The following is a 72,089-nucleotide window of genomic DNA, read 5'->3' as shown; positions in this document are numbered from 1 at the left end:
GACGTGTAAGCAGATGGAGTAGACAAAAGCACCTTTAACCATTTATTGTGCGATATCATATTATTTGTGAACTTAGCAAATGAAAAGAAAAAGTTATTTCAGGGTTTTATTTAGACATCTTACGGAAACTAATGGGAAATACATCACCAGTCCCATTAACAACACAAGAGATCTTATGTTATAGCTTCTTATGTGATGGACTTCACAGAGCGTGAGCACGTCTGACGCCTGTTCATCAGATTTGTCAATACCTTTTATGTAAGGGCAGTTAGTCTGGTTCAAGACACATTTTTTGTTATTTAGTAATTTTTGTCTGTCTTTTGTCAACTCCGCCCGTGCTTTGTCAACTCTGTCAGATGTACGTCTTGTTAATTTTTGAAAGAAAATGTTCATTTTTTGTGCAGTTTTTTTTTTCATGTAATAAAGGGTCATCTAATCTGCATCCTTTGACATGTGCTAATCCTGTGCTCTGCCTTGCTTTGCTGTCCTAGTTTAAACTGTGCTGTAGTAAATAATTGAGTTGATTTACTGACAATTTCCACTTTTAAATGACACAAATCAGCCTGAATATTAACTCAAGAAAGCACAATGGCTCAAGTGTCTATGTGTATTCTTATTTGTTCTGGTAGGAGGCATCGCAATGCCAAACGAAGCCAGTGAACTGGACTTGGAAGACACTTCAGCTCGTATCCAAGAGGCTTCAGCAACTCATGTAAGAACTTCTTCAATTTGCATGGAAATGTGCACTATTGCTCAGCTTTAATCTGAACAACCCCAATATTTTTGATGTCACTGAACTGAGTCTTAAATACATTATTGGCCAGTATGCCCATAAAACCTGGATTAATATAACATTTTTGCCCTATACATGGCAACCTACATATAATTTACTGAAATGGTTTTAGAATAACATTAGTATTTGTGAATATGGATTCCAATATTTTGGTATCCTACGCTAAGATTAGTTGCATCCGTTCTTACTGTCAATGAGTAACACCACCCACATAGTTTAGATATCTTAAAGTATGATGCAGTCACTTCTCTTTTGCCGTAATTAATGTATACTGACATAAAACCCCCACAAATCACTATTCCAAAAGGATTAAAAGACAATGGAAATCCTTTATGTTTCCATTATAGCGTGAGGGGATAGATGGTAGGTTGAAGTAAAAATGTGTCATCGTCACAGTCCAGCAGCCTCTGTGGTGATATATGATAATGCCTTTAGAAAGCCCCCCCCCCCCCCCCCCCCCCCCATCCTGTTATCTGTGGGAACAGGAAGGTGTTTCTGTGCACAACACACTTGGCTGGGGAAAAAAAAAGATTATTTCCCCTCATTCCCTTGTGTGTTGGTGAGTCCGGTGAACGGTAGAAAGAAGTTATTTTGTAAATAAATTGTAAAAAAGACAATTAATAGTCAGAGGAATGACGATGCAAGAAAGTGAGGCTCCAAGGAGACAAAACGTGTTCGCCAGTCTTCGTCCTACCTGTGTGCGATTGACACTTAACACTCGCCTCACCCACCAGTCGGGGCACACCGAAACAACAGGAAAAGTGGCAGAAAGAAAAGACTGAGAAAGAGAGTGAAGGTGAAAGGAGGTTGTAAACACTGGGTAAACACTCGCCTTCTGTGAAATGAAAAGCACAGACAAGCTCCAATGGCTGCATTAGTGACCCCACGAGACAGCGACTGCCGGCATTAGAGAGGGGGACACACACACACACACACACACACACGCGCGCGCGCGCGCGCACACACACACACACACACACACACACACACACACACACACACACACACACACACACACACACACACACACACACACACACACACACACACACACACACACACACACACACACACACACACACACACACACACACACACACACACACACACACACACACACACACACACACACACATTCTTGCTTTGTCATTTATTCCAGAGTTGAGCTAATTTGCTTTTGCAGAAATGTTACATTATGTACTGCTCACCAAGTCTCAATCAATACAATTCACCCTGTGGAAATGTCATTCACATTTTTTTTTGTTGTTGTTGTTGTTGCCATGTCAATATGTGGATGCGGTGGCATTTTCCAGAGACTGTTTCAGCTGCATGTGTATTTGTGTATGTGTCCTACATTTATATCAGACATGGCGGCAGCAGAACAATTAACATAATCTCAAATGCTGAGTTGACAGGAAGAAGACTGGCACAGCACGTCTCATTATCTGCTCATTTTGTCAGAAAAGCTGCTGGTGGGGCTCCTGTTGAGAACGGGGAGGCAAAAAGGCTCAGACTCTGTGAATAAGTAAGGAAGAGTTAGGAGAGACGGGCTCCCGGAGAATACAAAGAGGCACAACCATTAAAAGGAGGAGAGGGGATTGGATGAAGAAATATAACAAAATGTGTTGCACAAGGATGTTCAGAGAGAGAGAAGATAAACAACACAAAAACATCAAGTTTTAGCAGAGAGAGATGGAGGGAGGGAGCGGGAGAAAGGGTGAGGGAGAAGACAAATTGCTGCTGAGCTCTATTACCTATAGGGGGAAAATAGTAAAACCAAGCAAATACCGATATTTCGCTCCTTTTTTTGTTTCTTTCTATTGTATAATACACTGCAGAAGCACATATGTGTGAAATGTTTATTTATGAATAGGTCTCGCCTGGAAACAACATAAGAATTGCAGACATTTTCTTATTCATGCAACTAATTGGGTACTAACCATGTGACCATTTTCACAGTCACTACACTGAATTGTCAGTGTGGCTGTGGTGCAAGTAACCATCATTTTTGGAGGAGCTAGTTTGTCTTTATAAATAGCTGCATGTCGTTTTTAAGATTAGACTGGCCAAACGTCCTCTTTTGCCTGGACCTGTCCAATTTGGGCATCAGTTTTTTATTGTAAATTAACAAGAATGTTGGCTTTTCATTGGTCTTCAAAGAAAATGTGTTTGATTTAATTTGAATTTAGCCAGATGTGACATACGGCTAGAGGAAAGAGACGTTGGAACACCCGTGTTTTTATTCTGCCCGCAAAAAGGATGTTGAACGAGTATCTTCATGTCTCTGCTGTCTTATCGCTTACAATCTTTTACACTTAAAACACAGTAAGGCATTTTGTTAAAGCCTGGATTGTGTCAACCATAACTTATCTTGAACACTATGTGAAGTAGCCCCTGGGAAGAAAGGTATTATTTTGTAGATGCTTTGAGAATTTCTGTAGATGAGATGCATTATTTTCAAGTTATGTTTGTCTCATTTATTAGTTCAGACCTAAAGCATGTTGAGTAACATCTGTGAAACCCATTTGGGATTATGTTTGGTTGTCTCAGAAAGGCACATCTGCATAAACTTCAAGTGTCATCAAAGAGTCTCTACCCGGAGCTACATGTTTAGAATAGTAATCTGGTACATTACTTTCATTTTGTGGTAGAGTAAGTTACTGATTATATTTTTTCAACTTGCAACTGATTATGTTTTCAGAGACACCCTGCCAACCCTGCATGTGGCTTTCTCTGTGCAGTAAATTCATCATGCAGTATATATACACATAGAACGTCATACACCTGAAGCAAAGACTTTCAAATATCAGATTAAGTTAAAGAGATTCTTCGATTTAGATTCTTAATATAATGAAGGTTTTGATTGATAGATAGAATAACAGTATTTCTTTTTCAATCTCCCTCTGACTCATTGCTTTGAGATGACCCTCCTCCAACATCACAACGTTGGCCATGAGCAAACCCAACAGTCCTCTTGAACACACAGTTCATATTCAAGAGGTGTGTAATGAGAAGTGTGTGTATTCTAGCATGGACTCAGCCTCTCACTGTCAGACTGCACCGACTCTCCGCTCTCCCTTTTTCGAGTGTTTTCACTCTTCACATCAGTGACTGTCAGTCTGAGTCTGTTTTTCCATACAGATCGGGATGAAGTGAAAGAGATGCACAGCATGATAAAAAGGAAAACACGTGGTGAAAGGTGGCAGTGAACTACTTTCACTTTGGGCCACAGCTATCCTGGTGGTTGCACCTCTTAGAACCAACAAATGATTTATTTTAATGATCTTCCATCTATTATCCTCTATCTTTTATCTATTCTATCTATCTATTATCATTATCATTATCATTATCATTATCATTATCATTATGGTTATTATTATTATTATTATTATGGCCCCCCAAAAAAACCCACTTAATTTCTGAGAGTGTTAGATTGGATTGTACCACTCAACATACCCCCAGTTGACCTGGTATAAATGCTTTTCAAGGCATTAACCTTAATGACATAAAAAATGTTTTAAGTTAAGTTGTATTACAGAGAGAGAAGGACAGTTTACAACATAAGGAGTGGTGGGGATACTCAAATGTATTAAATATATCTGCTACACTGTGAAGATCCCAATACTTATCTTTAGGGTACTTTGTTAACAACAAAGTATCAACCCATTAATAAGACCTGAGGCCTGAACTACGAACCGTGATCAACATATCCAGGTTCTCTCTCTGTTTCCTGGGTTGACTTATCCAGACACGTGTGATCCTGATCACCGTTACTACGAAGCAGGTTATCAACTCGCCGGTTCAACCAAGACCTACGTGTGCGTGTTCACGTGAAAGGGGCGGAGTTTGCAGCGTTTGACCAATCACACACACACAGAAATCCTGCTGTGCAGTTTACAGTGTACTGAAGGAGCAGTTATTCTCTGAGAATATATGAAGAATATATGAAGAATTAAAACACATCCACCAGGCCGCGCCCAAAGCCAGACCATTGCTGACTTGTCAATGCGTGACTTATATCATATGATATTAATTCATCTGATAATTATAAACAGACTTCACCCTGATCACTCAGTTTCACTTTATTACAGCAGAAACGTGTCGGGCAGAACTTCCTCACTGCTCTTGTTTGAGTGTGTTTTGTGTTATTATTATATATTATTAATTCATCACCACAACAGCACGAGTCGTTCTGCGTTTCATAAAGTCATGTTTCTGCATGATCATTGTGTGATCATTAACCTCATTATTACAGATCAATCCTCGCGGAGGTAAACAGACTTGGAACAACCATAATAAACACAGAGAAACATGCTTCTAAGCCTCAGTGATGAGGATTTATCTTATTATGTCAAAAAGATCGCTCTAAATCACTTCGTCTCAGCTGCAGCTCAATGCTGAACGCACGCACCAATCACCATCCTTTAAGAATGGGCAGGTCATTTTCCAAGAGATCTGATTGGTCAAGAAAATCCAGAGTCGTAGTACAGGCCTCTGGGATAACTCAGGAGAGGAGGAGGGGAGAAGTACACAATAGCAAAAAAACAAAGAAATATAGATGCAAGTGTTGGGATGTTTTCAAAAAGCTAAGTAGTGTGTGTGTGAGCACAATGCTTTGCACCGGGAGTCCTGTTAAAAGTGACATGACATCATCACAGTTTATCACACACCATACACAACTTCAACATAAGCAACAAGGGATGCACATCACGTGTCGGCCTAATAGTTATCAATAGTAATAGATACCGTGAATGAATGTCAATAAACTGGCCTGCTGTGGTGCTTCAAACCAAGTTGTCGGCTTGATGAGATGAAGCAGCCATTAGCTGTTTGCTCCAAGGTTCCGAGCACAGATCCCGACAACGTTACTAAACCAGTAGATGATAGTGAAGTCGTAGACCCATTACTGCCTCACAACAGAGTCCTGGCGAGGGAAAGATGCTTGTGTCTGTGTGACACACACACACACACACACACACACACACACACACACACACACACACACACACACACACACACACACACACACACACACACACACACACACACACACACACACACACAAGCATTTTGTCGGCATTACATAGACAAAACGGCATCCACGTCTATGAGTAAGTTGCTGCTAGAAGAAGGATGAGGCACACAGCATCTCTCCTCATACACGTGGTTCCAGGTGTCAAGAAGCAGAAAGAAGACCGACTGCGGTTTTGGGTTTGCTTATCATCATTATGTGAATTGACAGGGCCCTGGCATCATTTTGTTTCCTTGTTATCTCGCTAACATGGACAGATTTTCGGCGTGTCGGCAGGCAGATTTTGCTACTGGCACAGTCTGCTAGTGTGCAGCAGAGTTCGAATAGGGATTCATGAGTGGATGTGCTCCCATGAAAGGACTCTGTCTTGCAGCTCTCAAAAATTGTGATCGGCCACGACATCTGTCTTTACACGATCATAGTACAAGTTCTGTTCAACAACAGCCTCATATATCTATGGTTGATACAGTAAATGCAGCATTTTCTGTATTTATCAAATTCACTGAGTAGTTGGCATTTATGCGCGAGCGAGTGTTGACACACTTCCATTAACTCACTTGACGTCTTGAACGGTTACAGAAGAGTTTTGAACTGCCTTAAATTGGGGAACCAAACACATGTGCCACACTGTGTGGCTGAAACAACATCATTACTCCATGAGATTGCAGAAAACACCCACGCAAATACAGAGTGTACCTAGAGACTGAACACCGCTTCAGCCTTCACGCATGAGAGGATTGCCTTGATAAGTTGGTGTGTTGGTGTAAATCGCATAAATACAACGGCGTAAGCAGAAACACGCTTTGCAGAAGAAATGTGTACTTATGAAAATACATTTTCCTTCAGAGGAACTGAGGATGACTTCTTTGTATCCTTCCTCTTATACTCGGGATAATTGTTCCTTTTCAAGCCTTTTACCTTATAACCTCTTAGCTTTTCAATTTGCTGTAATCTCGTTCCGACATATGACATCCAATGCTTCAGAGTTTAACACGTTGGAATCTTCACAAATCTTTTTAATTTGGTGGACAGGAGACGATATGGTGGCTGAGCACCATATTACCTTTAAACAGCTACATTCTTATGTCGAGACAGGAGGCAATGCCTATTGGTAACAATAGGGAACGTTTTTGGTAAATGTCAATGTCATTATTAGGCCTGACAATCCGATTTTGTTATGGCTCTATTTCAAATGTATTCTTGACCAATTTAGTGTTTACATTCCCAATACCCATGCTACTGAATAGAGTTGTGTTTCATTTTAAAACAAAACAGAAAAAAACAATATTCTCAGTCTACAGCATCTGAGAAATTGTTTTAATAAAAGTTGGTGCAAAATAATTGCAGCCGATCTACAGTCAAATACTCTTGAAAAACCAGTTGGTAAAGTACAGGTGGAAACCTTGTTAACAGCTCCCTGTGGCTGAACCCTATTGTTTCTTTTTTTTTTTCATCTGAAACCTATTAGCCAATAATAATTGTGGGCACCAGCAGTGGTTGGTTAGAGGAGAGGAAAACAGACAGGGCGGGGGTTGAGGGTAACATTTGTAAAAAAAACACATGTATTTCACCAAAACTTGCAAAGCAGTTTTTTTTGTTTTTTTTTCACTGCTGTGTTTTTTTAACCCTGGTGTTTGGGGACTCGCTGACCTGCATGTTTTAGCGGTCTCCCTGCACCAACACACCTGATTCAAATGAATGGCTTGTGTTCCAGCTCTGCAGAGGCCTGATAACAAGCCATTCATTTGAATCTGGTGCGTTGCAGCAGGTGGACTTCTGAAAATGTGCACGGCAGCAGGTTCCGACGGCCGCGGTTTACAAATATCATTCTGACTTTTACCAAAGAGAAGAGTACGGTTACAACATATAATCCTATGGACATTTTCAGTTCTGTTGCCGCCTTGGAGGTCATCTCAAGTGATACAATAAATAACTGAAAAGTCCAGGAGGGTGGTTGGAACAGGCTTAGGACATAAACTATTCCATAAGCAGCGAGTGCATTTATGTTCCAGATGGATTGGATTGTTTAAAGACCCCGCCCTGCACATAATTCATCACAATTACCATCACTTCACGTGCAGTATTACGAGCAATGACAATGTGTAGAATCTGCTGGTCTCAGTTGTTACTTGTCTCAGTAGTGAATGTTTGATGACGCACGTTTATACACAGTCCATCCAGAACGTATTCCCAGCACTACACACAGTACCACATAATGACCATGTGGAAAAAAAGGTTTTGAGAATATTACTAATATTAAATATTACAAAAACAACTAAAAAACTCACACGAAGAATATACTGGTATATAATGTATTGATGCTGCAGTTACAGCCTTTTTGAATATGATACCGCAAGCTCGGCACACCTATCATATCATTATGGGGTGCTGCGTGTAGCTTTTTTTTAATAAGGCTGTAACACAACACAATATGAACAAAGTGAAAACTTTTCAGATGCGCTGTATGTTCCAGCTAAAGCTGAATATTCCTGGAGTACAATGGCCCTTAAATGAGGGAAGATAACAATGTGAAAATCCTTTAAAAAAAAAAATGTTACTCCTGAGAAATAGGCATAAAATAGGCTGCCTGTGCTTTTAGTCAAACCTTTTAAAGCTTTAACAGAAATCCAAGGTGCTGATCTGATAAGGCGAAGAATGATCTCGTTGGTAAGCTCTCAAAATTTTAAACCCAGCTAACATCAGATACTCCGCAGCACCTGGGTATTCTTTTCTCTGCAGTGAAGCACGGTGGGGGCAGCATCATGGTGTGGGGGTTCTTGAGACAAACTGAGACTGCATTATATTGTTTTAGAGGGAAGCTACATTTTAAACTTAATTTAGTAAATAATTGATAATGAATAATCGATTGGCATGCAACATTTCAACTGAACGATGTGGTTTTTTTTGTCTACTTTAAGATAAGACGATAGAAGGTAATGTTCTTACAGGAGGACATGTAAAGAAGTTATGAAAGATGAATGGAAGCTAATTTTGGTTTTCTCTTATGTTTAGTTAATTTTCATGGCAAACCTATATGGTGTTATTTTCAGTATTAGCTGTGAATAAGTAAATAAGCTTTAGATGCAAATAAAAGTCATGGTGAGAAATATTTGTTTGTTTCTCTTATCTCCGACCCCACCCCCACCCCCCACCAGCGTTCCCCAGTCCTCCGAGCTCAAGTCAAAAGTTGTCAGCCATGAAAGTATCGAGTATCAAAGCCACATATGATGAAAGAACGTGTAAGGATGACGGGCCTTTCAATTTACAGCCGCACCATGTATCCGATGTCCATTAGCGAAGTGATTCTGAACCCAGGCTGCTTTCCTTATGGTTCTCCTTTGAGACAGCAACAGCCTTCCTCTCCTTCCCAGCCAACATATAAAACTATTTATACTATTATAACGGCAATTGGTTGGTATATAAAATAAAATAAAAATATGATGTGACAATATTTTGTAGTGGAAATGTATGTTTTGGATTTTATTACAAAAGGTGTTGATACTAGCCAATTGTAGCATGTTAAAATACATCTTGATGTACACGACTGAGCAATTACGTTTCTTTAGACAAGTTTATTGAAAAAAAAGTTTTGGGAGTTAATATTTACGTGCAAACAAACGGGCACACTAAAGCACAACCGATACTTCCAAGTCGTTGCTCACACAGAGCTATTCAAGTCATTTCCTGCCAGGTGAATCTATTTCACTGTAAATCACTGTAAATCTGCTTTCTTGTAAGATTCACTCATCCTGGATCAATCCATTGATGTGACTAACTTTTAGGAGTGTGGTAAAAGAATACATGAAGTTCAATCCGGTAGGTTTTAAAGAATGCATTCTCATTCTCACTCTCACATCATTTCAAAATGATTTGCACCATTACTTGTCAGAATCGTAGGCAGAACAAGGGTTTGTCCTCCAGTCTCTAATTCTGAAGCTGTCACTATGCCTGACTGAACACGCGTCAGCCAGTCAGGAGAAAGCAGACACAGTGAATGACACAGAAGTAGTTTGGTTTTAATGGATAACAAACGACACCAGCGCCAAAATCCCCAAAATTAGGGTGAAGCTTTTGACAGCTCAGTTTTTGTTTTTTTTCTCATTGTATTTTCATCTGGATCATTCAAAGCTCTGTTTTGGTTAAGCAGCATATTATTGGACCACCTACTGTTTTCCTCTAAGACAGTTATATCAGTCAGGAATTTGGATAGTTCCAGTTGTGTGAAAAGGAGGTTTCACTTGGCAATCTGACATATATGGATGTAGATGACCAGATAAAATAGAGACTGGAGTAAAAGCAAATTTTCTGTCTAATTTTGTCTCATTTGACTGGGGGAAAAGGAGGCACACCCTATTACAGTTTTAATTCATCTCTATATTGGTTTTGGAATTTGATTAGGTAATCAGACTTGTTTTAATTTTGCAGTCGGCACACGCTGATTAGTTAAACTCGTCTTTACCAATCACATGACAGTGAACAGACCACAGGCAGCATTTCAATGTCCTTGTTCTAGTCGCCTTATCATTGAACTGTGCACAACAAAGCTGTCTGTTCCCTTAGTCTACTTCATTACAATCTGTGAGGTGTAGAAACAAAGCTAAAAAGAACAACAAAAAAAGATCAAATCTTGCTTGAACGTTGTTTCTGTAAGGCTGTTGTGGTCATTTTCATGCATGAAAGGTGAAATGTTAGGAAAAAAAAAAAAAAAGGTGGTAAATGCACAGAAGTGCAAGGCGGCCAAACAAACAAAGCAATAAATGAGCGGATTAACTGAGATCAGAGCAGTCAGTGTGGAGTAAAGCATGGCAAACAGTGGGGTAAGTGGTCCTTCCAAAAACAAAGCCTTTATTGTCACTGAGTGGTGTCCAGACAGGCGACAAGCCTCATCCATTTTTATCCTGGCTTCTCTGAACACTCGCTTTCCTTCATTTTCGCTGTGTTGTTGTGACGCAAGGAAATCCTTGTTCTGAAAGGGCTTTCTATTCAGAAGATCATTTCCCCTTATTTGTTTGATAGAGAGTTTTTAGTGTTATTTTGAAGAGAGCAGTCTATCAGAGGATTCTAGGACCAGAGGAGTGGTCTGAGCATTTCCATTACTGGTTTCTCATCTCGACATCAAAACTTACTCTTAACCTTTATAGTCGTTTATTGTGGGCCGAGTGTCTCACATTTGTTGCAGAGAAGTAATTTCCTGAATGGGATCCATACATTTTGATTTCTGAAGATGTGCAAATGTTCAAATGTGAAAGTAAAAGTGTCCTCACCAGCAAACCTTAAGCTCACATTTATCGTGAGTTTACGATTGAGAAACGTGCAGCCAAACCGGCACAAAGGAGAATCCAGCCTGGTAAATAGGATGATCTTTCAAAATTTAGACATGATAAAGAAGATATTAACTGCATTTAAAAAAAAAAAAAAAAGTTAAGAAAAGGTTGAAAAGCTCGACCAAAGTGGTGAAACAAGTTTCTCACCAAGTAAGATTATGCTCAGTGCTTCTCCTCTTACATGCAAAAGGAAACATTTAACACCTACTTTAGTTTGAAACTCCTTTTACTGAAATCAGATTTATTTATCAATTGTTGTTTTTGCCCTGATTCTGTGACTAGTTTCGATTTGTCCACCACAGGCATTTTATGTCTAAAAAATGGTATTACTACTGTAGATCTGTAGAAATTATAACATCTTTTATCAATAACAATAATCTCTCATATGTAATTGAAACGTATCTCCCAAACATTCCTCTTGTTTACAGTTGCAAAAACGGTCCTTTTCAGCTTTGCTAAAGACAGAAAGAAGACCATGTATTTTTTTTAGGTGGTTTAATAACTGACAAAATCATGAAAACAGTCTGTGCTCCAAGTATTTCCATACATTATATAGTAATAAATATGTATTTTAGTCATACAAAAGAGAATTTAAAAAATCGAAGGGACTTTGATGCTTCTTGAGTAGTTTTGGTCTTTACTGTGGTTTCATTTTATTTTCAAACTGCATCCTCTTTAAAAATATCAAAGGCTTTTCAGGCGAATTTTGAAATTACACCAGTATGCAAAGGAGCTTTGTGGATTTATCCGCTTGGCCCTTAAACAAGGTAAACATGGTGGCAAAATAAATCCAAGATTGACTTTATATGCTGGACCCAGGGTGCAGCCTCTTTTTCTTCCCCTTTCAAAGACAAAGTGATCCCTCTAACTCCCCTTTACTCACCTCATCTCTCTGGAGCTTTTCGGTCCAGCTCTGATTCCTGGCATCGTTACCTCTTTGTGCCCGTCAATCAGTCTCAATCTCAATCTCTCTTTCGGTCACGAACACACACACACACACGCACGCACGCACGCACGCACGCACGCATGCACGCACACACGCACACGCACGCTCGCACTCACACACACACTCGCCCCTCGTTTTCCTCTTCTTTCTGCTTTGTATTCCTTTCACTGGTGGTGAAAGATCCCAGAGGCTGCCTGCAGGAGTTTGGGAGGTCTTGTGCAGTAATAGTCTATTCCAAGTCATTTCACACACACTGTCACTGGTTCCCAGCTCATTCTGACACTCAGTAGATGTGTGAATGAAGCCACATAATTAACAGAAAATGGCTAACTCTTCACAGGGACAACTCATCTTACACACACACACACACACACACACACGCACACAAAGGTGCACCAAATCCCCCCACACACCTCTGCTCCACACTAGTTTATTTTGGAGAGGTCGGATGATGTCCTCAACAAGTAAATGATTCCTGACCAGTCAAAGACATCAAAGAGCTATATTTTAAATTAGCGGTCAACTCAAAATACTGTGATTTAGGGAAGCGCAGATACCACTTTTTTAAAGGACGAGTACAAGTACTAACCTTTAGCTACTTGCAGACACTGAGTACCCGTACGAGTACTTATTGAATGCCGTTGAGTGTAACTCAAACTCCATAGGCAAATGATACACGAAGGCTCTCCATTGTTGCGAACCTCAGCGTGGACGATGCTCGCACGTCGAACAGCCTTGAAGGCTCCAGTATACCACTGCATCTACAGTGGGGCAAAAAAGTATTTAGTCAGCCACCGATTGTGCAAGTTCTCCCACTTAAAATGATGACAGAGGTCTGTAATTTTCATCATAGGTACACTTCAACTGTGAGAGACAGAATGTGAAAAAAAAATCCAGGAATTCACATTGTAGGATTTTTAAGGAATTTATTCGTAAATTATGGTGGAAAATAAGTATTTGGTCAATAACAAAAATTCCACTCAATACTTTGTAATATAACCTTTGTTGGCAATAACAGAGGTCAAACGATTCCTATAGGTCTTTACCAGGTTTGCACACACAGTAGCTGGTATTTTGGCCCATTCCTCCATGCAGATCTTCTCGAGAGCAGTGATGTTTTGGGGCTGTCGCCGAGCAACACGGACTTTCAACTCCCTCCACAGATTTTCTATGGGGTTGAGGTCTGGAGACTGGCTAGGCCACTCCAGGACTTTCAAATGCTTCTTACGGAGCCACTCCTTCGTTGCCCGGGAGGTGTGTTTGGGATCATTGTCATGCTGGAAGACCCAGCCACGTTTCATCTTCAAAGCTCTCACTGATGGAAGGAGGTTTTGGCTCAAAATCTCACGATACATGGCCCCATTCATTCTTTCCTTAACACGGATCAGTCGTCCTGTCCCCTTAGCAGAAAAACAGCCCCAAAGCATGATGTTTCCACCCCCATGCTTCACAGTAGGTATGGTGTTCTTGGGATGCAACTCAGTATTCTTCTTCCTCCAAACACGACGAGTTGTGTTTATACCAAAAAGTTCTATTTTGGTTTCATCTGACCATATGACATTCTCCCAATCCTCTGCTGTATCGTCCATGTGATCTCTGGCAAACTTCAGACGGGCCTGGACATGCACTGGCTTAAGCAGGGGGACACGTCTGGCACTGCAGGATTTGGTTCCCTGTCGGCGTAGTGTGTTACTGATGGTAACCTTTGTTACTTTGGTCCCAGCTCTCTGCAGGTCATTCACCAGGTCCCCCCGTGTGGTTCTGGGATTTTTGCTCACCGTTCTCATGATCATTTTGACCCCACGGGATGAGATCTTGCGTGGAGCCCCAGATCGAGGGAGATTATCAGTGGTCTTGTATGTCTTCCATTTTCTGATAATTGCTCCCACAGTTGATTTTTTCACACCAAGCTGCTTGCCTATTGTAGATTCACTCTTCCCAGTCTGGTGCAGGTCTACAATCCTTTTCCTGGTGTCCTTCGACAGCTCTTTGGTCTTGGCCATAGTGGAGTTTGGAGTCTGACTGTTTGAGGTTGTGGACAGGTGTCTTTTATACAGATAACGAGTTCAAACAGGAGCCATTAATACAGGTAACGAGTGGAGGACAGAAGAGCTTCTTAAAGAAGAAAATACAGGTCTGTGAGAGCCAGAGATCTTTCTTGTTTGAAGTGACCAAATACTTATTTTCCACCATAATTTACAAATAAATTCTTTAAAATTCCTACAATGTGAATTCCTGGATTTTTTTTTTCACATTCTGTCTCTCACAGTTGAAGTGTACCTATGATGAAAATTACAGACCTCTGTCATCATTTTAAGTGGGAGAACTTGCACAATCGGTGGCTGACTAAATACTTTTTTGCCCCACTGTACAGTACGAACGACAAATAGATTTGACCCCTTCTCTTGATATTTTCTGAAAAACGATTTAAAGTCTGCCGCGGTTTTGTCATTCTCATCAATATTAATGAATCTCAAAACTCCTGACATCACTCATCCTCTCTTATCTACCTACTGCTGATATTGTTGACGGCTGATTCACGCCATTGTTACACAAAGATTTAGTATTGAAGTATAAAACTGCCAAACAGTGATATAGTGGTTCGTCTTAGGTTCCAGGAAAGGATGTTCCGAGTTCCCAGTGTTTTTCTGTTTCCTGTTGACATGTTGTCTCTGTGAATGCATGTGTTCTTTCACTGGTATTCCTGTTACTTCACACAGTTTTAAACCATGAAATTGCTGATTCTAAACTGCCCTGTAATGGACTGACAACATGTTCAATATGTACGCCACTCTAGTCAAACAATATAGAGGATTGATGGATGGAGTGAAGAGAAACCGTGACACACTGTATCTGCATGTGATACGACAATATGGGAAGAAATGAAGTCAATCCAGTGCTTCAAAACAACAAAGTTGTAGTTTAACAGGTGCGACAGTTCAAGTTAAGACTTACCGTGTGTTTCAAAATGGAATCGTTCATCCAGCTCAAAAATCCGTATGTGTATGTGAAAAAGAAAAATCAAGAAGCCTGCCATTCAACCCAGAACTGGTGCAATGGAAGAGTGACCTGTGGTCTGGATTGCTGGTGATGTATTAATCATTATGAGGTGAAAAATCTATTTTTAACTACCCTGCGCAACCCTGACAATACCTTGTAAACTATGACATCGCAATGAATTATTGAACATTGCACAATACACAATAGTGTAACTGCTTGTGAGTTCATTAGCACAAACTGTGTCTATTGCGAGGCTCGTGCACACACAATATCTTTCTCATTTACTGCATTTGTATAACAAAGGGGCCATGATCTTAATTGATTATAAAATGAGAGATGAGAAATCAGTAGAAAATAAATATAACCTCTTAATGATAGAAATGTCAGATTTATACTCCACTTTACATACCCTCTGTTAAACAAGTGCAAAGCACCTAAGAAACACAAGTAGACTCGTCTGGAGAAAGCAAAATGACATTCTTTAAGGAAAAAAAAATCATGTTTTTGCTTAAACCAACTGGTGTGTTACTGTATTAATTACTTGAACATGAATGAATTTTCTCTCGTCATCATTAACATGGCCATTAGAGGTCACAGTATATATTTAAATGTTTTGTTTTTGTGGCCTGCACAATCAACTTATTTGGTATTTCTTTCACTTGATCATAGCCAATGCTGCCAATCTGTCTATGGTCTAAAGTAGACATGAATGACTGGTGATTTCCCAAATGTATTAGGTTCACAGGTTCTAGTAGAATAAATGTAATTCATGATCATTTAAACCAGATATTAATAGAAACTACGAACTACTGTATCTGTTTTTTTAAAGAACTTTTTTGATTATGTCTCTCCATTTTAATCCAAATGTAAGAACTTGTCCTTTTATAGCTAATTGTTAATATTTACATGTTGAGATATGTGCATCGTATGAAAAGAAGTAAAAATCAAAGCTCAGTTGTATCTGTGGCCTTTTAATGAACATCGTATACATCCGCTTGTTAGTACAGTTTTTGCCAGCGTAGTTGTATGCTTGTGAAACATCAAAGTTTCAGTTCAGCTCGTAAACTCTGTTCATTGTTTTTTTTCCATTTTATTCTATAGTTTATAGCTGCAAAAAAAAAGTAATTGCTACCAGTATATAAAAATGAGAGAACCTACTTCCATTTCCATGTAATTTAGTTTAAAGCAAATATTCACACACACTGCACTTTATATTTTAATGACTGGTGTATTAACGCACACAAATTAAACTTTAATTTCCCATATTATAAACTGAGGACATATGCATCTTCGCCCTCTTCCTCCTCCCGCTCTGACATTAATCCTTTGCCTTTATCTATTATTCATTTCTTCCCCAGAGTGAAATGGAAAGCATGGCGCATCTCTTCTCCTCTCCGTCTTAATTTGTCTCCTCATATTTTCTTCCCATCGCAGCTCTGATCTCAGGTTAATCTGTTGTTTATCTACTTTTTTGGTTTCCTCCGCCCTCCTTCCCACTACAGTTTCAATGAAGTTTATTTCTGACAGTCAACCAGAATACATCGTATTTTCACATAGTTGCAGTGAAAATGTGTTTTTCTGATGTAAATCAGATGTGAGACTTTAAACGCACAACAGTTTTGTACGGCTACATTTAGGATTCAGGTCCTCACGGTACCACAAGTTATTGGCCTCTTGAAAGTTGAATTGCATTCATTATTTGGAGTGCCGAAGGGAAAAACAACACTTGGGGAAACATTTTGTAATGAAAACAAAGTAAGAAAGCTCCACAATGATCTGCGGAACACAAATGTGGTTTGATTAAATGTTGAGATTATATTTCTTTCATTAATAAAAGGTCACTTAAAGGTTTCTATTATATGTTTGTTCACCCTCAGAAACATTGAGCCTTTGTTACTAGCTTTACTCCCTGGTGCCAGCTCAACCAGCTTAAAAAAGATATATAAACAGAAAAAAAAAGTATAATTTAAAAAAAAGGATGGATGAGACATGAGAGGAGGGGCCGCACGGTGGATCAAATACTGGCCAGACCGTTCTGTGTGGAGTTTGCATGTTGTTCCTGTGTGTGCATGAGTTTCCTACCACAGCCCAAAAAAACATACATTGAACTGCCTCCGGCACCCCACGACCATAAACAGGCTTAAACGATATAGAATATGAATGGATGGTTTTGAGCAAATAAAGTAAAGGGATTTGCTTCGCCACTTCTTCATTTATTAAAAAAAAAGTCTATTTTCTGTGGCTGAGTTGGTGGAGTGGCTCCTCGTCTCATCCCAAGGCTGGCGGTTCGATCCAAAATGTTGCCTCCTTCCTGCGTTGATGTGTCCTTGGAGATAACGCTGAAGAGCATCTCGCCTGGCAGCTGTCACCATTAAGTGTGTATTCAACCGTGTGTATTCGAATGTGATGACGAACACTTCATTTACCATAAATTATGTAGGATAATGGATTGGCGCTAATGTCTAAAAACGATAAGATCAGAAAAGGGTGTGACTGCAGGCCGGGGGCTCTCTGTGTGGCATTTGCACGTTTTTCTTTGCGATACATGATTGTTTTCCATCAACCATTGAGCATTTCAGTGGCTGTTTTAACCTATGAGCATGTTTTATAAATAGAGTCCCTTTTTTTCTTTGTTGGATAATTACTATTTAACAAATAACTGCTGTGGTTGACACCATTGCTTTTACATTAAAGAAATGAGTTTTGATTACAGGCCATAGGCTTTCATTATGGAGTCTGCATGGTCTTATTGTGCCAGCCATGTTTTTTTTTTTTCCCTATCCTCTTTCTATTTCTTTAAATTCCATGCCTGTCTGTGTTCTCCTGGGCTGAACTGGCGACGTATGAAGGCGTTCTCTGATTGTCGCTCTTTGTTGTTTGGGGTTGGGTTTAGCCACAACCGTAACTGTCATTGCTATCCGGTACACACAATATCAACTAAACTCCACTCAAACTTTTCAACCCTAAAAGGTACTAGAGCCTGATAATCAAAGGACTGATTTGAAAAGATAACTTTTTATGTTCAGACAGCTGCCAAAAGCAACACGACGGTGATAGTCGATGTTGCCCCGGAATACTCATGCAAATGTGACCTCTGCCTGATCGGATTTTAAAAGCAGGTTGTGATCAGAGACTCGGGGAATCACCCATGTGAGGGAGGCAGCGAGACGACAACGCGGCGAAATGACAGCCGGTGTGACAGCTGGAGAAATGCCAAACTCCATTCATCTCGGCAATGCTATTATTAGCCCACGTGTCTGCTGGATTCTCACCCCGGAGTCCCTGCCCGCCCCACTGTAATGTTTACACAAGTCAATCTTTTACTCTTACAAAGAACGCCACAACTGATACGATCCGCCGACGTGCATCTGCCGCCTATAAGATGAAGTTGTGACGCTTGTGTTGGAGGAGGGGGAGCTTGACTGAGAAAACATTTTTTTTGGAGCCAGGCAACAAAGAGGAACAAGCTGAGATTTAGCAGGTGAAGATAAATCCCGTCTCTTCTTTATATTTTTTTGATGCCTGTCATTAAATCCGCACCAGCCCGTCAAATTCACATCGCTGAAAGTTCTCTGAGCTCCTAAGTTTCCTCTCGCACTCTTAGCACTATTTTCTATGAGACAAAGAGGAAGTCAAGAATATCTTTGTCACAGTGGAACAGGTTTTAAGTGAATGCACATGATTATAGTGTTGCAGTCCACTCATGATCACAGTAAATGAAAAAGGGCCACATAAATATTAAAGGTCTCCGTTTGCTTCTTCCAATGAAAAGCTTTCATTTGCAGCGATGAAGTGGGGGCAAATTATACCTTTCGATGTGTAATTTGGAGAAACTTTTAGCACTATTTTCAAAGAGAACTGTCACAGACTTCAGTTATTAGCTTTCCTCAAAGGTTTTCACTTGTGTCCAGAACAATGTCATTCTTAACTTGGTGATTGACATTTATCATCTAAGCATAAATAATTGTCCTTGTAAATGGTGTATTCTGCTATATGGTGATTTGAACGATTTCTGGCTTGTCTTAAAAAAAATTGCAACGTGCCGTGTCACTTTAGTGAATTGAAAGAAACGTCAAATGGTACACACTGGACTAAAACCTGAATATCCTAGTTGAAAACCCTGTGCATGAACCAATCCTGCTATCCTCAAACATGGATTTCTTTACCTCTTTTAATTGAGTCGCTACATTGCTTGGTCATCACTGTCAATGCTTTTCTAAACACAGTTCCATGGGTCATGTTTGCACCACACAGACAATTTAGTTAGTCTTCCAGACTGATATGGCCAGGTTTTATCTAGTCTAGGGTTGGAAATAGCTGGATACATCTCCAGCCAACACACAGAAAAATGAAGATCACGTCCTGGGCAGGTTTCAGGTGCTTTCAATCCATCACAGGGCCAGAGACAGACAGTCATGCGCACATTCAAAAATACGACAGACAGTTGAGTGTCACCAGTGAACCTAATGAGCACATTTTGAAAAAGATGGCCGGATACCCAGCTGAACCAACATGCTGCTGTGCCACAAAGCAAATCTTCTGTTCAGCCACACAAGATTTGCTTTAAGACAAATAACTCGATGAAAAAGGGAGGACAATGATTAAGCGTAAGTGGGTCTCTATGAATGTTAATTCACAAGCTATGGCTTTCCACTACTGTATAATAATAATGTTTTCAAAAGAAAACCATTAGTAATATGCCCGAGGAAGACCAGAGAGGAGGAGGAGGAGGAGGGGGAGCGTTGAATAATCTGAAAACCAACAAATACTAGAGAGATGTTGAAACTGTCCTACTTAATTTTTTTTCTGCCTTGTGTCATGAGGAGGGCAAGAACGCTGTACCACAGAAATTAAGACGTGAGTGACAGAGCTCACTGACAAGTACTTTACAAAACCCGCAGGGACCCTTTGACACTGTTGCTTTGTATATAGATTTTATAAACCGTGCCACACGTCCAATTTAAAGAGTCAGAGCATAATTGAAATGTTCCGACTATCACCTTACAATAGACGGAAGAAGGAGCTCAGCAAGGGCAGAAACTTCAAAATAATGAGAAATAAGACCGAATTAAACATGTATGGGAGTTCAAAGTTTTGCATTGGTCCGTTAGAAAATGGGTTTTGGAACCAGGCAGATGCTTTTTGGCCTCAATTTAACAACCTCTATAGGGGTGTGAGTTTAATCTGATGGTACTGACATGTCACTGCTCCTGTGATGGACTGTTTGCCCAGGGTGTATCCTGCCGTATAAAAGCTCTCGTACCCACAGCTAATTCCCCTCTTCATAACACCAGGATTTCTGTGCTTTTGGTTCTGATTTCTGCTTCCTGCTTCAGTGACAACAGGTTTTATTATGTCGGATTAATTGTTTGGCCTTGCCGTGTGGAGTTTGCTGGTTTTTCTCCAGTTTGCTCCCACTGACCTAAAAATATGACGTTAATTGGTGAACCTAAAATTATCCAGGGGTGTGAATGTGACTGTGTGTGGCTGTCTCTGTGCATCCACCCATCGCTAGATGGATTGTGCTCCAGCATCCTGACCTTGATAAATCGGTATAGAAAATGGATGGGAGTAATGCATTTTGAAAATCAGCGATTAACTTTACCTTCTGTTTGAGGACTTCTTGTCAGGCTCCATCTCATCTGAAAAGATTTATGTGGTTTCTGTTAAAATACACTTATCATGTATTGTAAGAGGAAGGAATGACTAGTTGCTGCCATGACACTTGAAATGCATTGCAGCCGTGCAGGGTGTCTGTGGTGGCTCATCACACGGCGGGTCTGGTGGGAACTTGGGAAAAATGAGTATAAACCATGGATGATTGATAGATGGAAGTCAGTCCTTCCCTCAGAAATGAATGAAAACAAACTGCGTACATGGCAGGGACACTTTTTCTACACTCTATAGTGGTTTGCTTGTTTTATTTGACACATTTTTGAATATTTCTTCAGACAAAAGTGTTCAATGGGGACTTCTTGCAGTTTTGGTAGAATAAAGTGGCTCTTGAACAAATGAAAGACAAATAAAATTACTTTAATAAATATACAGCTGCTTGTCATCATATTTATTAGTAGGCAGAGCCAGGCTGGCAGTTCACCATTTGATTCTGTCACTGCCCATCAAACTTCCTGCTGTGTTGTCCGGAGTTGAGAATGATACACTTTTTAGGAAAATGTAGACTTTTCTGAACAGTTTTTTTCAACCACAGAGACAAAAAGGAGATGGATCAGTCCATGGACAAAGTACTATTCTGTTTTTTTCATGCTCAAAACTTTTGCTCAAAGAGGAGTCAAATGATAAAAAAAAATTATTTATGCAATCCGAACAGTCGCAAGTTTTTGTGCTATAAAGTCCTTAAACCCAACTCAAAAGCATTCGTGAATGCTTTTTATCATCCATCCATCCATCCATCTACTTTCCCACTTGGGGTCCGCATGGAGTCACAGTGGCAGTACAGAGAGCAAAGCAGCCCAGGCATCTCTGTCCCCTGCAGATTACGACATACAAATGTGGATCAAGTGTGATGTATTGTTTTTTTTTTTCATTTTACCAATTTAAATTGAAATGTTTCTCTTTTCCTTTCTTTCTTTTTTATATATTTGCATGTTCGAAATAAAGTTTCATTCATTCATTCATTCAATGATATTCAAATATTTGAATGTGAAATGTATCAGGATCTTTAACATAAATGGCATTTTACTTATTTAACCTGATTCCTATTATCCAACAACCCTGAAGGATTTCTGATCAAGATGCTTTTGCAAAAAAATAAAAATAAAAGATGCTTTTGCATATAAACTAACCAAACTTTTATTGAAAAAGAGTTTCTAGCATTGTTACGTTGTCATATTTAGGCTGGATGGTCATTTGGACTATGCTGAGACATAGCTCCAGACCACCTGTATTATTGTTTACACTGAGCTGCTGTGATATGACAGTATGAATCTGTGGACTTATACCGTGTGCATCAAAGGGTTGTTTCATATCTCTTTGGAAAGTCTGCCTTTCCTCTTTTTTTATTGGTTCTGAGCACACGTGGAAAACACCAATTGTTGCATATCAGTCATATTCGAACACCTGTGGTTCAGAATTTCAACAAAACACCCTGCAGCAGCAGTCCTGTGAAGAGCAAACAGTGGGATGGCTTATTCAGGCTAACAGATGTCAGACGTATGTAAATACGAGCTCAGTACGACACTGATATATGAAGGAGCCTCTGAGGACAAATATTCTTCAATCCTTTTGTGAAGTGACAGGACTGTAGGGAGAAAGGTAATCCATAAACTGAATGACCAAGGAATCTTGTTTCGTTGCAACCTGCTGTCGGCAGCGGCACAGTCTGATGCACGCGGCGTGGATTCACGCATCCATCCTGTCCTGCTTCAACAGTGCGGGGCTGAAGCTATAACAGAATGGGCTGGCTATTATCAGCCAAGCTTCCTCTCAATGCATCTCTCTGTACCTTTTTTTTTTTCTCCCCAAATAAATACTTGTAGAAGGATGATGCACCATGCCGAGAGGCACACAGAGATTCCAAGAACATGACAAGGGCATTAGTTCTTCATAGAGGGCCAAGACCTCAACTTTGATAGAGCATTTTTGGGATAAAGTGGAACAGGATTTTCACAGCATGAATGCATCACTGAGATTCCTGCAGGGGGCTGTGTGATGATATCTAACCAACATGATACAAAATCCCTTTTGAGGATTTCTGGCACCTGTTTTTAATGCTTCGCAGCATGCTGGGAAAGCAAAAAGATCTCCCACCCAGCATTAGAATTAGGTTATATATCATGCATAGTTTGCTAGATTTCATTTTTTATTTGTCTTATTCTCTCCTGCTTCCCACTGGGTCCCTTATAGAACAACCATAGTGCCCATTTCTGTATCTACAACCGTTCAGTAGTTTACATTATGTGAGCTCATGGAAGAAAAGGCTTAGAGTAAGCACCTTCAAAACAATGCAGGATTAAAAGAAGAAAGGTTTAATTGTTTTCAAGTAACATTTCGTGATTTAAGAACCCAATGGAAACCAAGCCCTTCTAAATTTGGCACCTAATCTGGAGTCTGAATGATTTGTCTTTTCCAGGTTAGATAGTTTCGAGCCTCTACCGCTGCAGGAGGCCTTTGAGACGATCATCAGTTGTCAGTATGGGGCAATTTGTGCCAGTCCTCAAACCTTATATCCCAGATGTGGCTGAATGTACAGTGTGAGCTGTCCTGCGCAGTCAGTGTGTCATTTGGTGGTACTTCGTGCAGATGTGATGCATCCAGTGAGTCAGGAGAACTTGTTATTTTGTGTTGTTTTCATTCTGAGGTGTTGCCGAGAATAATTCAAAACATTGCCCAACTCTGACACATTTTCAAACTTCCACACCTTCTTGAACTCTCAGAGAAAGAAAAAAAAAACCCCAAACAAACAAAAAACAAGATTGAAGAAGCTCCCATTTCCAGATCGATATCGAGTTATTGATGCTTCCAGAACGTGTACTGTATGTCTGTTTCTCGAGTGATTCTGGCATTGAAATACATCAATATTGTGGTTACTACTCCTAATTAAACATGTTTATCTCATTAAGGTAAAAAGTTTTTTTTTTTAAAATATATTTCATCCCATTTCCTGCTCGTTGGCTTAAACCTTATAAATGCCACACATTCTGGCACTCAGTATCATCAGTAACAGCCCGGTTTGGATGTGAGTAGATTATGATAGAATGGCATTTGCCTTTATACTCCTTTCTCTTGGGGTCTTTCCTACCATATCCGACTTTTGTACAAAATATCAGAATTGTACTGCTATCAGTGATGCCAGCTCTTATGCTTAGTATTGGATTGGAACGGAGATCAATGGCATTACACATCACTGTATATTTGCCTGTGTTTAACTTATCAATGTCAGTTTTGTGGAAAAGGGAAGAAAGGAGTTACTAAATGTGGTCACTTTTCCTATAAAGGGTTAACCTCACCTTGGACTGACCTCTAACGCTGGCTTCACCTAATACTTGATTGATAGACCTCATGAAATCCTCAATTTGTGGTTTGAAGAGAAATGTTGGTGTATTTTCAGAAATATCAACGGTGGCGCATCACAATGCACAGGTCTCAGGTTGTAAATAAGCGCCTGCAACCTTTATGTCTGTGTGTGTATAAAATAGATGGTACCCTTGTGGCTTCTTAATAAAGTTTTATGATGGACGTTGCTGTCATTTGGTCTGACGCCGGCGTTACAAGTTTTGTTTGTAATTTGTTGCCGCTCACTTTCCTCTCCTGCATCATCACACTTGAAGAGGCGGCTTTCCTCAGTAAACACTATTTCGGTTCAGATCCTAAAATTTTGCCGTTTTCAAAATTGAATTATGCCGCAATCAAAAGCAATTAAATGCTGGCTCTCCGGCTCCCATAATAAGAGAGGTGTATTTGAAATATGCATCAGTGACAGCGGTATTAAGTCATAAATCAGCTTCTGACAGGGGCAGCTGCCATGTTGCCCAAGGGTAGAAGGAGAAAACTAAAGAAATGGTTTTCGATCCAAGTTCTGTTGGTGATCACAGCACAATTTCAGTCTGTGGGGGGAGAAAGAGCCGAGGAGGTGATGGCGTAGCAACACTTAGTCATTCACTTTGATTTCTCCTTACAAAAAAGCTCATCAAGTGGAAACCGTTTGGTCACAAATCACTCTGGCTAAACTTTCAGTGATGGCGTCGAGTTCACACAGAGGATAAAAGTATCATTTCTAAGATGGCTACTGCTTATGTCATATTGTTATGTTATTGTCATCTCTGGTTTGATGTTTTCCCATGCAGAGCCTGCATGTTTTCTCCGTGCATATATGAATATAAATTGGTTATATGTTATTTGATAAACTGTCTATTTAATGGAAATACCTAATTTGGGGGGAAACAATGTCTTGATGCCTGCATCTTCCCTTTATGAGATATTCAAGAAGGTAGTGAGAATGACAGGCTCTATTGCAGTGTCATGGTAAAATGTGTATGTCTTTCACTTCTTTCATTTTTTTTGCCATGCTCTCTGTTTGGATTATATTTACTTACCCTCTATTCATGTTTTGTTGTTCTGTCCTCATGTCCGTGTTCCTGCTACGGCGATTTCAGCTCCCGCAACCATCAATAATTTCCATTGTTTATAATTACTGCCTGCTCCTATTGAAATGGCATAATTCTACTTGCCTGTACCCGTTTGTCTTGGGCCTTAATGTCCAGCAGCAGAATATTGTCCTGTGTTATTACAGCCTACGTGACAGATTCTTTTGAACCCTGCTTGTCCTTTTCACTATTGATGTTGTAATAAAGCCCCTGTTTTGGGATATTTTGGTATTATACATAAAACAATTATAACATTATATATAAACTATAACTATTATTGGAAACTAATGCAAAATTGAGAAGAAAAAGGAAAAACCCTCATATAAAAAAATTTTTTTAATAAAAAATCCTCTTTTAAAAGAATGAACACGGTTTCGTTCCCCCTTTAAGATTTTCCTGCACATTGAGTATTATTTGTATACATTAACATAGACAGTTTACAAAATTACAACTTTATTATGATTTACTAGACTTTATGTGCATGTTTTAAAATAGATGCTGTCACATGCTTTTTTCTAAAACATTTTTCAAGATAAATCAAATGGACTATTAGGAATTAAAATATGGTTTGCTAACGATAAAAGAGCCAAATGCAATGGTCTTCATGTTGTTATTAGAAATAACAAAACTACTAATAAATACCAGCTGTACCACTAATTGTCATTAAAAAAATGTTCTTTATATTCTAGTATCTCATCCTTTTTACCATTGTTTATTAAGGAGACATCATGAAGTTCTGCACAATTGACCAAATATGGTCACTTGTTCAATAAAGGGTTAAAGCCACCCTTCTCCCCCTCGTCTGGACTCGTCACCATCTATCCGATCTCAGACTTATCACGCATCAGATACAGTGTGCTTAATCATCTCTGCCAGTCTTGTTTCCTTTGTGTCGTCTTGAAAAATGAAAAACAGAAAGTGCAGAGCTCACTTTATTCCAGGTGATTAATTCTGCTATTGTTGCTTATGCGAGGCTCTGGGTTTGCTGACTGATTGACTCCCTGTAGGCAGCAGTGATTACAGTGTTTCCACTGTTTGCTCACTTCATCATGTGCCCATGGCTCTCAACAGTTTTTCATAGTAAATGCGTAAAGAAATGGCACCAAGATTTGGACAAAAAAAATAAAAAATAAAAAAGTTTAACTTAGTATTTGGAGAGTGTCCAGAATGGTGAGTGAGGTTCTCTGCATGTTTCATATATTAAATGATAATAATTGCTGACATTATGGGAATTCAGCAGAGTTTTATTTCACATTGAGTTTATTCAGAACATCAATTCAATTCAACTATACAGCACCACATACAACACAGTAATTTATAGCTGCTTTTAACAGAGAGAAACTCAACCCCCATGACCAAGCATAAGCGACGGTGGAAAGGAAATACTCCCTCCAACAGGAAGCAACCTTTGCAGAACCAGACTCAGATGTGGCGCCTTTCTGCTATTCCGGTTGGGATGAGAGGACAGTGGAGACAAAAGGATAGGACAGGCAGACAGATTGGGGTAGGGATACAGACCCTGGTTCGGGTAGGGGGTAAGAAGCTCATTTCAGCCATTGTCAGGCAGCTTTTCCAACTGCCAGAATAATTTAACCTCCTAAAAAAATCACGTCTTTAATGGAAACTTCCCTCCTATCGCTTGTGTTTCCAAAGTGCTGTCCAAGGATTTAGGGACCAACTAATAAAAGTAACCATGGAAGAGGTCTAAAAGTGTACCAGGCACGAGGACCCCGTTATAAACATGTCCAAGATATCTCTCTGTTCCCTGGGTTGACTTTCCCAGACATGTGTGATCCTGATTAGCGTTAACACAAAGCAGGTAATCAACTCTGGAGTTTAAGCCAGGGGTTTCCTTTCAGGAACAGTGCGTGTACACATGAAAGGGGCGGAGTCTGCAGCATCTGACCAATCACACACACAGAGAAACATTGCAGAGCACCTTACTTTACCATAGGGGAGCAACTATTCTCTCAAAAAATTACGAATTAAAACACATCAAACAGGCTGAAAGCAACACTGTTGCTGCAGCAAAAGTCCTAAAATACCCAACTTCTTAATGCTTGACTGTGAGATTATGCAATATTAATTAATTTGACAATATTAACAGACGGCACAGCACTGTGATAGCTCAGTTTTACTTTATTACAGCAGAAACATTTGAAGCAGAGTTTCCTCTGTGCTCTTCTTTCAGTTTATAGTTTCTATCGAGTTGTTTTGAGGCTCAGTTTCCTCTGTGCGAATGCGTTTTGTGTCGGGATTTTATTTCATAACTCTGAAGGCAGTAGATGTATGCTTCATAAATTCATGTTTCCGCAGTTCTGTCAGGCTTGACAATTAACCTCATTATTTATCCCGTGATGAATATTATCCCAGTAAGAAGTGAACAAGCGTCGCAGTATAGAAAGCCTAGGGTTTATCCCTGAAGTTACCACCTCCAAAAGAAAAAAAATCCTGAGTCGTGGTATAGGCCCCAGGAGACAGCACTTTGTATTCACAGACTCTGAAGTCTGGTGCTAAAGGAGGCGTCTTGTAGTCACACACTGTTGTCTTTTTTGAAGGTGAAGGGACGTTATCCTGGCATCCTGTGGCCCGTTTCAATCTGACTAATTCCTTTTGCTGTTTAGAATATTTAACCTTTACATCCATGTGGCTTGTCTGCCTGCGCCACATGTTGAAACAGTTTGAAGAGTCAGTGAGCTGACCCAGTGCACTGCCGTTATGGCAACTTCAAAAACCATTTGTAGAAGGAGCTGGCTCTCCTGTTCCTAGAGGGTGACCGTCATTCATGGTTTTGACATGTCCCTGCTTCAACACACCACATTGTAATGAGTGGCTCATTACCAGGCTTTTAACAGAGACACATTGATCAAATTCAGGTGTGCTGCAGCAGCAGGTCATTGATAAAAGGCAGCACTCTGGCACTATGGGACCGTGTGCCAAACCCATGATTGGGATAGAAAGCACTTCCCCAGCTCTTTGAAATGAAGCCAAGGAGTGAATGAGGTGAAGTGCACTTGCATGTACTTCCATGCATGACACACGGAAACACGTTTTAATGTTTCTTCTATAACATAGAGTCTTTAAAAAAAATGGAAGACATGCTATATTGAAGTTTCTTAGGTCAATATCTGAATGCATTTATTGATCATCATCTAGGCTGGTTTGAACTGAATTAATCAACACATACGGGGGATATCAGTGCCCTTTATAGGATGACAACATTAGCAATTTAACAATTGAGGAGCACCAGAAAACATATATTTGCTGTGAAGGGAACACCTAAAAATATAAACATTGTTGTAAGGGATAGATTCTTTCTGTCAAACAATTTAAGAAAAAAATGGTTCTTTGTTAAAGGAAACGTGGATGAATTAAAGCAAGGTAAGACATTTCAAAAAGCTCTCTAAAAGATTTGACAGCAATCAGAACAATAAAAATCTGTAAGAGATATATATTAAACATCTGCTGAACGATCATTCCAGCAACTTCATCTAAAGAGCAGATTAGCCATTTTTTAAAATACAGTCTTTATTCGGATTATGTTCATGGGGGGGCTGGAGCCTTTCCCAGCCAACACTCCAGACCAAAAGCAGGGTACATCCTTTCCAATTCACCAGCTCATAACAAGGCTAACACACATCTAAACCTACGGCTAATTCAGTGTTGCTAATCAAGCCAATGGGCATGTGTTTAGATTGTGGGAGGAAGCAGGATTACCACTAACAAAATCTAAACACAAAGAGAACATGTCACGCCAAAAGGGTTTGTTTGCTGGTGATGTGAAAAGCGCTAAATACTTGAGACATGAGACTGCACCATTTGATGCTAAAAACCACTAAATAACACTTTTCTTTTTAAATTGTTGAGTTATATGATAGACATGCGATGAAAAAAAAATGTACTACATGACAATGCTTATTTCTGAGCTGCACTAAACGAGGTTTGGCCTGACTGCTACTGTATTGAAATAATGCTCAATACCAACGATTCAGTTGCTCTTGGTCAAATTAATGCTACAACTTTCTCCATCCATTTCAATTAAAAAAAAAACCCTACTATGTTAATCCCGCACCAACTCATTGTCGATAGTAATGTCCTGTTAGACGCTGTTGTTCTTTCTTTTGCTCTCTCTTCATTCCATCTGTGATTTAATGATTGCTGTGGCAAAAGCATGAGAGAACAAAACAGGATCAATTGTTGGCTTTAATCAATAGCGTTCCTCAATCTCCTCAGCATCGAACCCCCCCTCTCTCTTGAAGCACAGAGCAGATGCTACTTCTATTGCCGCTGGGTGCAGACAGAGCCTGGGGACTGTGGCTCCACACAAACACCATTATATCCTCCTCCAGGTCTCCTCTCATCTTCTTATCCCAGTCTTTCTCCTCCCCCTCACAACCCAATCTTTCCAGCCCAGGTGGTGGACTGTGGAATCACATTCTCATTATTGGTCCGTGTCTATGATGCCTTGCAGCGTCCTGCGCCAATCCACGCAAGTGATCATTTCTCACGAGTCGCCGGTCGGCGTGAAGGCAGGAGAGAAAGCGGTGCGGCTGGAGGCCTAATGCTCACAATGTATCTCACATCTGTGCCTGTCAAAGTTCCACTGAAACAGAATGGGAAGAATAATATGCATGCTGTTCTCACAAGGCTGGGCAGAAAACAAATTGCAGCGCACAAGAAATTACAGGAGCCATTTGCCGCCATTATTTGTATGACAGAGCATGTTAGCTCGACAGACTGGAGGAATTCAAATGAAATTCAAAGAAGCACGTAGCAGTCGACCAAAATTACCTTAAAGACACCATTATTAACTCTGAGGGGCATTAATGGGAAGGCCAGACACCTAGTGCAATTAGATGAATCAGATAAGGATGTCCTGCCTGGCCCTATCTTATCATTCTAACCCCTGGGGCTGGAGGTTGATTTGGGATTCAGGGCTCAAGTTCTAAGTGTTTGTCAGTTCATTAAAGCAAAGATAGGTTGCCAGCTTTCTTCAGCCCAAACAGGTTCCAATTGTCTCCAGATCAATACTCTGAACAGGTACCTCATTGTAGCTCATATATAACCAATTTGCCACCGAGCATTACAGCTGAACTCCGCCTCAGTAAGCTTTTGTACTCCCATACAAAACACACCTTCAGACATGTCACAGGGAGTTGAACCAGAGTAGTAAATGAATTCTTCAGCTGAATATTCCCAACAGCATGACCTGTGTAGACACACCATATGCCGGCTGCTTTGTACAAACAGCGTAATAGAGTGTGGGCAAAAGACAATAAATCATTTTTCATGGGGTTAAAGTGATACTCCACACAAAATTTATCATGTTAGCCTCAAACATTCGCCTTTTGTTGGCTTGAGTGGTGAATGTGAAAGCGGTTGTTTTCTTTCTTTTTTTTTTTTTTAGGTGGAAACGGCTCACATGGTCAGGTTGAAATGAATCAGCTAAAAAGGTTTTGGGCGGTTTTTATGGTAATGTCTGCGGAAACATCTCAAACTTCACTCCTGCGTGGGTTCATGTATCAAAGATTACGGCTTCACCAGGCTAGAAACTCTTTTTAGTGTCTGTCTGACTCTCCCTTTCTGCCCTGTTACTGCCATAGCATGAGCCATCGCTCAAGCATTATTGCATTGCCATATCAATGCTTATTGGATACGGACTCCAGAATACAATAAGTATAAATTTGTGAAGAATAAAAACAGATGGCTGTGCAAACTGGTGGGAATATCTGCGAGCTAATATTCTTTAACTTTGAACCCTTTTAAAACGGTTAACTATCAACAAGCGTAATATTCACGGTTAAGTACTCAATTTATGGATTTAAATTTTTTTCCCTTATTGTTTTCATTTGTAGCATAGCAATAGGATTTCTAGTGGCACTTTGTGTTCATGCCCATGTGACAGAAGCTTATGAAATTCAGAGTTAATGTTTGGCTGCATGGTCATATAGTGCTGAGGACTCATTTCTCCTAGTGAGACGCTATTGTAAATGTTTGTGGTTGTCTATCTCTCTCTTTTTGCCCCATGATGGACTGGTGATCTGTTTGGGCTGCGTTCTGCCTTCACCTTTGGCCATTTGTGGCTCCAGCTTCTAAGTTGGATAAAATGTTACTGACACTGATGCCTTTCTGCATCAAGCTTGCACATTATTTGTGGGTAACGTACGTACGTTGTTATTCCATAGACGTTTGCAGAGATAACAGTGTGTCCTGATGTTGAAGTTGAAGTTCTTTTGTTTGTGCTGCAATCAAACTTAAATCTGTTGATCCAGATAGTGAACTGAGAATCCCCCCCTTTGGGGTGGCAGTTTACACGTTCTATCTGTGCATCTGTGGGTTTTATCAAACTATTCCTGCTTTTTCCGCAATCCCAAAATATTTGAGGTTTATTGATCACTCTGGATTGCCTGTTTGTGCAAGGTTATCTTGTCGGTGCATACTAGAGTTGGGTGTTTTAATGCTTCCACAATGAACCAAACTTACACAGCAATAGCACCAGCCTTTGTTTTAATCAAGTGAAGCTTGAAAGCGTTCGAGATAGTATCACATCAGATCCTACTAAGGTTTTAGTCATCTATTTTCAACTTTCATTGTTCTATTCAATATATATTTACAAGTGAATAACAAAACTGTTCATCAATGTCTTATTTTGAAGGAAAAAAGAAATTATAAAGGTATTTGAGAGCCACTGCGCGAAATAAAACATTCTCTAATCCATGATCAAAATTTTATCCAGAGCTGTGTAATAAATGCTAAATCATATTTACCAAACAGGATTCCTATGTTTCTACTCAACTTTGAATTATTCTAAGTAGGCTCAGACCTTCCTTTCACTTACACAGCTCTCGAGGAATCACTGATGTACAACTGCTGAACAAGCCATCCGGCCTTGATGTCAAGTTGCCACGAGTTATAAATGTATAAGGGAATTAAAACTGCAATACTGAATCGTCAGTGGTGTCCGGTACTTGAAATATGCCGCAGCTTCCCCACACACTTTCTGGCTGAGACGGTTCAGCTACCATTCAATTAGCCTCCAACTGTTTTGCAATAAAGAATGACATCTTTGCTTTGCGCTGACCGTAGCTCAGTTGCCGTGACCAAACTGTTTTGTTAGTACCAGGATATGCAATTGGAGCTTGTATGGTAAAACTAACAATGTGTTTTCCCTGTATCCTGGTCTGCTATCTGTCTCTATTCATCTGTGGTTCTATTTATCTGTTGTCTCTTCGTATTGTTTGTTTCTGTCCGTGCATTTGCTTCTTTCTCTGTGTATTTCTCATTTCCCCGACCTCTTTCTTTGTTTCTGTTTACAAATTATACTAATAACCTCAACATTCCCGCAAATAAAAATCAATAATAAAGCATAGCATGAATACAGATAATCTATCACAACATCATTGGTGTTGGCATTTCATGAAAGAAGCTTATTTTCCACTCATTAGATGCTGAACTTCAGTTAAAAGTGCTTAAGTCGTCTGCGTCATCGCATATATTTGCTGTGATGAAACATCTTGGACCTGCAGCTCAGGGAATGCCGAGTCGTGGCATCATTGGTAGCATCTCTACATCCTGAGGCAGCGGTCAGGATAAAATGGGTTTTACTCGGCACCAATTTAATCCTGCTAAAAGCTGCTGTCTCACAGCTTTTCAATTCTTCACGGGAAAAGGCCTCAGGTCGATATAGTCAGGGGATGATTCTGTCTATTATTGGAATGCTTATGTTTAAATAGTTGTGATGACGACAGCAAAATAAGTTTAGATTCCTCTTTTCTAGCTTCTTTAGCCGACGGCCTTAAATTAAACTGGAGAATGTGACTGTAAAAGCTGGCTGAGTATGTAATTGAAAAGCAAATAACTGAATATGTACATATCCTTAACAGATTTAAAGATTTTTTCTCCCAACAGGCCTTTCAGTGAAACAACCGAATTCTGTGTCCAATACATCAACCTGATGAGGCTGGTCGCACCTCCAGCTTACATTATTTGTCACTGTCTCGTGGATTTCTGTATCTATTTCTCCTATAAATACATATGTAAATGTTTCTCATTTCCAGGCACAACCAGTTCCTTTGATAGTAGTGTTAAGCTCTTGATAACGATGATATTCAATCAGTTCACCTATGATTTACTACGTCATTACATCTGGAGCACCTGAGATAAACACACTGAGGGGCCGACTCAAAATTATCTAATCTACACCAGCTCTGATAACCAAATCCAGATGGATTAGCAGGCGTCATTAGGAAGACCATTAATATTTATAAATTAATTTCACACATTGTTTAACCTGAGTTGGAGAAAGGGGTTGTCTCTTTGTTAGATAATCAGAGGAGCTCAGGAGGTTCATTAATCCTCCAACTAATCCTGGTAAATCCACTCGCCTCCCCAAGAAACCTCTCCAACCCCCACCCACCCAAACTCTCTAACTTCTAAATAAAAGTGACACCTCCAGCCCTGAGACATTTGTCCTTGTTACCTTCTGTCCTGGCCAGTTCATCACTCAGAGTGGGGCTCACCTGGATGGACTGTTACACAGGTGTACAGGCCAACAACGGCGGTCATTCCAAATTCTCCTCCTTTGAGGGGTTTGGACACACCAAGCACCATTTGGCAGTTTTATCACAGTCTGCTCAGGTGCAGAGAAATAGGTTTTACCGTAAAAACACTTTTCTTAATCTGGAACCTTGTAAAATATTGCTTCTTTTGATACAACCAAAACAAACCTCACAATCCTGGCTCCGAATTGGCAATGATGTCTGAAGAAGTGTGCATAATTACAAAGAGCAGCACGTGGATAACATTCTCACCCAAAGACTGAAAAGCATTTCATGAACATCCATTCGTCTTCTACACTAGTTTCATCCAACTTGAGGAGTCAAATCCAGCTGGCAACAGACAGAAGGTCAATGGAGCCAACACAGAGAAATAGACCAACTCTAAATCACATTCAAACCTGTTAAAGTCACCAAATATTTCAACATGCATGTCATTGGATTCAGGGAAAAGAAACCCCAGGATCTACAAAGACTTTTACACACAAAAGGAGAACATGCAAACTTCGTGGCAAAAGGTCTTACATTCAGTGTCAAACTTCACAGTCTTCTCATTGTGAGCGTTAACGACAGCAGGATTAGCATCGGGGCAACATTATCCTGTTTTAAGTCAAATCTGTCACTTCTGTCAAAAAAATACCTTCGCACAAAATTCTAATATTACACAGCTCGACACCTCTGATTTCAGCAAAAAGTAACTATGCTGAGAATTCGGAGCACATATTATCACGTCGTTGTATACTGTGCAGAGGTCATGTCGAAGCATCAGTAGTGAATTCAATTGTTTGTGGTTGTGGGTGCCAGTGCTCGAAATGTTGTCCTACAGACTTCCGAATCTATGCCAGGAAGCAGTTGTGATGGAGCAGTTCATGAATTTATAGAGGCCAGTCTCTCTCTCGCTCTCTCTCTCTCTCTCTAGTTAAATAAGATGTGTCAAAACTCTGTATATCTTTACAAAAAAAAACCTTTAACATAGCAATTCAATTATTCAATGCCCCAATATTTCGATGTCTTTCTGGAAATTTGCTGACAATTTGTCATTTTGAGGTATATCAAAGTTTCTCATATCATTCTTTAAAGGATGGACTCAAAGAAGTAATGATCATCAGTAAACCTGGTTCATGTTGAGTTTTACCCTCCCTCTCGACATTAAAGAGAAACCAAAACAACATCCAAATGTTAGTTCTAATTAAAAAAGCCCACCTGGGTGTGCTGAATTGTCAGCATTGCATCAATGAAACAATCCATTCTGTTGCGTATGTCTGCACAACCGACTTCCCAGAGAATCTTGGAGGCTACAGGATATTTTTGGTATCAAAGAACAGACATGCTGTGTGATACATGACAAGCGAAGGCAAACCTAATGCAGAGGGTTTGCATTTTTCAGTGAGGCTGCCATGTGTGGCGGCATGCAAAAGGTTACAGATTTCACCGCTGAGACTTGGGAGGATTTATATTTATCCCCTCAGAGGCAAATCTATCTAATATGACAGTTTAATCCTCTTAGAGGCGTATTAACTGTGATCAAAGAAAGGACTCCAGCTTTCAGAGTTTTCCTGTGTTTTTGCCACCTCTTCATACCGTGACTATACTCGAATAAAATAACCACAGGAGCTCATTGTTTTACCGCTCCCAAGTCGTTTTCCGATGTCGCCAAGCTGATGATAATTTGTCTTATGCATAGCCTCAAATAACATTACATTTAATGTGTTGTGTCACATTCGCAGTTTAAGGATGTAGTCCGACACTGTGTCACTAATAAAATATCCAGAAATATGGCATTACTCATCATTACACTGAAACAAGGAGAACGCCTAATTCTTGCCTCCGATTCTTCGGTGAAGTTATGGAACGAGGTGCTCAGGAGTTTTTGGTTGGATTCTATAAAGCATATGAAGACAATTACAGGGATCATTTTAGAAACTCCTGATTGTAACACTCAGTTGGGACCAGCAGCAGAGTCTGCAGCTTTGCAAGACGACTGTGAAGAAAGAGGTTGAATAAAAGAGGATATAAGGATATTTAGGGATTTAATTGGAACTATAAAACACAGCAGGAGGGAGGGTGGGATGAGCCTTTAATGATTCCACTGGAATTTCTCCACTGAAGTCTAATCTTCAGAAAGATCTCTCAGATGTTTGGCGGTTCAGTGCACAATTGAGAAATGAGCTTCAGCGAACCAACTACTTCATGATGTAGACAGAAAAGGGATGAAACTGGAACTTTGCCGCACTGTGTTCACCTGTTCAACAGTCGCTCCGGGTCCTCAGATAGATAACACAGTACAAAACACTGTTTGCCCAAAGGTGCAATGTAAAGTATAATTGTAACCTCAAGACTGAATATGGAAGTAACTTTTTTCTCTTCCGGTTTCAAATACCTCACAATCCTCTGCTGTGATTAGATTAGATAAGTAATTAAATTCACCACATTCATGCCTGCTGCACTACAATCCTTCCAGGGTTTTATCTAAAAGTAGGATGAAAGACAAAGTGTGTAGATAAACGGATGCAGGAAGCTCATAATTCAGTTCTTGTAAATATGCTGGAGGTCAGAGTGTGTCAGTGTGTGAGTATATTCAGTTTTGCAAACTTTGACTCGAACTGGCCACCAGGGATGAGATGCAGATACACAAGCAAAATAGCCCGTGTTTTTCCTTTTCGACCTCCTCCAGGCTCGCCTTTTTGTCTCACAAAAGAAATGGATTTAATCTGACCGCCATCTTTTTATCCCCTTGACTTGCCACACCCCCGAGCCAGACGAGGAAACACAAGGTTACCTGCACTCAACAGAAGAAGAAAAGGTTTTCAGCAGCAGGTCTTTCTACTTTGATTTATGGCAACGTGTTACCCCGTGGTCTTCCTCATGGTGGGGAAGAAATGTCTTCTGGTGTCTGTGGGAAATATTCAGATCCAGTCGATGTTTCATTCATGCCTAAACTTTAAAAAGTTGAACACGCACTGGACAAAACTGCATCTGCCTCGCTCTCACAGTTCCTGTTCTCCTCGTACTGATGATGAATGATGATGCATACTTATGCGGGCTGGTAGACGTGCTTGCGCCATGACAAAAGCAGAACCATCACTTGAAAGAGATTGTGTTTAAGTAGCGAAGACCTTATGTGACCCTTGGTAATGCGACTGTCGGTGGTGAGTAATGTCGTTTTGATAAATCGTACTGAAGGAAACTCTGTGAAGGGAAAATGTTTGAGTCTTCTGAACAGGAAGAAACCAAAAATGAAGACGAAGAAAAACAAGAAAAAAGAAAGCAGTACAATAGTTAGTTTTTTTATCATTTTGATGTTATTTCTAATATTGAGATTTTTTTGTATTGCCAACCTGTAAAAGCCTATACATTTTTCTTATCATAGCTTTTTTAACATAATTGTATCATAACGTGTTATATCATGGCATACTTTCTGTATTAGTTCATTTCTTTCTCAGGCATTTAAACAAATTGTGTCGAAGCTATCAATGGGTGACAATAAAATGTCAGTCTATATTAGGGTGACCGCAGGCAACCACTAAGACTCTGTTTACACAAAGATTTCAAATGAAATTGGAAAACTTTTGTCGTGTTTTGGAATTGTGTCAACATGACAATGGTGCTCGCGGTCACTGGGAATGGAACTTTTTCAAAACTGTTCCCAAGGTGGAACTTTTTTAAAACCCTCCGACTCCATTTCCATGGAAACTGAGGTAACTGCTGTAGTAAAAAAACAAAACGATGGCAGCCTCCAGAGTGGCGTGACTCCCAGTTCATACTCTCCTGAGACATGGTAGTTTTATAGTTGATCAATAGCAATCCAAATTTGTTGTCTGGCCATACAAATGTCTGTGTACTCGCCATTGTTAATATTAATAGCATATTGTTCTCTGCACCTTTGTGTACAGTTCCATTACAAAAACAGACAACAGCACTCATTTGTGGCCCTTCATGAAAACTACATTGTGTTTAGTGTTTCTGCCATTTCTGTGTAAACGGACGTCGTTTTCAAAACCAGGCCTTTGCAAAAGCAAAGTCTTTCTGAAAAAACAATGCCAAAACGATGCCTTTTCACTTGAGACGTTGTTGTGTAAACGGGGTTAACACGCACACATTCATACCAATGAAACTGACAGCCGTGTCTTTGGAAAAAAATGTACACCATATTGTTCAGGGAAAACATGCAAACTGCTCACTGAAAACCTCGTCATTGTCATGAAATTACACCCCGTAAGTTTCGGCACGGATCCGCAAAAAATGCATTAAAACACTGCATAGCAGTTTACCTTGATTTGACTTTGACAAACTTTGCAACTCACAGCGTTTTATAGATGCAAACAAAACCGACTTGTACCTCTTTTCCAAATGGACTCTTAAACACATGCGAGCATGCATAATGAACAAATGGACCGCTGGTAGTTGTTTAGTCTCAGACTCTTGAGGACTGCAGCTGAACACCGCAGCGATGCAGAGGGCTTTCATCCAAAGTGTGTTGAAGCATTTGGGGGAATTCACGTTTACATTCAGACGTTTATTTGCATGCGGGAAAACGTTTCACAGAAGCCGAACTTCAGTCCTCTCTGCGGCTGATGCGTCGTTCCTGCATATCGCTGTCTGCACCCCGGGGAGGCCATCAAGTGCCGGTCTCTCTACTCATTCTTGCTTCAAGAAAGCTCCTGCTGGGAACTCTTGAACCGCCATCTCCCCCTAGCTTCTTCTCCAATTAAATGAAATGGCAGCTTTATGGTTTGAAATTAGCGCCTATGCTTTGAAGGACACACCAGGAAAGTCTTCACTGTAGAGATATCGTTTGAGACTCCCCATGAGTGTGTAAAATGCTGTAATTTCAGCTGGTTAACTTTTTGTATCAATTCCATTTTATTTGACTGTGTGATCAGTTAAAGAAGATTCAATGAAAGTCGTCACCAGAGCTTCACTTGTACCTGATATCGAATACTCGCAAAAGTGTGATTTGAAACTCGGATTGTTGTTTCTTACTTTATGCGTCAGTATTTATTTACAGTTAAAGAAAAAAATACAACCCTGAAACATTCAACAAAGCCACAGAGACCTCTCCTTAATCTTACCTTTGAAAGCATCGAATTGCCAACAAAATGCTGAGGGTCCAGCAGGGAGATGGAGTTCATGAATTTTTCATGAATTCCCTAATGTGAGACACTCGCTGGTGAAGAGTCTTGAACTTCATTGTAGAAGAAAATGTTGTGATTAATTCTATTACTTTTATTTTAGCACTGCGGACTTCCCGATGTATCATGAACAATAATCAAGATTTTTTTCTTTTTTTTCCCCTTTATAACGTTCAGCTGAGAGTCATCAAGCAGTATCATTGAGTACTGTGGCAAATGAATTTAGCTTTTGTTCCACCTGCAGCTTACAATTTCTTCTTAAACACATGCACATGCACACACATATGCCTGTTGTCATAGTAACACCAATCAGCCTCACATTTATGTCTTTTATAGTTCTGTGGTAGGAAGCCAGATTACCCAGAGAAATCCGGTGAACAGACAACTTGTCCATGGACTAACCCTCCAGAAAACTGCAACCCCGGACAACTCGTCCCTGGGATTCCTGATAACTCGTCCACAACTATTTATTTTCAGCATTATTGATTTGAAAGGGTTGGATTTCAAAGTATATTTGACACATTTGGAAGGATTATTAAGTATATTTGACACAAAAACATGAGAAGTGGCTGATTTTGCTCTGGGCGAATTGGGAAGCTGCGCACCGAGCACCGGCTCAGATACGGTTTTCAGATATGTATTTCTGAAAACAAACAGGCTGCGCAGTTGAAAAGCTAAAACACCGCATAGCAGCCGGCAGCTTTGAGTGATGCGTTCAGGTGCATGACGTACGCCCGCCTTCAAACATGTTAACAAGCTGCGGGGCTCATAGAGTAGCGATGTTACATGATAATCATGATTAATATATGACTGATGCAGTCATTAGCGAGCTGGAATGTGCATGCGCAGCTCACGGCAGTTTTAAGGGTTGGGGGGGGGGGGGGGCGTCATGTGTGCAAAGAAGAAAATTCTTTGTGAGAAACAAAGCCATACAATACTATACTAAATATATGGACATATACTAGCATATAAAATAACAATTAGAAATAATATGTGAAAGTATATTGTACAGGATTTATTTTCTCCAAAAGATTCTGAAATCTCATCAGTGGACGAGTTGTCCTCTGAGGGTGCTGTCAGTGGAGGAGTTGTCTGGAGTTGCAGTTTTGTGAACGAGTTGTCCGTCAACGAGTTGTCCTACACTCGAGAAATCCCACACATGCATGAAAAGAACTTTTCAAGTAAAAATGTATCATCTCTGCATTTTTGTTTCAGAAAAGTTTCATGTTTAGATGGTAACGTTTTAAAGCAGAAACATTTTATTACATCCGTGGCACGCAGGAGCAGGGTTTTGGAAAAGTTTGTGTTTCCCGTGTCTACACAGAGTCCGGGTGTTTTCGAAAAGATTCGAGCGTCGTTGTCATGTAAGCAGACACCTAAAACGTAACATGCGCTTTGGATTTTCACTTGAAAGCGTGTGAACTGTGCCGGAATTCCCACACTAAAAGGTCCCCAAGCTATAATTGAACCAACTGTGAGTGCAAACCACTACTCTATTGCACAGTCTTTCTTGTTCATTGCAATTATAGCTTCATATATGGAAATTCTCAAAATTTTAAAAACAAAACAAAAAGTGATTATTACTTATAACTGAAAAGTAATACAAAATGTGAAAAGTCAAAACACTTCATATAACAAATTGGCATAAATCAAAGTCGCAAGGCCTGTCTCTGACGAGTACTCCCACCCTTATCATCATTTCAATGCAACAAGGTTCAGAAAATCTCAGGAGCATTATTCTGCAAATAAATGACAAACATTACCATCACACTTTCATTCACGCATCCTCATTGCTCTTTTAAACTCGGCAGGTCAGGAACAATCAGGGTTTGGAAAGATGACCCCACTGATAATCATTTACAGACTCGATCAGTTTTTTTTATGCGCCAAGCAAGCATGTAACCAAACTAAAGGCCTAAAAAGTCACGTGGCATGTTTCTCAATCTCCAACATTTTTGCTCATCTTGATACGCCTTATTTGTCACTTCCTTTTACAAATGCACTTGATCTTTATGAATCAACAGATGTTTTCAGTAAATGTGACAACCTCTTTACTGTTTCTAGGTGTGAAGAGTGTCTTTATGACATGTTGACCTAATTTATCCAAATGCATGGAGAATACCGGTCCGTCATTAAGTTTGTGTAGAGAACTGAGCATTCTAACAACGACATTGCTCGAGTCATCTCACAGCAAAGATACGCACTGCTCGTGCCAATATCTTCTTTTAAAATAGCGTTTTGAGGATTTCAGCACTGAAGCATATAGTCCCTTTCACACTACGTGCGAAGATGACAACTATCAAGTGCAAGACGTGTCAAACATTTTTTCACTTAACTGTCTGATGACTGTGAACGTACCTCTTGGCAGTGCGAACACACTAAAGCACTCAAAGGACCAAAGGAAGGTGTGCAAGTGGAACGTTTGACCTTAAGCTCGGGAGGCGATCCCGCTTTTTAAAGGACAAGTACAAGTACGACAGTACTAACCTTAGTCACTTGCCGATACCAATGACCGATATGAATATTGATTAAATGCCATAAAGCCTAATAACCCCCATCAGTCCTATTTTAATCACGGGTAGCATGTAGCATTGCTGGTGTGTGTGTGTGTGTGTGTGTGTGTGTGTGTGTGTGTGTGTGTGTGTGTGTGTGTGTGTGTGTGTGTGTGTGTGTGTGTGTGTGTGTGTGTGTGTGTGTGTGTGTGTGTGTGTGTGTGTGTGTGTGTGTGTGGGTTAAACGTGACATCGGGCTAACTGCTGGTCCAAATGTCACTGGAGATTAAGCTGCCGGTGCTGTAGAACTTTCACCCATCCTCTTGATATATTGGCAGAACACAGTTTACAGTTTACTCGGCATTACGTTTCTCATTCTCAGTAACAAACAATCCCCAAACCACTGACGTCGCTCGTGCTCTCATGCGGAACTGCGGGCGACATTGCTGATGCATGACGTCATGTAGAATTTGCCGGATGGCATTGGGGATCCCCCCCTGAGCACAAGTACTCTGTATCGGACCTGATACCAGATACCAGTATTGGTGCATCCCTATTTGAAACATTTTTAAAAGTGCTTCAAAAATACCAAATAATCTGAACTGCTAATTCCAAATTTTGTTTGTACTGACCCACTATTTATAAGAAGTATCTTGAGGGGTACTCACAAGTTATGTCAGGCCCCCAATGAATGTGTTTTTGATATTTTACCTTTATTGGGTCTCTGGTCCAGTGGTTACTACACGAAACAGAGAAGCTCAGCCTGCAGGTCTGAGTGCCGCTATAGTCGCGAGGTTCTTTGGTATATACGCCTGAAGAAAACGCTTGATCACATTTTCTTTCCAAAGTAGGCTGCAGTTGAGTTTATCACCGGACATTGTGCTGCATTTGAGCCTGAGAGACTGTTTCCCTTATTTTTTTTTTTTGTTTCTTAGGTAAACAGGAAATTCTGTCCTGATAAAAGTTTCAATGTTCATTACCTGTTTATTATTCTTCCAAATGCTTCATTTGCATATCACAGTGATTAAACTTTTCACCCAGGGAAGAATTTCCCCTCAATCCCTGATTTTAGTTTTCCTGTTTTGTTTCATACCCTTCTTGAAGGTGTGAATTAAAATCCCCCTGGCCCGAAACGCATTGTCCAGCCATATGCTAACTTGTGACCTATTTGTGTCGGGATTCAGCCGGCTCCATTTATTTTCGCTCCTCTTCCCCGTGTCTGACTTTCCTTTTCTCGCTTGCTCGCCGATTGTGGAGCCTCCAAATAAAAGACCATTACTGACCGAAATGGGGCAAACACAGATACCATGGCTGGATCCTTATGTCATTATGATATTCTATGTATTATAAATTTATAAGTGCACAGCCTGTTTTTCAGTGAGTCCCAGTAATGACTCGTTCACACAAAAGCTTTCTTTTAAAACTTAGAGGTCCTATTGCAGCTAAAACTATGGAAATACTAAGTTACAGCTGGATGCCTACTGTTAAGAACTGGAGTCTAGAAAAGGTCATTATATATTATTCATACTCAAAGTACTGTGCTCCTCTGGAAATTACTTCTCTCCTGTTTTTCCTCCAGGTAATGACAATGATTCATCACCAAAAAACACAAGGGAGCATAATAATGAATTACAAACCTCTTTGTGCTTGGACATCTATATTCTGTACTTTTTAAGCTTCACCACCCTAAACATGAGAATTGTGCAATGGAACAGCTTTGAAAGATAAATAAATTCATTAATTGGCTATGAACCTGTATTATACTTGCGCCATCTATATACGTAACTGAGTCAAAAAGTGTTTTTTTTTTGTTTTTTTTTTCCTTTGCTTAACCAAGCAACCATATTTGGTAACTTTTAAATGTCTTCTTTGACATCATATTTAATTATATGTACTAACTACTAGTCTAAAGGAGCAGTATGTGCATTTTCAAACATACTTCCAATCAATCTTGTATTGTCATATTTGTGACAGTGTTTTGATGGAGACCTACGTTGGACTCCTGCATGTACCACCGTGAGGAACCAAGCAATAAAGTATCCATAAATATCACCCAACGTCATGCAATCTAATGTGTATCTGTATACTTTGGTTTGACAACATTTCAATTTGTTATGTACCATTACTAATGCTGATATTAAGAATGGCAAAGTGGAATGCGTGTAATATTTCACATGGTATTATGAAACGCTGTAAGCTTGCCAACTTACATGTTCAAATCTCTATGCATGCTCAGTTATTACAAGATTCATGGTTGTAAGAACAGTGAAGCATATTTTCAATAATGAATTCTGCAGTTTTTGCTACCTTCATTTTGTTTCAATCTCCCTGCAAGAATCTCTTTAAGGTTAAAAAAAAAAAAAAAAAAATACAGATCCTTCCATTGCAGTCCATTCGCTGAGGAGAGAAGAAAGAAGTCTCACCACAAGAAGCTGATTAAATTAGTAATTTAGTTGAATATAGGCCATTTTCATTGGACCTTTACCTCACATGGTTATTACCTTCAATAAGTCAGCTCATCTACTAAGCTCAGGCTGAATATCTGTGCCGTCTATCCTCTTCATTTTAGACTTATTCATAAGGGGTTGGACAGTATTATTATGAAATGGAACCGTTTTATATTACTCGATCCATTACTGTGTCTACATTCTATTTTGACTCCCACCTGTCCGGCCCAGAAAGTCATTTATTCCTGACAGAGCAGAGAGAATGAAAGTCTGCAGTCTCAAGGAGAGAAAATGAGCAGCAGACAGTGGATCTCCCTTCACTGGAGCCTCAAACACACTTTCTTCCTCGCAAACATCTCACATAGACTGTAACACGTGGTTGCTAGATTTGTCAAAGAATACTACCCCTTTTTCTTTTTCTCCAGCTTATTGACACCTGGATTAAATCGTTTTAGTTATTTCACCTTCGAGCACCTCCCCTATTACAATGCATTTTCTGTGGCATGTATTCGGTTCATGAAATTCATTTCAATTAGAATATTGCCCCCCAGTGTCAATTGCTCTGATTAGCAAAAAAGAGAGATAAGCAGCTTAATAAATTCATATGTTATTTGGCTTTTATAATGTTCGTTCAAGAGAGCAATTCTTTCATTTATCTCTGAATTTAAAACAAACTATCCTGGCTGCAACATTGTGAGTGAGCACAGACTATTTGTGTGAACAATTTAGATAAAATAAGTAGTGTGGTTATTTATATACACCTGTCTCCATATGCCCTCAGACTTTTGCCCCATTGCAATTGTCTTTCTGACAAATGATGGACTGGCTCTCAGTAAAAAAATAGCTGCTACCTATCAATAAAAAACAACCCAGACATAATTCACATGCCACCTAGATTTCTAAAAAAAAAAACGTAACATTTTTTAAATATCCCTGACATTCAGGCATCTTTGCAGTTCACCAAAACGAATGTTACTGGTGGATGATACCAACCTGCCGTGTCAAAGGCTTTGTTTCAAGTTAAGCAGAGAAAGTTCTTACTTTCACGGTGGCAGGATAAACTCCCTGACGGCTGTGGGATTTGCTTGTCTGATTTAAGCCTGTTTTGTTTCCAGCTGAGGGTGATGGAGCCCCGGAGGAGAAAATCTCTCTGGGGAGAGTGGCTGACGGGGTGGAAGTCAGCGAGAGCGGAATCCAAGGGGGGGAAAAAAAACAAAAAAACGGCGTATCGCCCAGTTCAAAACATGCGATTTAGTTTGTAGCCATTTACACAGCTGATATCGTGTGATTGCGTGTAAATCCTACTTATGAAATCAACCCCACCCTTTATCCTCTTACAGTAGCATGCACTTTAATCGCATTTAACAACATCTAGTTGTGTCTGAATCAGTGGTGGATACTCAATGTTACACCATATTTGTACCCAATGAGTACAATTTGGCTTATTTTAATAAAGAAACCATAGTTTCTGCACATCAGAAAAAACATTTATTCCACTCACTATTTGAAACAAAAATAAAATCATTACCATAGCAGAAGATATAGATTATATCATACAGTGTTATTCACATTTACTCAATGAAACAGTTCATAGTAAACTGACTTTGGCTCTAACTTTTTAGATGTGTGAATAAACCTGGCTGCTCCAGAAAGACGTCTGCATTGTGCTGTACTGTGTACAATGAGAGTAAAATGATAGTAACACTATTTGTGTGACTTGAGCCTTACAGAGTGTGTAAGGCATCTTGGCCAGTTGAAATATTTGGCAGGTCATGCTGTCACGTAGACTTTGCTGAAAACGGATTTCAGAGTGTCTGTGCTGTGGGTACCACGCTTGCTGTTTTCAGTGAGATACTTTCAGAGTATCTCAGGTAACTATTATAAGTCTAACCAGGGTGAGAACTTTAAATGCAGCAACTTTTGCTTTCTAACGTTATTATATAGTCTGTTATTTATTGGTTTTATCGATTAAGATTTCAGAGATATTCTCTGGCTTTGAAGTTTTGAAATTCACAGAACATGAACTGTGTTTGGAGCAAATCAACTGTCATGAAATGTTTTTAGAATAAAAAACGAAAAAAAGGAAACTCCACTGATCAATTAATAATTATATAGTCATGAAACTATAAACTATTGTAAAATGTAACAATGGGTATTGGAGAAGGGGTAGGATTAAATAAGTGCTACTTCTTTCTACCCGTTTTTGAGCATGTTAAAGTAGAATTATGACTCTTGTTTGTATCTTGGATGCAGATTAATGAAAGCATATTTTCATAATACACAAATGTAATTAATTCTTTCATTTTTTGTGTTATTTGTGTGCGTTTTTGACTTGACTTAAAAAAAAATTATGGTGCATATTAAGAGGTAACGTGTGAGAATCCTGGGCTTTGAAAACAGACTAATTCAATACAACACATATCAGGTTGGGCCATGAAGACTCACTGTGATGTTCTTTATATGGAAGATGCTGGATTTCAGTAGGTCATTAATCATTCGCGGCACTGTCTTCTTCTTCAGTTATCCTTTGAAGAAAAATTGGGTATGAAATTCCATGTTCATAATGCATCCAGATAAAATTGTTGTTGTCACATCTCAAATGTAATAATTATACATTTTGATGGAGTAAAACCTATAAAGGAAATACTATAAATCGTTGTGGTCAGACTGTAAATGGCCCGTGTCAGCTGCTTCGCTCTGCTGCAGTCTTTGGATGCTTGCATTGGGCTGCCCTTCGCTCTTACAAATAATTGAATACAATGACCACAACTTGAATTCCGGGTGTCACAATTCACCCAACCAACCGGCCGGTTCAGGAACCTTGTTTCCGGAAGACAGAATGAGATCTTGAACTGAAATCATTTGAACCGAGGTTTTCCGGTTCAGTTCAAAACTCGGAAAGTCCAAAACTAAACGGGAGTTAAGCTGTTGGTGTTGCTGGCCTTGAAGCTTCAGGCGCTTTGATGCAAATATTTGTAAAATTACTGGTTAAAATGTGCTGTTTCTGTTGTTTTAATCCAAGGCCACAATCTATCATTGGGACTCAAAGTGCTTATAACATTGTTAAGTATGTCTAATCAATGTCACGAGGAAGTTATTTAGTTTTCTCAAATGATACATTCAGGAATAATTATGTGGGTGTGAACCTTTCTGTCTGTCTTTATTACTTTCTTGACCTACTAATTACAGAAGTTTTTAATGGTTGTGTCTTTTTTTTTTTCTTCTCAGAAATGACAATGGTTGTATATACTGGCTTATCTAATGGACACGAAGGTGATTAATAGTACTTAACACCACCTCTGACTGGTTGACTTAGTAAACACATATTTTGCAGTTTTCCTTTTATAAATAGCACTACTTTATGTCTACTACTTTGTCATGCTGTTTTATGTAAACTTTGATTACGATCAATTGAGGTTTTCCAGAGCCTTAATTTCCATGGTGCTCATTACAGCAGCTAATGTGTTTTTTAATGGTGAATGTGGGTGGACAGAATCCAAGTGTGTGCAATTTCGGATGAGAGGAGGAATAGCTAACGTTTAAATGAGGACTTCAACATTGACATGCACCGCTTGGCGTGGATGATGTAGAGTTCTATGTGAAAGTTTGATCCGAGCTCATTTACACTTTAGTGAAGATAAGACTCAGGATGTGGAGCAGTAAACTGAGGGGACTGTGCTGGTGTGTGCCTTTGATTCACAGCCATCAACAATGACGTGATTTAAAACCCCCAACAATGTGTGCCAATTAATGCCGAATGCAACCTGCTGAAAACAATCACTTAAATAAAGTTATGGCCATTAGCGCTTGCTGATCCATGGGCGTTTACGCTCTCATTACTGGCATCTATTCATCCCCGTGACAGCTGTGGAGGATCTTTACTGACCTGTGATTTGTTACAGAGGAGAAACAATTGCCACCATTAAATTAGTTCCGGGACACCGTGGCTGGAGCTGACAGACAATAATACATGATCGTATACATAATACATGATAGCTATTTTCGTATTGTACATTAGAGGAACACTCCTGGCCTTGTTTTGTTATATTTCAGTGCTGTTTTATCAGGAATTGTGAAAAAGTCTGTTATGAAAGCTATGATGAAAAAGTTCTTAGATATTCTGGAGGAAACGAGGAGAAACAAGATATTTCAAAGCTGAAAGACTGAAAATCATGGGAGCTGTCATCGTTCTGAAGCACTCAGCTTACAAGGAAACAAGGCTCTATCATATTTAAGCACGGTTTCAGACATGCTCGAGCATTCTTGACTCACAATGGGAAGGCTGGTTAGAGGAGTTCATGTGGAGTTTACTTCTTATGCCCGGGCGTTCTCTTAGAACTTTAGTTTCCTTCTATCAATTGCCCATGGGTTTGAATTTGTGTATGAATGATTGGCTGATATGTATGATTGTGTATGAATGGGGTGTACTCTATCCCTTTCCCCAATATTAGATCTTAAACCTGAGTTATAAAAATCTGGTATCCAAGATACATGTATAGAGGAAAGATTATTTTGCCTTCATTCTGTTGACATAAACTTCCCTTCACCGTTGTACATTTGACCAAAAAACATCCTTCAACATAAAACAACCCATGTAATGGTGTTCTTACAGCACCCTAACTAGACCCCTAGAGGGGAAGTCGGTTTGTTAATGCAGAAGAAGCAAGGGCTTCATACACAAAAAAAATAAGTACATCAAGGAGAAATAAAAGTAGGGCAATCTAAGATATGGTTGGTAAACAGCCAAGGATCAGCATGAGTTCTAGAAAAACTAGGACAGGAATGCTAAAAACACAAGGTGAGATTGGACCAAACACTCTGACACAGATGAGAGATTAACTGTCAACTGACAAGACTATGGACAGTGTATCTATACACACTCCGGCCTCAACATTCAGTATACCTTGCGTTTACCTGGTTGGAACCTCGTTTGCCTTCAGAACTGCCTCAAATCTTAGTGGCATAAATTGAGCAAGGTGAGATTTTGGTCCATTTTGACACGATGACGTCTCACAGTCGCTGCACCTTGTTTGGCTTCACCCCCATGACTCAAAAGTAAAAATCAATACTCATCAAAGCAGAAAATGTTTTTTTCTGAATCCTCTATTATCCAATTTTGGTGACCTTGTGCAAACGTTAGCTATAGTTTTTTTTATTTATTTTTTTTTATGTTAGCTGTCAGGAGTGGCGCATGGTGTCCAGGTTATCAGCTTCATAATTTGTCATGTTGTGCCAGATTTCTGTCTGGATCCCTTGGTTTTAATGAGTGTTTATTTGAGTAATTGCTCTGTTTTTATTATCTCATACCAGTCTGGCCAGTTTCTTGTGACCTCAGGCATAAACAAGGCATTTTCGCTCGGAGAACTTCCTCTCACTGGATATTTTCTCTTTTTTGTGGACTACTCACTGTAAACCCGTAGTAAAGGTTGTTCGTGAACATTTCAGTCTATCAGTAATTTCTTAAATTTACCAGCCAGTTTGACCCTAACAACGCTGTCACACGAGCGTTACTGAGGACTACAGCCAGCAGCAACATGAAACAAGCATGTGCAGGATCATTAAAACATAAACATGACTCAGAAGCATTGACCATGACACCAGAATCATAAATCATAATCAGACCAGGGGATCAGCGATCCCTTACATGTGTGTTTAGTGTGAAGTGTTTCACCATGTGCCAATAAATCTTGACACAAGCACCCAAAGGAGCACAGTCAATTGAAAGACCATGATCAAATGTTAAAATGATGGTAAATCAAATTCATAAAACACTTTTCCATTGCTTCAGCAGGCGTCGGATCACTTTACATTGTTCATTAGGTTCAGCCATTCATACGCACACTCGCATCCCAATGGTGACTGCTGCTATGCAAAGTACTGTATCCATCCATTGGGTGTAATTTGAAGTTCAGTGTCTTTATCAAAGAAACTTTGACATGTAAACATGAGGAAATTAGGGGGAGGGGTCTACAACCTGCATTCTCTTGATTGAGGGAGAACCCGTTCTCCCAACTGAACCACATCCACCCACAAATGATGACTGTCCCCCCATGAGAAGTACCATCACAGTCAAACAAAATGGTAACTGATGTTTTAACATCACATTCACTTGCGATTCCAATTAAAAAGAGAATACTTCCCAATCTGGTGTTCTGGCACTGCATACATTAGGGTACGTTTACACGATGTTCCCGGCAGCCACGGCGGCCCCGTTTGCCTGAAACGTAGTGCGCCGTGGGATTTTGGGGAATTCTGAGGAAGGCGTGGCACGTTTTTCCCGTTCTATCGAGGCTTTCTACGGATGAAATGTGGACGCCAGGCCATTTTGAAAGCACGTTTATGCCTCAAAGGGCCACCAAAAGTGAAGGTAATCATTGCATCCTGAGACTTTTGCTGGGTGCAGACATACCTCTGGATTTCTTTTTCGATGGCAGAGCTTGTAGAAGGTGTTCTGTCGCTGATTGCTCAGACTCCAACGAAACTCCCCTCCGGGCTCGGAGTTGGTTTCCTCCCAGACCGTGCGCGCCGTGGCAAGCCGCGATTGAACGTGATGAAACTTGACGATGCGCGGCGCGACGTGATAAAACGCAAAGCAACCATGAAACAGCTGCGAGGGATCGCCCACTACGTAACTTCCTGTAAGCCTCCCGTCCCACTCCGGACAAACTCCAAGTTCTATTCAGGCCAGTTACGAGTTTCTCATGCGCGCCGTGGCCGCCGCGGCAAATTTTTTGACAATTTAAAAGTCTGGCACGGCACCCACGGCAATCGCGACCTGTTACGTTTGCCCATCCCGTCCCCCTGCGTTGTCTCACGTCCATCCCGTTTTGTCCACGGTGGCCTGAAACGTGGCCGCCGTGAACATAGTGTAAAACGCACCACAGCAATCCATACTTCAGTTTTGTACAGTTCTTCATTATAAAGGAAAAAAACTAAAACCGCCGGCCGATCTGTCGGATTTGCATTCAAAAACAACCAGGACATTCACACTTACAGATCTATATGTTCATCAGTTCATCCCACTCAGCAGGAGAGATGCTCAGATTATGTTGTCTCCAACAACCCTCCTACACTGAGCTCAGCGCACTATGTACTGTATCTCCATTGTATTACACCGCAGCATCAATCTCGGTTCAAGAGCAATTGTCTTGCTGGCAAAGCTTGCAAAAGCTTTAAATTTTCAAATACCCTCATCCCTTATTCTGTTATACGTCCAGTGTGTGTTCGGCATGCAGAATCAGGGAGGACATTGCCAGCCAGTGCCCAACGCCTCGATATTAACTCTACTTTCTCATTTTTTAATAATCTAACTTATATTTCTGCAGAGCACTGCCCATTATATATAATGAGTTCTGTGCTGAAATGGAAAACCTGATGTATGCTTGGCTCCTGTTCAGACATGATATTTGAAAGAATTAATTTCGAATCAACCCCTCTAATGAGCTACGCATCAATCCCAGGAGCTGGTAACCGTGAGTGGACAAACATCAGACCTTGAAAACGGAGGCTGCTGTTTAGAGGGGGGGCAAATGTGCATTAGTGTATTGATTTTTATTATACACATTATGACTCATCAATCATAGACTTTTAATTCATCAATACTTAAAGACATCCATGATGGCTAATACTGCAAGGGCCAAAATATAGAAAAATAACATGATGCTGAAGTTGGTAGAAGCAAATGCAAGTTGGAAATCAACTTTTTTACACCTCCATGCTTCTGAGTTGGCAGGTTGGTCTTTACATCTCACATCGTTCCAGCTGGAAGAGATAACCATTATTGTGTCAGTTAAGGTTCCCTGCAGCTTCTCGTTGTCAGATAATGCAAGTGTAATAAAAGTGCAGCTTTCTCTCAAAGCTTTTTCTGGTCTCGAAGAGCTTGTCTTGTACCAGCACTGAAATTTTAGATTATTGTTCATGCCTATCATCTGTAAAAAACAATATATTCTTTTACCATATACAATAAAGTAATGTTCAGATATAATATGACATGTGAAGCTATTGTAAAAGTGTTTTTTTTTAGGTATTTTTATAAAGCCTTTTTTTTTTTTCATTTTTCCTTGCTGTAATTATTAGATTAGCTTTTAGGTCTTTTTTGAATGGTTTGTTGGTCTGCCCGTCCACCCATTCCTCTCTGACACTGGCTCTATCCAGACTAGTGATGGGAGGTCCCGCTCTTTTTTAATGATTTGTTTCTCTTGGTTCAGCTCCTGTAGAAGAGCTTACAGCCCCCAAGCAGCACTTCTTTAAGTTTAAAAGCTGCACTCCTGCGCAATTGTTCTTCGACACTTTCCACATGGGAGTGGGTTGTCTGGTATTTCTGGTGTATCGGTAGTATCATGTCCGCCAGGACACACCTGAAAGAACGACGAGGAAAAGCTGTGCAAACTGCCACTTCATAAAATTAAACTGTCAGCTGTAGCCACACTGGAACAAAACACCACTGCCTCATCATCCACTGCCCAGCACGTTCACCAGCTCTCACCGTCTCACTCTACTGTCATCTCACTACACTCCAGCTCCCTCAAACACACAGGAATTGATAGGAACTCTCTCTGGTGTAATTTGAAAATATAAATGTATGTATAATATTATATCTTTCATTTTTTTGTGTCGTTATAATTTAATGTTTCTGTGACTTTTTTAGGCGTTATAGTTGATTTAAATAAATCTTAAAGTGGGTTTTGCCATTTCACTTCCATATTTTTGCTTTTTTTTTTTTTTTACTTTTCTAAATGCATTTAAATCCGGCTCCCATCCCCCTAACTCACTCTGTGTTGAATGGACCTGGCTGTTCCATCTTTACTGTTTGGAGTTTGCGCCCTCCTTACGTCTTCCACATGACGGGTCGATCCTCAAAAGGTTCTCATGTTCAATTTGCCGTGAGGTGAGCCCATCACACATATGGTTGTGATAAACAAAAAGGGCGTATTGGCCAACAGGTGTCGGTTTGTAGTATTCTAAGTGTGAGGCTGCTTAATTGCTGCACAGTGTCGCCCTTGCTTAAAAGGCAAACAGTGTTTTGCGTTTACACAAGAGTCTACTTGTTTGCACATATCACATATTTTCCTTCAGTAGATGAAGTTAAAATAGCATTAAAACACTAGTATTGCTATTAGTAGTGTGGTGTTTTTTGGTTAATTAGAAACTTTCAATATCAAAGTACACCTGAATGTTCTCAAATAATAAACCTCCCACTTGTATGATCTTGTTTTGCAGAGAACCCTTGTGACTGTATTTATGTGTAAAAAATAACAAACTGATGTTCGGTGAGTTGAAGTTCAGAGACATCTTAAACATGGAGGTTAGTGTAACATCCCTGTAAGCTTAAAGGGAAAACAAATGCTATTTTTATTATCTATTCACCTTAACAAAACCATTCAAGCTTGCTCTTTGTAAACCCTGATTGTCAGCAAGGGAAACACAAACTCTAATAGCACAACTGCATAAATACATCTCCGGTTCAAAGTTACATCCAGGTTGTGCATAATGGCTCTCTTTTAAATGTCTCCCAGCAGTACGACCTACAAGAACAATGTGTTCCCTAAACACTAAGTACCTATACTCTCCCAATAATGAGCCTGGTCCCTGTACGGCCACATACCTTCCCTTCTGTCACCATTATCACAGCAGCAGCATCCACAATCTGCTCTGCCTTTCGTGTCTTTTCAAACTTTTAGTGAAAGGCTTATCTTATCCCAGACTTTACCCTGCCATTGTTGGAATAAGGAGTGCAGTGCCTGAGCCAAATGAAGAGGAAAAAAGAACTGCTGAGAGTTCTTAGTCCCTCTCAAGAGGCAGATTATGGATTCGGCTTAAATTTGAATAAGGGTTGTCTTATATGAGTAGGTTATTGTGTTCAAATATTCGACACTGAATGACAATTTTGAGTTATCAGCAGACTGTATCATTATTGGCTGTTTTGTGCAAGATCAGCACAGGATTCGATGACAATTTATATTGAGTTCCTGAGATTATCCTTGCTGAAAGTGCCAAGTTTAATGTGCAGGGATTTGTAAAGTCCCCTTTTTAGTGTACTGCTGAAAAGGGATTAGTCAGGGTGGTATCAGTGCAGCGGTTGTGTTCTTTTTTATTGTTTTTGCTTTGATTATTTGACGACTCCTTTCGTTTCAGGTGTTGTTGACAGCTAATTTAGAGACTGAAGGGTATTCTCAGAACAGAATGTGACCAGCTGCGTCTTTGTTAACCTTCTTTCCCCGGTGATTTTAGGCGACATGCTCCCGATTTTCTGCTTCCTGTTTGTCTTATGATGTGTTGTCAAGTATTGCAACCTTTTCCACCTGTGTGTGTACAACGTGGATTGTGTGCTAGATTGTGTTTCAGGATTTTCTATTCTTGTGAATCTTTGGGTATGATTACTCAGGTTTGACTTGTTGTTGGCCCCTGGCAATACTAGAAAAAAACCTTTGGTGAAACTCTTGTGCCCAGTCAGGCATTTGAAACCATTTTTGTTTGGGTGACCTCAGGTATAATTACCAAATGTTATATTCATTTACTTAGAGGCATATGCATGACACAAAGCCCCATTTGAAAGCACTGATACCAGTCAGTAATAAAAAGGACCACATTTCACAGAAATATTAAATGTTGAACCGAGCTTTTTAGCTTCAAAGAATGCAACAAAGAGTCTGGCAAATTACTTCAGCATATTAATGTATTCCTGACTTACCGTAATTCAGCCAGACCATCAAACTTTTGAATGCGTTCAAAATGTTAAAATTGCATTGTGTAATCTAGTTGTAGTGTACCAAAAAACCCTCAAGAACATTTTGTAAAAAAAATAACTTGAGTGAGAGACAGAAATAACTTTGCCATGTGACAATGAATCAGCTGGTTTTGTTTTCCAATCCTTTAAACTTAATCAATTTCATGGATAGTAGGCCCACATTTGGGACTAGCACAACTGTGCAATCTTTAGGCAAGTAAGCACACATCTGTCATTCTTTTTCAAAATCAATTCACGCCCTCAGGCTGCAGTTTTTATACCAGCAGTGTCGGCCATTATTCCCCCACTGCCCGACAGGCAATCATGGACCAGATGTTGGATTATACTGCCAGGAGTAGCATCAAGCGTGAAGAACACAGCACCCACTGTGAGCGGTCTGATCAGAAATACATTTGTTTGAAGGAACCTATATTTGGTTCACTTCTGGCTTTACTTTCTGCAGCCAGGGTGGCAATATAACACCTATTGCAAGTAACAGTTTATCCCTCTGTCTCTTGTCCCTTTTCTGTTTGTGCATTTATGAGTGGACAAGTGAGATAAATGATTCCTACTCATGGCACCAAGTCCAGGAACATTAACAGAAACAAGACATCACTTTATCTGGTTTAGTTTAGTGGTACCGTGCTGGTGTCATACTAAGACCCTGTTTACACGTCAACGTTTCAAGAGAAAATCCATCGTTTTTGCATTTTTATTTTAGAAAAGTTGTGTGTTTACACAGCAACTTTTTGAAAATGATGTCAGTTTACGCAGATACTGCAGAAATTCTGAAAATCAGGTACTTTTCACATAGGGCCACGGTGGGTGTGACTGTTTGCTTTTGTAATGAAACCCTCCACACACGTGTGCATGGAACAATAAGCTGTAAACATTAATAATGGCGAGTACTCTTTCGTATGGACAGACGACGGAGTTGGATAGCTATTAAAAGTGATGCTCAACTCAAACTATCAAGTCCCAGGAGAATATGGACTGGGAGTCATGACACTCTGGAGGCCGCCATTGTTGTCCCTCACTCTGGGGGCTTTTCCACCGGAAAGAACCAGGTTCTAGATCAGAGCCCGGGCCAGACTGAGCACCAGTTCTTTGTCTTTCCACTGCTAAAGCCCCGGCCAATCAGGGGCTAAACTGGTGCTACGCTGGCCCCACTTTGTTGCTGGGCCAGACCGGGGTCTGACACGTCATCAGGTGGGGGCGGAGTTATCGCTACCTACAAGGCGGAAGAACCGGCTTTCTGAAATCTACAGTGAACACGGAGCCCCGGAGTGGTTATAGAGAAAAAAAACAAAACAAAACGTGGGAACGATATAATTTAATCCGCGACCGTGGAGCCGTGGCTCTCGAGAGTGCTTGCACAGCTCCTCTGCTGTCAGTCAGCTGCGTCGATATATAATTTAGAAGCAGTTTTTCATTGACGTTTATTTCACGCTTTTCAACGTGACATCATTGTAACTAACTTTACATCCAGGTCTTGTATGGCGTTATGACCGCAGGCTGAGGTCTGTGTGCGGCTGCGTTGCTCTCCGCTATTATTTTCTGCCCACAGAACTTCTTTATAATGAATACTTTTGGTTCATCAGCAACTACAAACTACAAACTACTGTAAATGAAACCTTGGATTTTTTAGCCATAAAATTAGCCTTTTAATGGCGCTTCATGTGAAAGAGAACTTTAATCAGCGCCTTTACGTAGGTTGTCATCGGAAACAGCTTTAGAGCTGCGTTCTATCGTTCTACACCTCCATTCCTCCCGATGTTGAAGCTTTTGATTCAGACACATCCAGAAATAAAGTGAACGGAGCAGAAATTCACTACGTAATGCCGAAATGTTGAAAAATAAACCCCAAGCTCATTCATGTTATTATTATTATTTTTTATATCTTCTCAAAGACCACTCCGGGGCTCCGGACTAAAATGAGACGGATGTGAAAAAACACCAATAGAGATACGAGGAGACGCAATGTTTCCTGGCTCTTTGGTCTGCATCCGAGGTTCAGGTCAGACTAGATGGAGCGAACCGGACTAAAACATGGAATACAGTTCATCTCCTGGTTCTTCTAGCGCTACCAGTGCTAAATCGGTGAAATCAGTGACGTATCACGTTTTAGAGTGACACAATGACGTGGCTCTCACTTGGCTCCGTTAACGGTGGAAAAAGAACCGCTTCTTCGGCGGTGCTCATTTAAGAACCGGCCCTGGGAGTGTAGAGTTGACTGTCCTCCGACCGGGGCCTGCGCCGGCCTTCGCTTTCCTGGGTCTGGGGGCGGGGCTGGTCCGGGGCGCGGCGGCTAGGGCCGTCTCTGCCTTGCCGGGTTGGGGGGGGGCGGTGGGTGGGCCTGTTCCCGGGGGTGCGGCGGGACTCGCCGCCGGGGTTGGGGGGGCTCTCGACCCGCTCGGCCCGGGGGCCCTGCTCCGGCCTTTTCTCGGCTTGGCGGCTTGGGTCGGGGCCTGGGGCCCTGTGCCCTTTATCCTTCTCTTGTGGGCCCCTCTTGCCTGGGGGGGATTCCTCTCTGCATTCTCCGTCGGGTGCTTTTTGGGCGGGGACGTGGCTCTCTGGGGTGGTTCGCTGGGGTCCCCCCGGGCCTGGGGGGCTTCCGTCTGCCGGGGTGGCGGTGTCCGGGCCCGATGGCCTCGGACCCCGGGGTCTTGCCACGGGTCCCCCCACAGCAGTTCCGGTCCCACCCAGTGGACAAACCACACGCACACACACACGCACACACACACGCACACACACACACACACACACACACACACACACACACACACACACACACACACACACACACACACACACACACACTTCCACTCCTCACGAAAGGTGCTTCTGAAGTTGCTTGTTCTCTATCATCATTTGCTCAAACTTTGGAGGTCATGTTCCTCTTTTGTTGTCGCCTCTTTGTTAATTCATGTTCCTGCTTCACGTTGCTGTCTAGATAGAGCTGCTCAGGCTGGTTTAATCCAAAAACAGTTGGAAAATATTTGGATCAGTGTGATAACTGCAAATAATATATGTAGCACAACAAGGATATTGTATGTTATCCCCCTACCCCCTCCCCCCTCCTCCCTCCTCCCTCAACCTTTTTCTCTCTTTTCTCTTCTCTCTCTCTTTGAGCGTTCCCCCCCGGTCGTGTACGGCAGCCATGCCATCTTCTGACGGAGAAGGCAACAGGAGGAGACTCCAGGTCTCTCCCTGTTGCAAGACCAAAATCTGTTCTGACTCCGAAGGCTCTCAATCACATCATATTGTTGGCCCAAGCTGCCGAACAGGACAAGGGCAAAAAAAAGAAAGAAAAAAAAAGAACCGGCCCTGAACGAGCTCCTGGTTCTTTTTGGTGGAAAAGCCCTATCTGTGTTTGATAAATTTTATACTTTTTCACACTTGTTGTGGCAAATAATATGGGATCTAGCTGTTGTAGCTTCCAGAAGAATGTGGTGTGCTGGGCTGAAAGCAATATTAGCATTTTTAGATTGTGTGATTTATAGATGGTAGATTACCAACCACCAGATTAAAGCATGTATTTCTTATGCTTGTTACAAGACATAAGTTTAGATCTATTTGAATAGGATGGCTTTATACATAAATATAAACCGACTGCTTTACACATACTTCTTTGATAGAATTGTTCCAGGGTTAATTTCAACCCCACCAAACCTGGAACACGTGGAAGCATCTAGTGATACTCAGCTGCACCATTGAGAGCTTCACCATCTGATCTTGAACTAAACATATATGCAACCAAAATGCATTTGGGACTGATTCAAATCCAATTATTGTTCAAATCATATCAAGGGGCTTTCGGAGAGGCACTCCAGCCAGATGTTTCGTCCCTCCAAGATGCATGCATAATCTTTATTCCCTCCAAGTGTGATTACATCAGCAAGCAGGCTGTGGAAAAAGCCACTTATACTGAAGGCACCTGCCCATCTGTTTCTATATGACCGGGGAAGACAGATTACAATCATATTTGTGATTGGTCCAATGAAAATGCATATATGCTGGCCCACTGTGGCTACAAGTGTATTTAATCTTATCTGGGTTTAATCCAGGTATGAGACACTTGAAATGATAAATCTAAAAGAGACCTTATGTGATGCTGACGCTGCACTTCTTCCATCTATAAATCTGAGAGCGGACAGGAATTTTTCAGCCAACCACAAAGAAGGAAACTATTTTATTGTCGATGAGGACAATGAGCATATGGGTGCATTTTTCTAGAGGTTATATCAGATAACATTCTGCCAAATGTGAATGACCCTAATCTCCCAGGAGGCTGCTGAAATCAACTATTGGGTGACAAATCTGACAGAAAATGTAGCCGGACTTCCACAGATGGAGTTTCAAGTGCAGATCTGAGGAGAGGATCTCTGCAGCAATCTTTTGGATGAGACAGTAAAAGTGGTGTTCGGTAAGATTGTGTTCAGTCAGTGTATCTGTTCCTCTCTGTCGACTGCATTCAATGATTGCTTATTCATCATTTTAGGCTTTCCACAGAATTAAAAAAAATATATATTTTTTTGCACATGAGTCCTATTGCCTGTTCTGACAGCTCTGGTCTCCCCCTGCCTCTCATTTTGAGTTGCTCAATATAAATGAATAGAAAGTCACAGTCAAATGACAATTTTTGCATGTCAACAGGCTGTGCAGTGATAGCTCAGGAAACAATTCTAAAAGTCAGATAAGAAAAGCAGTCCATTCAAAACGTGACAAAATTCAGCATTGTCAACACGCGGGGGACGGGAAATTAGAGTTCGCCATGAAAGCAAAAAACGTTGAGAAACAGCCACAATTACTTCAAAATCTGTCGCTTACTGTTCGACACAGGGAGCCTGAGAAAATATGATTCTCAAATTTGAATTCAAAGAGACTGTTTCTTGATGCCAGGTGAATATTTCACTGTCACTCAGGCAATGTTGGGCTGCAGAGGAAAATGGTCACTTGCATATGTGTATACCAGATTGTATATTTCAAGTAGGCTGTGCCTTGTGAAAGCAGCCCGTGCAGCTGCACAGTCATATTGGGGTGAGTGGGAGCATGCGTGTCATTAGTCATTTTAAAGAAAACACAGCATTTGTGAGCAAAACTTTTTTTCTCATTTGTTATTAGCCAGTTGGTTGCCACTTGACTGTCCTCTCACTGCTATGTTTTTATGATAAATATTCAGAGTTTATGAGGTTCTTATTTATACATGTTTTTCAGGTAAATGGCCTCAGTGTCTGCAATATGTCCTGCAAATGAAGTGCCTTGTTAGTAGCAGTGTCCAGCTAATTCACTAACCATTGCTATTGCATCATAATGTAGCTGAACGTATATCCGTCAGGTTTATAGACGCAGCATTTGTGGGTGGATTGACATTGCCTTTTTAACATTCATCTGTTCATATCTAATTACCACTGTGACGTACAAGCTATTAATTGGAGGAGAGCTATTCTAAACTTTTTGGATGTTGTGGATTTGTTTACTTTCGAGAAATCCATACTTGTCCAGATATAGAAGAAGCACAAATGCAATGTCAGTTTAAGGCAATTAAGTTTGCTTCCCTGAATCCTCCAGACTACTGACTGACCGGCCATGTCCATGGAGGGATGCGATTTTCCAAACCAAATGTATACGGGAGGCCAAAGTCATTCTCTTTCTATTTTCAGATGTACTTTTTGTGCCCCCTCTCATAGCTATTATCATATAGATTTTATCTCAAGGGTATCTTGTCCATGCCATTGGCATTAGCACCCTTAAAGTGGATTTGAGCTTGAAACAAGTTTGTTGATTCGGTCTTTTACAATAACTTTTGTTCAAATGGCGAGCAACTTGTTTGTGTGTCTGTTATTTTGTCTGCATGTCCCTTCACGTTGAGCATCTGTTTGGAAGACGTCTAAGTGGTTTTTGTCCCCTGCTTAAATGAATTTATTGACGGTCTCACTTGCTGCCAGAAATTAGGTTAGCCTCAGAAATATTTAATTAGAAACTTCATCAGTGCTTATGCTGCATAAGGAAAGTTATATGAGAACAAACAGGCACTCTGGCTAATTGGAAATGAATCATTAGAACATGGTTAGAATAAGACAGATGCCCATGTCTCAGTTTATTTATGTTCTACTTTATGTCTGTTAATGTCTGAGCCTGTCTATCTTTGTCTCTGTGCACTAATCTCTAATTGAGCCTGATTTAAGTTGAGGCCTTGGCTCGTACATCCGACCAACAGCGGATTAATTATCTCCAGAGTTTTTAGTCGATATAAAAGTCAAATTCGATGATGGATTTCTGTGTGGAACTAATCAGACAAGCAAACGGTTTGGGATTTTTTGAAGAAAAGACAGTACTGAGATAGCAATGTACAACATTGCGTGAAGTTTGAAAGAAACGATGTATTCATATTATATTTGTGGTAAATATTTAGTAAAGTCTAAACACAAATGGATTGGTATAATTTGTTAACCAATTTGATTGGATTGGATTTTTAAGCTTTAAAGCAAAGTTCTCATAAAATGATTATTTGTTCAGTATGGTGCTTGGCCTCGTTCTTTGTGATAAAGTCAGGAGCTCAACATCCAGGAGAAACTTCAACTTGAGCCACTCTTCCTTCAGCCTGAGAGGAGCCAGTTGTGAGTGAGTGGTTCAGGCATCTGATTAAAATCACCTCTGATTGCTTCCCATTATCAGCCTGCAAGGCACATCCCACTGGGAGGAGGCCCCGAGGTCGAGCCAGTGCCTGGTGGGGAGATCGTTTCCCATCAGAAGACCAGGAAGGAGGTTAGTGAACAGGCACGTCTGGGCGGCGCCGCGACCTCATGTGAACTAAGTAGGAGAAAATGATGGATTCATTTTTATATCAAACTTACATAACCTAATCTATTTAGTAAAAAAAAAAAAATGTGATTAATTAAGATGTCAAACAAGATCAATTTGACATGTAGGAATAATTGTACTGATTTAATATAAATAGTCTAAATGAAGGGTATAATGAATTGGAAAATCACCCACCTCGGGATTTGTCATAGTTACCACACTTCAAAAAAGTTTGTATTTTAAAAGAACTTACATACATACAGGCAACACGCTCACCAACCAAATATTTAGCAATAAATGAAAATCACCTAATATTATTCATACATCTCACCTCCATCTATCTTTATTATAAGCTGGGTTAGCCTGGGCTAGGTCAAATAATGGAATATGACTTTCGTTTATCAGCAAAAAGACATATCTAATGAGTAAGGAATGATTTGTTATGCTATAAAGTGAAGTGATGTAAGGGGGGAAAAAGGCTCTTTTAAAGCATTATAACAGCATTCAGATGTATTTTTTACACTTGGAAGTGAGAGTTTTTCCCTCTTCAGTTGTCACATGAGCGCACCATGATGGTCTACTCTAGATCTAAAGAGCTCCCTGTGGCAGCGTTGTCCAGTCTGAGTCCTGGAGGGCCACTTGCTGACATGTTTGAGAAACCTCTGGGCTCCAGCATTCTTGATTATAAATGACGTGTGGTTTGATGTGTCGTGAGAGATTTCAGTCTGTCTGATTTGATGCAGGTGTGTTGGAGCTGGAAGACGTCTGGGGCAGCGTTGTACCCCAGTCTGAGTTCACTTCAGACTCACAATAGCATTTCTAATCTCAGACCTAAGAAATTTAAACAAAACACTCACTGATGTGACATAATACAACATTAAAAATTATTATTAAAGGATTTTTACCAGCTGATTAAATCATGGAGGCAAAACAGCAGCAGGAGTTCCTCCTTTATACACATCAGTTAAGAATAACTGCAAGGATATGGGACTTCTAAAGTCTGCCACATCCTGTGTGGTCTGTTTACACCTCTATGGTCCATGCTGTGTTCACACTTCAATTAGGCTCTAAGCAGAATTGCAACAGAGTACGTTCGCAAGTGTTCTGAGTACTGAAGACTTTGTCTGCTCGTTTGATGCAGACTAGAGTACGAACATTCACACGTCTACAAATGTATTACATTTATAGTGGAGTTTGTTTCAACGAGAGAGAAAAATACCACAAGCTACCACAATTAATTAACAGTATTCGATCATTAGAATGAAGTTTGGTGATAACTTTGTGCCTGGCAGACGGTTTCAGTATCCCCACGTTTACCCCAAGAGCTGCTGGTTTGACACTGAGGGAAGTCTCCAAAAAGGAAAAACTATTATTTTATGATCTGGTGGTTGCTCTTCTTAATTAACTGTTCAAAATGATTGTGCAAATGCAGTCCCTGGAATTTAAAACTCATAATGTCATAATCAGGAACGAAAACTTTCTCCATGGATTATACTGCATACAAACACTTGTTTGTTCTTGTGAGATTATCCAATCAGCAACTTTATCAATCTTGACAACCATCCAGCCTATCAAGCTGCTTATATGACACAATGTCTAAAAGTCAGATATTCTGTGAATATGATACTAGAAACTACTTTTTATAGCTCAAATGGTGTTTGTCTTTATTGTTCATCACTTTCATGTGAAGAGTAGTAAAGTATGGTTCAGTTGATAGAGCTGATCATCTTCCACTTCAAAGCTCTCGCTTCAATCCCCCTTATGTCAAAGTGTCCATCAGCAACACATTGATCCCAAGTATGTGCAAGCACCTCTAACAGTGGCCATCGCCACCATCACATGTGACTGAATGAGGCTGCTGAAGTGGTAAAATGTGCTGTACTCGTAAAGTCAACCCACTCATGGGAAAAGATCATATTCTCAACAAACACTGATGGTATCACTGGTATGTGTCAGCTGATGGAGGCGTCTCCACTGAGCAGTTCCTCATTTAAAAAAAAGTTAGCTTTAAAAACAGTGTGGTGAGCTTCACAATATTGTCTATTTCTAATGTAGACGTTTTATCTGATCTGAATCACCACACCAAATGACAAATGTCGTGGCTCCTGTATTTCCGGGCGGACTGTCTGGGTGGAAGCTTATTATCTCTGTGAATGTGAATGGTTATTGTGGTCAATTCACCACCGGTATCTGATAGGTTGTTTAAATGGATCATTTTCAAATGCATCGTGGCTGAGAGGAGTCTGTGATTTAATCTATTGTCAGGGGTTCTGAAGAAGTATCACATGCAACACTGGTTCAATAGGATAGTTATTTAATTACCCACTTTGAGTATTCATCTTTCAAAGAGGGCATCGTAAACAAACTGACTCATGTTTGTCTCCACCACTTGCTCTGTCTCCAGACATTGCCTGCCTTCCTTGGCCAGATATAACACGTTCTGACATGTCCTACTGTGAAGATTTATGTTTTCATTACAAAATCACAGCGGGTAATTACCCATCCACCCTCCTGTGTTGAAAGCCAACAGAGCCCACCACGAACCGACTTGTATTATTGGAAGAGAACATGTATGTTTTTTAAGGGTTGTGCTCCACTTTTACAGTCATACAACTCCTTGTGTGCAGTAGATTACCATGACCCTCACTGCTTTTATGCATCCACGACTCGATGCCATAGGCTGGAAGGTGGACCCGTTTCCTTTGTCCACCCGTCTGTCCTTTTGTTGTTAACATGATGTCTCTGGATTTCATGTAGGGTTATATTGTCAAATTCAGGACACAAATGTATTCCCGGGCTATATTCAGAGCCACATGCGATACAAGCAGTACATGTTGAATTGATCAAAATGTGTCAGGCTGAATTCTGTGGTGGAATGGTTGGACATTTTATATTTCTCTGGAAAATCATCTGTTTTTACGTTGTATTTAGAGGGAATTTCATGAAGTTTACTCATTTGCAGTATTGTAGCAAATGTAATCCTGAATTTGTTTGACATGAAAATATTTTAGTTGGTTGTGATCCATTAAAAAACATTTTTGATGGGTTTTGGTTTGAGGCTGTATAAATAAAATATCAGCCATAGTGTGTGTTAATATACATCCTCAAGCGTTGGGTCTGTTTAACTTTGGGTTTTTCAATGTGGCCCATTATTTCTTCTGAAAATATATAGAAGAAAGCAGGACAGAGGAAAGACATTTCCATACAGTCATTCTGTATGAAATACCCCCGTTTTCTCCAGTTTACATCAAACCAGTTGACTGTATACTGCAGTGCAGAGCGCAGGAGCAGTTTTCTTCCTAATTTCCTTACTTAATTACTCTGCTTTATTTGTCTAATTACAGCCCTCAGCGGTCCACACAACATAACTACTCTCGAGTCCAGACATACATTAATGCTAACTACAGCATTGCTGGTTTGCAGACTGCGGGGTGGCATTTCTAATCTTATTATAATATTGTCTCTGTCCACTTAAAGGCTCCTCATTAAATGTATTAACAAAGTAATGTAATAATGCTCTACATTTTCATTACCAAAAGCCAATAGCCTCTAAGCTCAGGAGGATGTTTGAAGCATAAATACTGCCGTACGTACAAGGATATGGTCATTCCTATTCTGCATGCATGACCTTGAAACAACAACGTAAAGAAGCAAGTAAATAAAAGCGATCAAAACAATTCAGGTTCTGTTGAGCTAGAAAGCTTTTCGCTCTGACAAATTAAATTCATTAACTGTTAAATGCAAAAGATTGTGGTCAATTATGGTGAAAGTCAGGTGGAGCTAGTATTATTGTTATTTTTCTGTTCACAAATCCGCCATCTGTTCGGGACTGGGGAGATGCACATATTATTGCCTTCATCGGTTCTATTATCATAGTTTTCCGGAGAGCCTCGGAGTGTTTGGAGGGGGTGTGAGAGTCATTGAAAAGGAAATCTGAAGAGGAAACAGCCACAGGAAGAGAGCAGCCAGCCAGCTGGACAGCAGTGGGGTTTTCTTTATTTGTTGTTGTGGTTGTTGTTGTTTTTTCAGATTGGTCTCCATGTGCAAGAGTGAGGAAGTTCTAGAACCTGATTAATTCATTTCATTTTCTTGATTTTATAACTTTAAGTTATAAATTGCTATTGACGAGCAACAATTTAATCCGCAATGCAACAAACTAGCTGCAAGCCCAGATTATTGTAGTAATTGGAGATTTAATTCCGGAGGTACTGCAGTGACAGTTATGTTTGTACTCGTCTCTGCTTTCCAAGTGTGAATCAGACAGGAAGTAACAATGGCTGGTCAGTGAGGGGCTTTTACTTTGATGTTATCAGTAGTTATGCTGTTGTTTTTTTGCCTAAAATGTTTTTCAGTTTATCATTTGTATCATTTATACGTTGATTTATATAACTTGTCTTCATTCTATTCACTATATTACAATTTCAATTAAGTTACGTGTCATAGCTAATGGTGAATCCATGCTGACAAATGTATTTATGTCTCCAAAATCCATGCATTTAGGAGTTTAAAAATGTTCTACTTTTATAATAAGTTGTCATGTAAACAGGACCGGCCATATTTCATAACCTGTAGTTTATTCTTTTTACTTCCATAAAAGTTAAAGCACTGAGTCGCAGGATTTTTACTCAAGTAAAGAAAAGTAATTTCATCCCTTTTGCTCCTCATAAACAAATCCATTGATGACAAATGCTACTAGGATATGATGGGCAAATTATTGCTTAGAGTGATCCTTGAATTATTTCCAAATATGTTTCATTTTTTGTTTTTGGAAAGCCTGATAATGAATCAGCCATTGAAGTACATGAACAAAAGCTCAGTGGCTCAGGCATGGGATACAAAGGATCAATGAAACATGAGTGTCCACTCGGCTGTGAACTGGTTATTATTGATATTAGAAGCAGTTGGTCCAGTGAAGCGCTGTCACCATGACCTCAGTTCAATTAATACTCCCATGAAAGTGTAGGAAATGAAATAAACTAAACATCACAGTCATTCCAATAATAATAGTAGAATTTACAGCATAATGAATGCAGTGGGGTTTCATTATAGTATGCAGGTGTGCTTATTAAAGTGGCTATTGAGTGTATTTCTGTTCAAAACTAACGTATTAAGTATTGTGAGCTCAGTATCTTTTTCTGCAGAATTTTGCGGCAGCACTCCTGTTGCTGAACAGTAATTATTCATACTACAATTGAGCAGTGGGCTCCTTTAGAATAAATAAATAAATTGCGAACGACAGGAAGAGAAACCCACCTCAATTCCCACTCAGGTTTTTCTCATCCACATTCATGCTGTGGCATTTGGAATCGCTGGAAGAAATCATTCCTGTTGTTTCCCTCTATTTTTCTCCAGTGTGTTCAGAAATTGTGCCGCTTTGAAGTGGGAATACGGAGAAAAAGCATTCAGAGAGTGTCACAATGATTTACACACAAGTCTTACAAACAGAAGATTTAGCCCCTTTCTGGTCAACGCTCCCGCAACAAAACAACAGATTATTTTGGCACTTCAGAGGGGAAAAACAGACAATCAGTGAGGGTAAACTAGTTCAAGAAGGGAGTGGGCAGGCATAACAACAGTGATGATGAGGGCAGCACTCTAAAACTAATGTGGCACAGTCTTTAATGATCTGTAGGAGGATTCATGTTGGTGGGCAGTTTTATGTACTGAGAGGCTGATTAAGGGTAATGAGGGGCAGGTGTGTTGGCAGCTGATGAGCAGGTGACTGAGAACCCAGACGACGAGCTCAGGACTCACTGCTGCGAGGAAATGTGATGACTGGCCGCCGTGGATAATGGACCCCAAAGAAAAAAATAAATAAAAAGTGAAAATGAAGCAGGCGCCACAAAAATAGCATTACGCAGCTTGTGTAGGCTTGTTACGGCTTCAAAAGTTGGGGGTTCAAACGGTGAATCACAGAGGGTAATTGAACCTGCTTCCAGACATTTTTTTTCAGACTTAACACCAAAAAGCTTTGTGCTCTCCGATTCAAAATGTGTCCCTCCGAGATCGGATTTTCCCTCGCCACCCACAGAACTCCTGGATGCACACAAATTGTCTATTTCCTCCGGGCTGATGATCTCTGTCTGTTGTTCTCCTGCCAGCACTTAGACTGTCACCGCTTGTTTGCAAATTGTTTTATGTACACAGTTATTTCATGTGGAATATTTGTGTGAAACACTTGCTTTTCCATAAACTTTTTGAACTCGTCTGTCCTGTGCAAAATGTGGACATCAACACTTTGTTCTGGTTTCTTATGAATCCAAATGAAGTGCTCGCATTGAGCATTTTTAAAAGGTGCGGCTCAAAGCTGCTTTCTTGTACTTGGCTTTCTAGTGTGAGAATGTATTAATGTTGTTTGCCTTTTTTAAAGGCAAATGTGTTTTCTGGCTGCTATTAGTTTTGAATGTTGTCTTTTATGAGGGTTAGTAATATGGCGCCCTTATGTCACTGCAGCAATTCTGAAAAGATGGAATTCAAAACTGTTGGAAAGGGTTTGGTGAAAAATGTGAACAAGGAGACATTTTTTTCAAATCCTGTGTTTGGTTTGGAAAATCTTTTTTTTTTATAATACCACCTAAGCAAACATAAACTTAACAGCAATAATAGAGGAAAAGACATGCAGAGAATACAGTTGAAACTTTAATTGTCTTTTGTCTGTCTTTAATGTTTGATTCATGATATTGTTTTGTCCTTTATCAATGAGCAACACATCACATAGAACTACAATGAATAGATTTCACTAATATGGCACTTTTTCACCGTTTCGGTCCCCAAAGCACTTTACACTGTTAATCACATTCACCCATTCTCACACGCACCAATGTTGGTGGCTGCCATGCAAGGCGCTCAATCTATCCATAGGGAGCAATTCAGGGTTCAGTGTCTTGCTCAAGGACACGTGGACAGCAGAAGATGGGGGATTGACCCTGCAACCTTCTGATTGAGCGACTGAGAGACGACCACTCTCCCCACCGAGCCACAGCTGCCCAGTTCATCTCACCATGTTCCACTTTAAACACTTTAAATGAAAGGGATATGCTCCACATTTCAGTCAACAATGTCGGTGTACAATCACATTGGGAATCCAGGTGGAGAACCACCTTGAAAGGTACTGGATATTGGTGGAAAATATGCATAAATTGCCTCATGAAATGAAGGGAAAAAAATTATCAAACAAATTTTAGTAGCTTGTGTATTTACAGAATTGCAAAGCTGCTTCCCTTCTTCCTTGTCTTAACAAGTTTAGAGCGTGTTCCTCTGTTAAAGAAAATAAATCATTTAAATTCCTACCAGAGACACATGCAGAACATAAATATAGTGAATATACATAATACATACACTGTGTATCTGTGACGTGCAAACAGCTTTTGTGTTAAACCCACACTCGGAGCAACACCTTTCTGTGTGCCAGCTGCTCAGATGAAGTGCAAGTCTCTCTCGGGGCCGCTCAACATGCTGTGTTCAGACTGTCTTTGAAGGTGTGATATGAATGCTGCCCACCTTCGCACGCACTCAAACAAACAGCAGTTGGTCTCACCAGTGCACACCACACAGAGCTGAATCATCTCCCCACCGGACCAGCTACTGCTAATCTTTATGTAGCGGCAAAGTCCCCCACACCCCCCACCCCCCCACAGTGAACTTTGATCATCGACTTCAGCTTACAAAAGGGAAGGCAAAAATCCTGTACACAGTGCACGTCATGTACAGAAATAAAAGTTACAGCGAAGGCGGCGAGTTGTATCTGACAGAACTCAAAAGAGCAGCTTTCAAAGGGCTCTCCAAGCAGTCGTACCAGTGCGAGACGCGGCGTCCTATTTTCATTCCCCAATTTCTTTCAGAACACTTTGGAGAAAAATTATTTGTGAAACGCATTTCTTTTTCCTTTCCGTTTTTATTAGCAATATAGTAAAGGTCCAATAAGTGATTAAAGAGTGATGAAACCCAGCAGTGTACACATTTCACATGCTGCCAGTCAATCGCGAGGAATACCACAGTGACACAGTCACACATGTATTTGCACATTCCGACAATCGCCATTTGACCTCAACTGCATGCTTTTGGATGCGGAAACTGGAATATCTGGAGAAAAGACATCGACACACCCAAGGGACAACATACTAATCCCACACAGTCAGCCGCTGAAGCCTGGAATCCAACCAGGGATGATGCTCTCACAGTGAGGCGAGAGTGCTCGCCACTACGCTCCGTTCTTCTATACTTTGTACATTTTAGAAAGGGGGTGGGGTCTTCCTGTATCATGACTTTTCCACTCTTACCCTTCAGCTGTGCCTGTTTAGGTTGGGTGCCGAGAGCACTTGCTCTACGGGGGATTTTCTACACAGGGTTTTTTAGTTATCTGGGTTTTGCAGACAGGTTTTCAGTAGCAAGCGAGCCCCCTGATAGTGGCTATGCAAAGGTACTTCATTGATGTGTGGTGATAGAGGCTCTGCTTACCTTTTGCTGGCAATGCAGTTTGGCAGCTGGTTGACCAAGCACTCTGCTGTGCACTGTGTGTGATAAGTATAATGAAACTGCTGAAGTAATGGGGTGAATTTCATTGACCCATCTCTCTGCATGGCGGTACGTGAGTGAGAAGGCATGGCCCAGTCAGTGTACAGTGTATGCTAATATGCTGACAAACACAATATGGTAATAACTGCACGACTGTTAATTTGCATTCAAAACATTTATGCATTAGAAACAAATAGCATTTTGTAAGAAAATGGCAATTCGGAGTTTATTCAAGATATACTACAGTTCCCCCGCAAAAGTATGACATTGAGTTGAATGTAATCTAAAACATTGTAGAAGCCAATATTTTATTCCCACCAAAATAAATGATATGAGCTGATGAAACTCCCATTTTAAGTAGTGCCTCATGTTGAATTCGATGATTACAGCACAATTTTAAAAAGTTGAAACAAGGCCATAGGTGCCAATATAGTTGTTACAAGATTTGTGAGACACATTGCTACCATGAAATTCTAAATGAGGTAATGTCCACCATGGAATGATAACATGAATGGTAATCTGTTTCAATATCTGATTTGTTGTTTTTGATTTGTTAGGAATAAAACGTTCAAAAGGTTTTTTATGTTTGTTTTTTTTCTTTTTTTCAAACAGCTTCAGAGGTTTTGCGGATGCATGGTTGTCGATCATTAAATATTAAACGTTCAAATATCATTAACTTAACTTGACTGGATAGTTTTAAAATATATGTACTTTCTTGATTATATTATACAGTCTGCATACAGTAGTTGTTTCCACTTGGTGTATCGAGATCGGAGGTCTGCAACCTTGTTGACCAAAATAGCCATTTTTGTCAACTTTCCACCAAAAGCCACAAAACGCATTTAACTTTTAAAATGAGGTCTGTTATGTTGCATTTCTGAAGTTTGAGTTACAATTCAAGATGGTAGATGTTTCATTACATTTTGAGGTGTGTACTTAAGTTTAGAGGTTTCAACCTTCATTTTCAGCAGCTTTTATACAATATTGATAAACACTCCTTTAGCCATTTTTAAGTGTTGTTTTTCATTTAGAAATCTTGTGAATTTTAAGTTGTTTTTTTGTTGTTTTTTTTCCCACCAATTTCTTGCGGTTTGAGTTATTTTTCAATATTTTCAGAAAAAATATTCAGGGAGCCGCAACATATCGGCCAAAGAGCCGCAGGTTGCAGACCCCTGACCTGGATAATACTGTCACCAGTTTCCATTGTGTGTAACTGTGCCTTGACCTTGGTCACTGCCTGTAAACTGTGCAAAGAAGGCAAATATTAATTCTGTCTCGCCCCGTCACTCTCATGCTGGTTGACCTTTAGGGACTCTGAAGTCAGATGGTAGATAGTATTTTTTTTCGCCGTGTTCAAGGTCGATCGTACGGTCTTCCTTTTGTTAAAGATGCCTTGAAAACTGACAGATGTTACAATCTGAAGTCCAAATATGCTCCACAGCACAAAGGCTATATATATATATATATATATATATATATATATATATATACACACACACACCCTCCACCTCCTTTATTCAGGACTCATTTCATCCCTGTGTGCCTTAAGTTTAAAGCTGCAAAGGTGAGAAGTTAAGACACCTAAATGAATTCAAAATAAGGTTTGCATTGCAACTTGATCCACCGGTTGATTGCACATTTGCTGGTAATATAAATCATTATGTTTGACATTATTTTTGGCTAAAAACAACTGCATTTTCTGGAACTGCAATAAAATTACTTCTTCTATCATATATTTGCCTGCATGTCTATCAGCACAAAATGCAACAAGTGTGAACAGCTACTTGTACAAAATGTGCTTCACTGATAGAAGTGCATATTCACTGTCCTTGCAGTCTTAAAAGTACCCGACGCAGTCGCATTCATCCATTCACACACCAGTGCCATTGGAGCTGCCGTGAAAAGGGCTCATTCTTCATCAAGAGGAGCTCGAAGGTAAAGACACAAGCAGAAACCTTGCAGTTAGAAAATGGTCCACTCTGACCACCTGAGCCGTAGCCGACTCCACGGCTACATCCAGTTAGTAGGCTCGATGATGGTGAACAGCTTAAAATGGGATCTGAGCAAGCAACAATATTGACAGTATTATTGTCACATTTGATCCATTATGGATAAAATTTCAAATCCCATTAAGTACTGTGCGTCAAGTCAATTAGCTCAACATTACAACTCCGACTTTTGGCTCACTTGCTCACTTGTCTGAATAGCTGATCATTAAAAT

The sequence above is a fragment of the Lipophrys pholis genome (genome assembly GCF_963383615.2).
Source record: "Lipophrys pholis genome assembly, chromosome: 12".
NCBI lineage: Eukaryota > Metazoa > Chordata > Actinopteri > Blenniiformes > Blenniidae > Lipophrys > Lipophrys pholis.
The sequence above is the reverse complement of the archived record's forward strand: the minus strand, read 5'-3'. Positions refer to the sequence as shown.